This window comes from Muscardinus avellanarius (genome assembly GCF_963383645.1).
Source record: "Muscardinus avellanarius genome assembly, chromosome: 3".
Classification (NCBI taxonomy): domain Eukaryota; kingdom Metazoa; phylum Chordata; class Mammalia; order Rodentia; family Gliridae; genus Muscardinus; species Muscardinus avellanarius.
This window is the reverse complement of record NC_137788.1, coordinates 60,107,456-60,179,544: the sequence shown is the minus strand read 5'-3', so window position 1 is coordinate 60,179,544 and position 72,089 is coordinate 60,107,456. Positions and strand designations below refer to the sequence as shown.

Genomic DNA, 72,089 nt, shown 5'->3' with positions numbered 1-72,089 from the left:
ACCTAGATGTAGAATGAAAACATTCTTTGGATATTTGACATAGGGGGAAAATTTTTTTCTATTCATGTGTGGAGACTTTATTGCAGTATACTCCACTTGAAAACAAGTATTTTTTTTCACCAGAAATAGCAAGGATGTTTATAAAGCATTCTGGAATAAAGGTAGACAATGGATGGGATAAATTTACAATGACAGTTGTCATTAAAATTCCAAAGTTCAGAGTGAGAGACCATGTAAATAGAATTCACAAAAGAAAGCAGCTTAAAAGCTGAGTTCCTACCTTGCTGTTTGTTAACATATTTATTTATTTATTTATTTATTTATTTATTTATTTATTTGGTGGTACTGGGGTTCCTGGAAGCCCTTCTACCTCCGGGCTACACTCCCAGACCTATTTTTATATTTTTTTTAATTTGGAAACAGGGTCTCTTAAACCAGCGCGGCAGGCTTCGAACCTGAACGATCCTCCTGTCTCCACTTTCCAAGTGCGGGGATTACAAGCGTGCACCACCACGCCCAGCTTGTTAACGTATTTAAATGCCCAAGACATTTGACATTGAAGAGATCATAAATTGCCTTATGATGATGCCTTGAGACCTAATTTTCGCAGTGTATGTAGCCTCCCATCCTACACCGTCACTACTTCCTTTTTTTTTTTTTTTTTTCCTGTACTGGGGATGGAACCCAGGGCCATTCTACCTCCGAGCTACACCTTCAGCCCTATTTTTAATTCTTTATTTTTAAATAGGTTCTCACCGACTTGCAAAGGGCCTCACTAAGTAGCTGAGGCTGTCCTCGAACAGTGATCGATCTTCCTGTCTCAGCCTCCTGAATGCTGGGATTAAAAGTGTGGGCCACCACACCCAGCCATCACTACTTTCAACTTGAGAAATCATTCAAGGCCCTAATTTCTCTGACATACCAATGGAGCATGAACTTGGAGAGATTAAAATGACTCAGAAGAAAGTCAGATCAAACCTATCCAACCAAGTAATAGTGACAGTGGTCCTAATTAAAGACCATTTGGAGAAAGGAGTTCTGGCTGTCTGAGAAGCATGGGAGTTAAAGAGATCTCAGTGACAGGTCCATGGGCTACAAGGATCAACAGAGATTAGACCTTAACAGAACTGCATGAGTTCCTGCTTCTGACCCAAATCCCCATTGGCAGGCTATGTACTGCAATAACCTGCTGCCTTTAATAATGCTATTTCTTCTGCTGCTTTTAACTCACCAGGTACAGTGTCATCACAGAAAAGGAGAGAGAACAAGAAGCTGAAAATATCCTTTTAGAACATCAGCACTGATCAGGACAGATATTTTTAGTAAGTGATTGTCTGTCAAATCTGAGTCACGTGACGTGCCAATTTAATGATCTGAGAGTTTGCAAGTCCCTGAAAAGTGACAGCTGCAAATGAGGATTTAGGAGGTTCCACCAGGCAAGCAGAGCATTGATCAAATCTATTGGCAGGAGCCATAATCAAGGCAAAGTGTCGGTGGAGACGTTGAGCTAAAAATCCTCTCCAGGTGATGAAGCACTTTCTAGCCAGGCGTTTTCAGTGTTAATGTTGAAGAGCTGTTACTGAGTCTAGTTACTGTTTCTAAGAGCTGTCATGCTTTTACTGTTTACTACATTTAAAATATTTTTCCTCCTTATAAATATGTGATGGGATAACATTTCAAAAATAGATAAAATGTGAATCGCTGCACATTATGTTCTCGGTGAAATTTTAAGTGGAAGTTCTTGGTTCATCTGTGCTCATCTGTCACTGACAGGCTGCAGTGAGAATCAAAGAAGGTGCCCACCCTCCTTCATCCCACTCCATGCCACAGGCCACACTGCCCACAGGACTGGCTATCCATAACCTTGGAACAAGGAGAAATTTTGCCCTTTATCCATTTTAACCATGAGATATCTGGTGTGGTGCCCATGGCGAATTTGCCCAAAGGCTGGTTCTTTGGGGGAAGACATAGCTGAATGGATGCTTCAAGAAGATTGCATAAAGGACTCAATAGTTTTACATAAAAAAGTGCTGTGCTACATCTCAGTTGCCCTGAAAAGAATTAAAGTGAAGTAAGAGGCAAGAATGGCAGTGCACACCTGCAATCCCAGCACGTGGAGGCTGAGACAGGAGGATCAGTTTTGAGGATAGCCGCAGCAATTCAGCAAGACACTCAGCAACCTAAAACTAAAAACCTAAAAATAAAAAAAGAGCTCAGAGGTAGAATGCCCCTAGGTTTAGTCTCTAGAAGTATGTGCATGTGTACACACACACACTCACACACACACACACCTACACACACACTCACACACACACTCACACACACTCACATACACACACACACAGCTAGAATCATAATAGCACATTATTTGAAGAAATGCATATGAGATAATCCTTCCTTTTTTTCTTTTTTAATACAATGACTAGGGACTTGGGGTTAAATTTCTTTATTATCTTAAATCTACTCATAACATGTTCATAACCAGCTTTTTATTTCATAACTTCAGATACTGTCTTACCTTTTGGGGTTATAAACAGCCCTCCTCGGATCTTTTGTTTCCAAGCTACCCTCTTGTAACACACTGTGAATGTTCTTCTTTGGAATCCCCATTACTGACCCAGTATCCTGTAACTCTGGTAGTCACTTAGGACTAAAATATAAATGTTCTGCAATTTCTACTACGTAATTTCCTTCTTATACAAAATTATATACTTTCTCACACTGGCACTAAAATTATGTCACATTTTCAATAATAAACCTGTTCATTAATTAAAAACATATAATTGATTTCATGAAAAAATAGGAATGGTAATCTGACCTATCATTTGCCAGAGGTCCTGGAAATATTTAAAATATTAGGTAGGCACTGTTAAAATAAATTTATATTAAGATATATAATTAGCAGAAATGATTCAGAGCACATTTATCAACACTCAGTGTGCAGACTATATTTAGATGTTGAAATTTCCTAATGATTTCTAGAATATAAAGTTAATCCCCTGACCTGCAAATACTTACATTTTTCTGGTTAAAAATATGGGATCTACTTCCTTTAGTTTCCCAGGGCTATAGTACAAATGTAAAATTATTACTGCTGCCAGATTCCTGAGTGAGGGCACTAAATCGACCCCTTTACTGCAGAAGAGCATGTACTGAATTTTAATGCTGGGCAAAAAAATCCCTTCTGATCTCAACACTTAACCCTTGCCTCTACTAATATTTCACAGCTCAAAGAAGAACATTGAGATGCAGTGTTTGGAGGCAGCCATTTTGCAATGGAATCATAATAGCCATACTGCAGCCAAGATATTCATGCAACACACATCTCCCTCAAATGTCATCTCAATCCCCTACTTCATCTCTGAGACATGAACCAATTTTCATCCTTACCCCAACCATTACATCTTCTTGAGGCTCAGCATCCCCTTGTCTTATCCATTACTCCATTTCTAGTCCTCCCTCTTTATTCCCTGTTCTTGATTCCCTGAAGGCATGGAATTCTGCTTTATTCTGGGAATTCACTCACCTGCAGGCAGTCCTCACTTTCTCATTCTGTCTCCACAGATGTAGCGACAAAGTATCACTATTTAATTCAGAAAACATCTCAATTTGTTTTACTATTAGTTCTTTTAAGTGCTTTAGGCAACTCCAAAACAACCCCATTCTTTCCATAAGAAGGTATCTCTAATGTCATAAGAACTTAGACAACCGAAAAGAAGATTAATTGGGGCAAGTCCTGTGCCAAGTGTGGACGGAGTGAGGAGGAGGCAAAGGGGGAATCATGGAGGGAAAGCATGCCTCTTACATATCTTGACGTAGAAAACTCTCTTGGTCACTATGGCCTCCCTGTTCACTTCTTTCTCTTCCCATTTTTACTCTCTGCTTGACCGCAGTACCCACTCTTCAGTCCTCCTAGGTCTGTCTTTGAATCCTATTGTACTTCCTCATCTTACTAATGCTATATCAAGTAGAAAAATAAGACATCCAAGCTACTTTCTTTGAAGGACTATGATAACATTGGCAAAATTAGACCCATCTTTGTCAGGAGTCTTGATGTTTTCCTTCATGGATTTATGGGGCAGGTTATGGCTCAGCATGTTAATTCTAGAAAGATTGAAAATTTTCTAGAAACATGGCATTTAAAAATTTGTTTTAATGGTCAAAATTAGGGTAAACTAAGCATCAGCATAAGCAAGATATCTTTGCCTCAGGGGAAAATAAAATAAATGTGCAGCTGAAAGGAAAGACTGTCCAATGCAAATCCAAATATTCCATTCTTTTATGGAACAAGATAGCACTGCAAGAATCCTTGAGTCGTCCTGTGCTATAGTTGGGACCTCCACCAAAGCCTAAGAAGTTTCTTGTTTGTTTGTTTGTTTGTTTGTTTGTTTGTTTCAAAAAAGCCCATTAAAACATAGTCCATCTCAAGTCATTGAGATTATTAAGAACCAAAAATTGTGAAATACTATTGTTTGTGGAATTGATTCTTCAAATAAGACATCTCACATTGCAGGGAAGAGTTCTCTTGTTTGGTAGAGACATAGGAGGCTTCAGAGAAACTGGAAGAGATGAATGTGGATGGAGTCCCCTGTAAGTCAAAATGGTTACATAGTGTTGAATGAAGATATGGTCCTCAACTGCTCCCATGGTATTTGCCAACTCCCAGAGACAGATTTTAAATGGACTGTGCTATGGATGCCAAATTGCTAGGCATCCTGATCACTATAGTAGGTTATTTGGGGTGGTTTAAAGAGATATTTCTATGACTACAAAGTTTCTTCTTTTTACTCTTGGAAACAGGTACATTGTATTGATTTTTTTTACCTCAGGAATGAAAAGGAATTCATGTAGTGAGATGTAGAGAAAAATCAGTACTAGCATTAAGACTTATTTGCTTCAAAACAACAAGAAAAGAATAGTCCAAAGTTTCCAAGCAATTTCTAGACTTTAGACTAAGTGGAAGAGTATCAGTATATTTACATCTAACTCAATTTTATAAAATTACAAAATAATAAAGTATAATTTTAGAATATAAGGTATTGGGAAAATTTTAGTCCCCAAATCCCAGTTTCAAATATAGTAAACTAAGGTACCAAGAGGCTATAACTTTTTCAAGGAAGTGAAAAGACCTAGAACACACATTTTCTATGATAAATGATCACACATTCTTCACTAAGATATATTCAATTGCAAATAATTACACAATTTCTTAAAACCAGACATGACACTTAAATGTTACTTGAATCTGAGACAAGAGTCAAATCTGATTATAACGAAAAGAACTGTCACACATAACATAATTGTACAAATAATACTACCCATATAAGTTCACCATTTAGTGAATTTTGAGTGAAACATTTTGGTTTCTATATTTACTCTATTTTTATAGTTTTATTTGCATGTTATAATTACTCTTTGTAATGTTTTTCAACTTTTTCATGTAGAAACAAGGTGCTGTTGCATAAAATGCATCCACCCAAGAAGAACATATAATGTCTAACAAGATCAGGCATTTTAATTTTTATTTCCACAGACCATAGTCATAAATTATCACTTGAGACCACCTAGCATTTTGTATGGCTTATCCCTCATTTCCCAGTTTTGGCTTATTTATTAGTATTTCTGTCAAGTAAGGGAGTTTCGGTTAGTGTACTAGACATTATCTATTGACTATACAATCTATTCTCATTGCTTTTTATATATTGCAGCAATTACAATTGGGGAAACAATTTAAACCTGGCTCTCTTCCAAATAGAGTTTGCATGCAATTGGGTTTTTTTCAACAAAGGCTCTTATTCAAGATTTGGGTAGTGGAAAGAATGTGGGGCCATGTCCCGAAGCTTCAGCAGGTACCATTGTTAGATGAAGCTGGACTCCTTGTTACCATGTCCGGTCAGCAGTTTCATGGGTGCAGAGTAGTTGCGACCGTAACTGTTGCAGCAGGAGAGCCGTGACATCTGGTTCGAATCGAGAGACTTTGGATCTTGAGATTGATAATCGTATAGAATTGATTCTGCTCCCCCATAGCCTTCTAAGTATTTTACAAGGACCTAGTTTCTTGAATTAAATTATTTTTTAAGAAAAAAATGTGAAATCATGGAATCATTTCTTGTTCTTCCCTATACTAACTTGTAAGGTAGTAACCATTTCAAAGAGAAATCAGAGATCTTCCAGCGTCTAATATCCTTTTCCTCAAAATTTTTTTTCTAACAAATAAAACAGGAAACTATGAAGGAGAAACTAAGAAGGAGACATTGTTCCAGGAGCCTGGGCCTTGGACTGAGTGTATAAGGCTAGAAGAGAGACAAGCAATGAACCTGGATCTTAGAGTGGGGAGGAAAATCCTGGTTGCTTATTACTTGTTGACTTTGAAGATAAAAATTCAAGTCCTTAATCTGTCTCATAAGAAAGGTGGTGATCCAGCCTCATCTGTGTTTTCTTTCCTAGCCCTCTGTTCTATAGCCATGTGGCTTTGTTTCTGGCCTTTGAACAATTGTTTTTCCCATTTCAAAGGATTAGTAAGTGTTCCAACCTTCACTGTTCTATATGCCCTACCTGCTACTCTCCTCTCTTCCAGATCCAGCCTCATTCTAGTTCCACTTCTCTACACTGATACTCTTTATCTGCCTCATTTCTATCTTTTTCTGATTTTGTATAAAATTTCACTTCTCAAGAAAACTTTTCCCTAATCCTAGAGACCAGAAAAGAATCTTTCATTATACAATTTATAGCACTCAACACAGTTTGCAATTGTATTTGGGGAAATTATTCAGTTAATTCCTGTGATACCGTCAAAGCATAAGCCCAGTGAAGACAAGAAATGGATATGCTGATAAGTAAATTATTAGCATCTGCTCAATAGGCTTCATTATTAATTCAAGTTTGATATAAGCTATGACTTTCATACATCAAAGAAAACAACTTATTCTATTAATGGATGTAAAGAAATGATTCAATAGAAAATGAAAAAGACAGTCACTCCAATTTATTATAATCTCAGTGGATAGCAAAGTATTCTATTTATGGACTAGCTTAATGTTCTATATTAGTTAACCATATTTTAAGACCCCATGCAATAAAATATTCACAAATTCTGAAATTAAATGTATGTTTTCTTTGAAAAAGATAAACTCTTTGAAGCACAGCTAAAAAATTTAATCACACCTTAATCTCAAAAAATATCCCAATTGGAGAACTTTGAGTATGGAAGTGGAGAAAAAAGAGAGAGAAGAGAAGAGGAGAGGAGAGGAGAGAGGAGAGATGTATGGCTAAGGTCTTAGAAATTAGATTTATCTCAGCTGAGGCTCCAAATAACATTGAACAGAGAAATACTGATCTCATTGCATTTCATTGAAATTCATAACCCACAGAATCATGAGATAAAATTGTAATAAAGAGTTTTAATCCATTAAGTTTTGGAGTTCAAAGCAATAAGTAAAAGGAAAAGTCTTGTTAACATTTCTTTTTATTAAAAGACATATTTATTAAAAAGTATTGATTGAATATCTAATTAAGCAAATATATACTAAACCAATGAGTTTCCATTCTATTACTGCAGGTTAGAAATGATCACAATAATTGTTAATAGTACATTAACAGAGATTATGGTGAAATAATACTCTTCAGTGCCATTGGTGAAAGTATAAATTGGCACATTCTTCTTGGGTAGCAATCTATTAGTATTTATTAGAAAGTCAAACACATGTTCACTTTAGTCAGTCTAGTCTACTGCTAGGAAGGTATCCCACAGATAAACTCACATGTGCTCCGAATGCATGTTCGAATATGTTCACTGTATAATTTTTTGTAAAATCTTGGAAAAAAATAAATGGCTATCAGTAGAAGATTGGTTAAATATGTGCTGGTACATCTATTCAGCAAAGTAATTTGCCTAAGATCAAAATTATAAGTGTTGATAGTAAAGGATCTCTGAAATGCATTATTAAATGAGAAAAGCAAGTTGCAGAATACTTTATATTGTAAATTGTGTAACCAAAATGTATTTGATTTGCTTATAAGCACACTGCTTCTAGGAGGCTTATTAAGAAACTGGTAACACTGGAATGATATTCAGAGGTGAGTTAGGAGTCTGGATGAGGGAGGATTGACTTCTCACTGTGTAAACATTGGTAGTGGTGTTCCTTTTTTACCTGTATATGTTTTTCTGTTTCGATAGAATATGTAGCATGTAATTCAAGTTTTCAATTGACGTGGAAGAGTGATAGGTCATTATCACAAAACCATAATCCTAGCTATTTTCTAAAACCCAAAACCATAATTCCTAACAAAGAAGCAGCAAGAGACAAGCTAAGGAATATTTCAACTGAGCATAAACTGTGTCTTTTTTAAATTCCGGAAAAAAGTAACACATAAGAGTTTAGTGATCATATAATGGGCCATCTAGCTCTCAGTTGTTTGAACTCGGCTCTTCTCCTGGAACACAATTTTCTTTTGAAATGATGAAATGCTGTGAAACAAGTTTAATAAAGTGGAAAAAAGGCAAGCTTATGTTTATGTGTTAATATTATATCAAAACAGGCAAAGGGAAAATGCAGCAGGCCAGTTCTGACCAACATAATTCAACATAATGTTGAACATAATTTAAAACAACATTGATATAATTGCACATCTTTACAGGAGTTTGCAAGCAAAAGTCCAAAAGAAACCCCTATAGGCAATAAAATATGTATGCTTAACATGAAAATGTTAAATTACCTTCAACCCCCATCTGTAATTCTTTATGTTAACAATTTTCATACATATATGTCAGATATTTGGGAAGAAATTTAAGTATGTCTTTTTTGGGGGAGGGGGTGTGGTACTGCGGGGAACCCAGAGGCTTTCTACCTCTGGGCTATACTTCCAGACCTATTTTATACTTTATTTGGAAACAGGGTTTCACTAAGTAGCTGAGGCTAGCTTAGAACCTGTGCGATCCTCCTGTCTCAGCCTCCCAAGCACGGGGATTACAAGCATGCGCCACCACGCCGGGCTAAGTAAGTTTTTTGAAAGCTACCTTTACTAACCCTTCCTTTTCTCTCTTGTTTTCCTGCAATAAATAAAAGAAGGAAAAGGCAGGAGGAATCAGTTATATGCTCCTTAGCTACTTTGACCCATTTGACCCACTAGCGTCAGCCTGGCTGACATTAACCAGAACTGGCCCACTGCGAAACATTTCTTTTTCTTTTGCCTGTTGTGATTCAATATTAAGATGTCAACACAGTCTAACCTCTTTCCCACTTTGGCAGCATTTCATCATTTAAAAAAGGATTCAAACCTGTGTCTGAACTTTCTAGACAGGAAATGATTTCTACACATTAAATTTCATTGGAAGATGAAGACACCTGGAGTCCTATGTAGGTAACATTGTGGTACTGGATTTGCCTGTAGTTTTCCACTTTGACCAATGTCATAACCAAATTGGCTTCTTTTCAAGAGTTTGCATTAATCTGATGAATATTTATTGTTAAGTTTTAAAAACTGGCACGGGTTTCTTCACAATTTTTTATAATTAAATTACTAACAAAGCCCTCTTTTACTATTAACTGTCATTCACTGTCTTTGTAAAAATAATTGGCTTTATAAATAATTCAGAGCTGTCTATTATTTCCATGAATGAATGCAATATCTCCACAAAGCTTATTTGTATTATTTATTTTTCAAAGCTGAAATGATTGCTTGGATAAGGTACAAAGAGAAGAAAAACTTCCCTCATTGGTTTAATTTAATGCAAAGATTCAGAACTGAGAAGGATAAAAGCTGTTTCCTGCTTGATTATTTTTGTTTTCATGCTGCTTCCTTCTCAATAATTAAAATAACAAAGCATTTGAAATTTACTCTTTCCTTTTTAATTGTACCTAGTCTAAAGCTTTTTCCTTTTTGTTTCTTTCATACTTTCTTCCCTTTCTCCTCTCTTTTCAGTCATAAAATGACTTTCAGCCATACTATTCAATCACATTCTATTTTAATAAGCCTTAATTTAAATTCACTCTTCCATTTCTTACTTCGATATGAAATCTTACTCATATACCAAAATTGATACTGCGTGTATCCTTTGTTGAGTTCTGATCTTCTCAAGTCCTTTCCAGTAGTATGATAAAATATTATTAATCATTTCTTACATATATATTTAAATCATTTTGTACCTAGAGAGGTCGTATATTAGTTTCCTATTACTGGTATAACAAATTGCCTCAAACTTAGTAACTTAAAACACATAAATTTATATAACTATCCACAAGTCTGCCATGGATCTCACAGTATGTGTTAGTCTGAGTTCTCCAAAGAAACACAAAAATCAACATCAGACTTAACTAAGAAAAAGGTGTCAGTAGAGCTATGTTTCTTTCAGAAAATTCTAGAAAACAATCTGTTTTTTTTTGTTGTTGTTGTTGTTGTTATTGTTGTTTTTCTAGTTTCTAGAGGTTGCCTCCCTTAGTTTGTGACCTTTTCCCCCATTTTAAAATCCAGCCAAGGGGGATTTAGCCCTTCTTATTTCCCATCATTATAATGTACATTTCTTCCTTCATCTACTTTTAAGGGCCTTGGTGATAACATTGGAGAACCTTAATAATTCCATCAGAAAATTTGATTAAAGACATATATAAAAAGTTCATATATCGCTCTCTTTGCCATATAAGATAACATAGTCATAGGTACTGGAAATCAGGGTATGGGCAATTTTTTTTAGAGGAAGCATTATTTTGCCTCCCACAGAAGGTATTGTATCATGGAAAGTACATAGGCTCTAAGTACAGTTAGATCTATATCAGTATTCCAGTGTAGCCTCTTACCAGCGAATGAGCTTGACCAGATTATCTGAGTCTTAGGTTTTCCTTTATGAAATAATTTTAATAATTTTGGAATTGCAATATTTTTGTGAGGGTTGAAAGTAATAAAAATGCATTGATCATGCTACAGAGAAATAGTACCCAAGATTATTATTATGAAATTTATCATATACTATTTCTATCCTTATATTTTTGCAGTATATGTTAAATCATAAAGAATTATTAATTAGTTGATTATCAAACTGTCAGATGTAGAGAACAGTGAGAAAGAAGTGATCATGGGAAATGGATAGAAACCCTCAAATAGGAATGGAAAGTGCCATGGGGTTAGTTGGTGATAATGATGCCAGAAAAAAGTAAAACTACATTATAAATGTGTGACTTTCTAGAAATATAAGCAGTAACAAAAAATAAAACAAATGATCCTTTTTATTGACTCAGTATAATAAAATGTACCACTTATGGCTCTACTCAATATCTCTTTGATTAAAGACATAAAAGAGTTTTTTGCTTTTATGAAAAGGATCTACACATGCTACTGACCAACACATTCTCTATAAAAATACCCTAGAACAAAACATATGTTAAACTTGTTAATCACTGTGTTAGACTGTATGCTCCAAGAGGACAGAAACTGAGCATATTTTGTTCAACAAAAATTTTCTGGCACCTTGTCCAGTACTCACAAAAGAGCAGACACTCAAAAACTCTTTGTTGATTGAAAAGATGTAGGCATAAAACCCATATGGTTTTCCAGGTTTGCCTGGACTAAATGTTTGTGAAGTCAGCTGGTGTCTTTCAGCTACTCAGTTAATTTACCTCTAAAAGATCTGTGCTAATATCTTGTGTATAAATTAACACAATTTTATTATAAATAACACCTACTGTGTGCTGAAACTATGACCATTTACTGAAGGACCCCAATTAAACCCTATAAGTTTATGTAGCAGGGTTTTCTTTCCACGTTTCAAAGCTTGGTCACCAGTGGGTCCAAGAAGTAATTTAATGTGTCCAAGGTTATTAACCCCTTTAATGGCAGAGGTTAAATTAAGTCCAGGGTTTTTCGATTCAAAATATCTTGCTGTTTGACCTTTCTATACTGCCTCATATAAAATAATCTTTTTTGAGCACTTCTATAGTATGTCACTCCTCTCATAAGTGCTAGGAATATAAAAAAGAAAATGAAAGTATAGCCTATACCCTCAAAAATACAACTATAATATGACTGATGACAGCTATATTAGCAGTACAAACAAAGTTCTGTGGGAAGCACAGAGATGAGAGGAATTATTTAGCATCAAGAATTTAGGAAAATTTTCTCCAAATCTCCATCTGTACCATCCTCTGTTCCCAGAACATTGATCTTTTGTTGTTGTTGTTGTTGCCGACCCAGCTAGTTATAAACATTACTTATAAACTAATGTTTCAATTATAAACATTGGTCATCTTAGTCATTCTCTGACACTGAAGACAATCCTAAGTATTCTTGATCAATATTCCAAAAGTTATACTTTACTTATAATTATTATTTAAATATACATTGAGTATATTTAAATAATACATTTAAAAAATAATACATTGAGTATGTGACAGACGTAAGTTCAGAGGTTTGACATGAATTTTTCTCATTTGATCAGCAAAAGCATAGTAGAGGAAGAAAATTGAGGCTGAAAGGATATTTCTCTTACTTACATTATTTGGATGGAACATAGTATTTTGCTTGAGATAGTTTATTGAGGCTATCACATGTATTATAAGACAGATCACACTATTCTGTTGTTACTGGTTTAATTGCTTATCTATTCATCTAGAATAAAGAAAATCAAAGCCCAGATGACATGAATCTGGCTTATTTTTTCCACTATTGTACCTCTGTTGCCTAAACTTGTGCCAAAGAATAATTATCAGTAACCTGAAAACTTGGAAGATTAGGAGAAATTTGCTAGGCTTTGAGGTTCAAAGTGACTTTAACTCTTTTGAATCAATGCCAGAGTGGTGTTAGGATAACTAGAAGTAAGGTAATCAACTGGAAGACTGTTTACAATTACCCTGATGATCCAGCAGAAATTAGAGCAGGGATAAGAAAGCAGTGTTTTTGGTTTTTTTATTTTTTTGTAGAGAGCCAGATAGTGTTTTAGGCTTTACAACTACTCAGCTCTGCCATTGTGACCCTGAAGCAGAAACAGATAATTCATAAACAAAGCAATTTTTCTTCACTCCAATAAAACTTTATTAACAAAAACAATTGGCACATACCCCACAGGCAGGTTTTCACCAATGTAAAATAGAATACTAGTAACATAACTGGAAGAGTCTGTGTATTGCACAGTGGTGTAAATGAACACAAAATAGAGAAGAATTTCAAATAAAATCCTGGCAGGACTTGCTATCTGACTGACTCAAAAGCAAGAAAAACAAAGAGTTGAAGATAATCTTGATTTCTCCATCATTGCGACATCAGGACCATCAAGAAAATTAAATTTGTTTAAAGGTGGAGATTAATAACATAAATTCAACTCCCTGAAAGAAGTGAGTTTCATGAGAATAACAGCATTCCATAATAACTAAGGCCAATAATAAAAGTGAAGAAACCAATATATAGAGGGAGAGCTCCCAGCATAGTCTTAAAAGTCTATTGTCTGACTAAAATATTACTCATTCCAATCCTGACGCTTGGCTATTTTATTCTGCAATCATTTTTTAATGATTCATGGTTTCTCTCAGTTCTTATCAAGAGTAGCACAAGTTAAATTGTTCAAGCAATGTTAAATCACATAGTCCAGTTCACTATTTAACCTGGTAGGAAAAAAATTCAAGAAACTACCTTTTAAGGTCTCCCCCAAATTCAGTTTTTAGATAAAAAAAAATTTTGAATTTTTTACTAACTCTCAAATGAAGGAGAAATCTAATGTCTACAGATGAGATCAGGGCTGTTACCGGCACAGTGGAAAGAGGCAATCTATGTATTGAGAGATCTGCCACAAGATGACTTTGTCCTGCTGCATTCAAAAGTATCTCCAGGAAAAAAAGTAAAGGTGGGACTGGATAATCAATTGCTACTTTTAATTTAGTGATTACAACCCTGGCCATTACATAAGGGATCTTTTAGAATTATTTTCCAAGAGACTTCACTCAGCAGTCGGAATTTGGTGGACATTAAGGATACTATTAGTGGAGTATATGACATAGTTATTTTCAAGCTAATAGCCTCTATCAAGATCCAAGTCTCAGAAAAAAAAAAAAAACACATTTTCCTTCGTGTGAATTTTTAAAAAATCATTTGAAGGAACCAAGCAAATTTGATGAGCTTGATCAAACAACTTTTCTTTTTGCAAGCTATAGTGATAGTCTCTAAGCACATAGAAATAAGGCATATTAAAGTGAAGAGTCTTTGCCAATAAGTGCATCATCAGATTTTATAAATTGGCTTGGAAAGAAGGAATAGAACATCAAAATCTAGCTGCTTGTCATCAGTTTTCCACCCTTGCAAAAGCATGAGTCATCTCCTCACATAACTCATGTGAACTCTGAGTTGCAAGAAATTCTGGAATCTTAGAGATTCCAAAAAGGTAAGTAAGCCGGAGAAAGCCAGGCCACACCGGCTGCAGAACTGTGTTCTCCTCAGACAGCAGTACAACTAATCATGCTTAAGAAATAGAGCAAACATAGGCTTTGGCGATAACACACCCAAGACCTAGAATAAACCATATCTAGCCCTCATAGAAGAGATTTGGCAAGTCCAGATCATGTGTTAACTAGAGTAGAAACAAGAACACATGTAGGGTTGGTAGAAGGCCCAGAGAACCATCCAGATAGCAAAGGAACTAGTCAATATCACAAAATGAGCTGTGGAAGGCTGAATATCAATGGATTAATAGGTGCTCAGGTACCTACTCTGAACATATCAGATTCTGATGAAATAGCAGCAATTCTAATTTATAATCATGGATATTAACTCTTCTCCCCAATTTTGTAGCTAACATTGGGTCAATTGTGGTATCTGAATAGGTTGGTGCAGGTAAAGCTTCACACTCTCCCTCATCTCCACTTTTGAGAAAATTGTCCAGTGTTTCTACAAATTAAGAATATTGATTATTCTATGCATTTTTTAATTTAGAAAAGTGAAATTAAGAGAAAAGTTAGTGGTTCATATAAGACTGAGTGGGAAGTCCTGGAAAATGAATAAATAGAACATTCTTGCTGCTTTCTAGAGGCTGGTCTACTTTAGTTTAAAAAAAATCAATAAATATGTAATAATTGTCCTAATAGAATGAATCTCATCATAAAACAGTGAACTGGTTCCAGAGATACAGGGAAGGAGAGCACAACTGTTTTTGGAGAGGTTGGAAGGAAGACTTCCCCAATGGTGACCTTTAATATGAAATGCAGGATCTTAACCCAAGATTTGGAAAGAAGAGGTCTCGAGACCAGGAGAAATGAAGAGAGGTGTTACCATAAAGGTCGTGTGTGAATAAAGGGAAAATGACTTAACCAAAAAAGAAGCAGAACCCTAGAGTCAGGGGTCCTTGAACTAAGTGCCAAGCAAAAGGGTAAAGGAGAGGTAGAAAATGACCAACAGGGCTTGCAGGAATAAAGCGAGGAATGTGGAGCAGAATAAGAGAATTTGGATGACACAGAAAACTTAAAGTACTGAGCAAAAGATAAGATATTTTATCTTTTGAATAAGTGTTATTAGTAGGCCAGTCAATTCACACAATGCCTCTAGTGTTCATTTAAAATGTTGTGCCAGGCCAACACTAAGTTTTGCAAGTATGCATGGACTCACTTGATATGAAGAAGAAAAAAGGTATTGTAGGTACAAAGAACATGTGCAAATTTGTCCAGCTAAAAGGTAATAGAGTATCATTTAAGAACATTAGTACTTTGACAGAGCATGAATAAAATACATTTGTGAACATGGAGCTGAAGAAGGGATATAAAAGATGTACGTTCATGGTATCATGTTGACAAGCCTTTGTGATTCATTATAGGGCCCAAATGTATTGCACATAAGATTTTGTGTGTGTATGTGTGTGTGGTACTGGGGTTCCTGGAAGCCCTTCTACCTCCGGGCTACACTCCCAGACCTATTTTATACTTTTTTATATTTGGAAATAGGGTCTCTTAGGCCAGCAATGCTGGCTTCAAACCTGTGCGATCCTTCTGTCTCCGCCCCCCAAGTGCGGGGATTACAAGCATGCGCCACCATGCCCGGCTTGCACATAAGCTTTTACTGAGGGAATGCCACTATCTGGTTTGTGTTTTAGGACAGGAGCTCTCATCACATTATGAGATCAGGGAATACATGAGAGAAAGAGTTAAGATGCTGTTGCAAAAGCCCAGGCAAGCTAGTAGTATACAGAAGAGAAAAAGGCAGTATCATTTCACTTACAAGATGTATTCAATCCTATAATTTTATTTCCTAAGGACATTCTAATTAATCATTATAAATACAATGGAAAATAGATATTTATTCATTTTAATTTGCCATATTGAGCCCTTATCATGACAAGTACCAAATATTAGAGAGGTAACTGGGCTTCTTGGTTAAAAATTTTCACCAGTTGCTATCTTGAAACCTTGGAAAATAAATCTTGCTATGCCTCAGATTTTTACACTGTAAATTAGAATGTTTTGCAATATTGTCATAATGCTTTGCAGTATTGTTATAAAGGCTAAATGAGATATTACATACAAAGTACTTGGCATAATTTCCCGTATCTAGCAAGAAAACAATCAATTTTATTTATCATTATCATATTTAAACCCCCTAGTGTCTTTTATTACACTGTGCTATGCTGTAAATGAGGAAACAGGACTCCACGAGAAGGTATATATACCTTGTCAACGGTACAAATCCAGGTTATTATGACATAGGAAAGAAGAGATGTATGGCTTCTATTCAGCACAGCTTCCAATTTCATTATGATTTGTGAGGAACTATGGACAAGGACGAGTGCCACCATCCAAGACTTATCCAATAATGGCATCTCGGAAGGGCTACTTCAGCCAAACAGGGATCTTTCTCCTTATCTAATTCACCGTGCTGCTTCTTGGAAGCCTTCTGCAGCATTTCTATCTTCCCTGACATTTAATTTGCAATCCCAGGAAACCAGAAACTTTCACATATGCAGTTGCCTAGGCTTCCAAGGCAGAGAACACTCCCTCAACCAGGCAACAGATATTTCCGGCAGAAACCTCAGTTAACGTGGCAACATGCAGTGGGAGTTGAGCTATGCTTGTGATGAGTCAGCCAGCATTCTCTGCCCAATTTCTCAGGGTTGATAGCACCATGTAAACAGGAAAATCAAGCATGTAGGTTGACCACAATTATGATGAAGGAAAAGTCCTGTAAAAACTACCTTTAGTCAAGTAGCCTTGTCTATGTATCACTAAGCATTATAATAAAGCTAGTCTTTAACATTTCATTTTATTAACTATATCATACAGGTAAGGCTCTGAGAGATTTGGTCATTTGTCGTCGTGCACGTAGCTAGTATATGATTTTCCTATGGCTGTTCTAACACGTTGCCACATTTAGTAATTTAAAATAACATTATTTAATTTTCTTACAGTTCTCGAGATCAGAGGCCCAAAATGGGCATTGCTGGGCTAAAACTCAAGGAGTTGTCAGGGCTGCATGCTTTTTTCTGGAGGTAAATATCCATTCCCATGTCTTTTCCACCTTCTAGAGGCCACCAACACAGCCTGGACCATCGCCCCTTTCTCCTTCTTTGAGTACAGGAACTTTACCACTTAAAACTCTACTCCTGGTCACATCTTCTCTCTCTGGCTCTTTTGCCTCCTTCTTCCACTTATGATTACACTGGATTTACCTGAATAGTTTACTATAAACTCCTCATCTTAAGGTCAGCTGATTAGCAACAATTCCACTTGCTACTTTAATTAGCCTTGTCATGTAACCTTACATATTCGCACTTTGTGGGGATTAGGGCAGGAATGTCTTTAAAGGACCAGTATTCTGCCTACCACAGCTAGTAAGAAATGTGCAACGCCAGGTCTGAAATCTAAATACATCTGATTCTGAAGACTTTGCTCTTAACCATTACATAAGAAGCCCTTGTAAAAATGCTAGGTCTTCATCTTGAAAAGGAAATAACCGAGAATGGTTTTTGTGCATCTAACCAGGTCTAATCCTCTAAACAATTTTAATGACTAACAGTTTATGTTGTTATTCTGACCCAATATGATATGATTTTATTGAGTATCACAACAGAGTTAAGTGGGAATCAGAAAGGCTTTAGTTAAAGCCTTTTAGTTTAAACTTAGGGATTAGGGCCAGAGAAAGTTAAGTGTCATGAACAGAGTTTTCCTTATAGTAACTGATAGAACTACCTGAAACTCTGGAATTCTGACCTGAAATCCTTGGATATTTCTCCCTGTACCATATGAGATAGAATGAATTCCAGTTTCAGAAGTCATTTTAGAGCTGGATTCAATTTACAGTTTCTCCATATTCTAGCTCTGTGACACTTAGTATGTTCTTCAACCTCTGAGTCCTTTTTGTAATCTATAAATGGAAAACAAGAACAACTATGCTTAAATTTTGTTAGGACAAAGAACAATAAAGATAGAAGCAAACTGACACACAACAGGTGGATAATAATGCTATCCAATTATTGCATGGATGACTAACTAGCTTCACAGCTTCACTCTCTTTTCAAGGATTAAATATTGATTTTTTTTTTTTTTAGGATAAAGCGGGTCTCTTTATTGACTAGTGAAGGCTCAGAGAGCAAAGGTCTGGATCTGGGTCCCAAATGGCATTCTCATAAAGATTATATAGCCCCAGAGAGACAGGTTTTGATTGATCAATAGCAGTCAGGGGTACTAGTATGGGGGTTTGGGTCTGGTTTTAGCTCTGCTTCCTGAGCTAGATTTCCTGACTGCACTCTCTCCCAAGTCCAGAACCACAGTCTGAAAATAGATTGGATTCATCTAGATCTTTTGCTCCAGGACTCTGCTCTGGACTCTGATGGAAGAGCTCTTCAGTAGGAATAGTGAGTACAGAGATGCTTAGAGTGCCAAATATGAAAGCAGAAAGACACTGTGAGCCTATGATCAAGGCTCAATGAGATGCCTCACTCCTTCCCCAACTCTCCAGGCCAATGGCTAATTCTCTACTTGTCAAAATCTTACACATTTGTTTCAGTACTAGGGATTGAACCCAGGTGCAGTCTACTTCTGGGTAAAGTTACCCTGGGTAGAATTACCTCCAGCCATTTTTGTTGTTTGTTTTTTTGTTTTGTTTTGGTTTTGTCTTTTGAAACAAAGTCCTGCCAGGGAGTCTCACCATTTGCTGAAACTGTCCTCAAACCTGCAATCCTCCTGTCTCAGCTTCCCAAGTACTGGGATTTCAGGCATGGGCCACTACACCTAGCTAAAATTCTCTATATATTTTTTCTCACTCAGTTTGGGATGCTCTCTGTAACCTCCTCTACCATTGACACTTCTGCCTCTTTGCCTAACACAAGACATTAATTATTCCTCTACTTGAATTTTAGAATCTGTAGTAAAGATTGTGATCTATATAACTCTCCTGGTACTTTAGAATACCCCATCTATCTTATTCTCGATTTCTGCAATCTCAGCACAGAAAGCTTTATTAAGTGTGCCATAGAATGAATCTACAAGTGGCCACACTAAAGGTGGTGGTAACATTAAGAGTCAAATGATGAGAAGCATGATTTCAATTTAGTAGCCATTCAAGAAGTATGTATGCAGTGCTGAGGACCTGGTCCTATGATAGATGAAGGACAAGCAGATTCTTTGTATGCAGAGAACATGAGCTGTGATGGAAGAGGGAGACAAATGTATTGTTACAAAATCCAGAGTGGAGTGCTCAGGGGTCACAAGAGTATAGAGGAAAGGCATGTATGCTTGTACATGTACAAACTCTCTTACGGGAGCTGTTTTTGATCTTGTTTTGGCTTCCTCACTTATAAAATGGGGTTGGAATAAATCAAAGAATGATCTCGGGCCGTGGGCATACCCAGCCATAGATGGGAGCGCTATCACATCTACCACACTGGCCTTCATGCTGGGTTTCTATACTTCTTTCTTTCCTTTAATAAGCCTCAGAAATATTGGCAATATAGACCTTCTTTACTTCCTGGCGATTATCTGATGGGCTGAGCTATGGATCCCCTTTGTATCTGCACGTGCTCTCCAGCCAGCAGGCCCCTTCACTTATTATAATCTCTTCTACATGGAGGCCAATTATTGGGCGCTATTTTTCATTGGGCAGTAAATCATCTCACACATTCAACCCCAATATTATCTGATATTTAATGTGCTTTTCAACTTAAATAATTGTGTGTGTGTTTGCTTACTTACTTATGTGAATCAATGCTAGAAATTTGGCAATATGGAGACAAATGAAAAGTAGCTCTTGCTTTTAAGGAAGGAGCTAAGAAGAGACCAATTATAGAAAAACATTGAGGGACTACTTAAGTGTGAAGAAGAGACACATGGAACACAAGATAAAGAGCTCTCTGAGAAGCAGATAGGCCTCACAGCATAGCCTCACCAGGTAAATAGGGAGGGCAAGAGCTTGGTCAGCACATTGCACATATTTGGACATAATACAGGTTGAATTCTAAGATGATAAACCTGCATTCACAAAAACAGGGAGGTAATTGAGAATGATTTTCTATTCTAGGAGCCAAAACTATGCAAACAGGGTTGTGACATTGTACTAACTATGAGAGAGATGAGGCTGGATAAGCAGAGAAAAAAATCCAATAATATGGGGCTTTGTGTATCATACTAATGAGGTTTAATTTATTCTAAATATGATAGGTTACCATGGTAGAGGATTAAGAAAAGGAGCACATGGATAGATTGGGATAGGTGGGAGGGAGTTGAAAGATCACCCTGACAGAAAAGTGACTGGTCAGCTACAGGGGCCTTTACAATAGATAAAAGAGTTTCAGGGCCATTGAGATAAACATAATAAGAGAGTAGGTATAAGTTAGGGTTTCTAGGTTGCAAATGGGAGAAATTCCAAGACAAATTTAGTTAATCAGTAAGTAAACTCATTGGCTCATATCATTAAAGTAGTGAAGTAGGGTGGGCTTCAAAGATGGTTAGTACAATTGTCCCAGATCCACTTCTTTTCTCTTCCCTGGGCTACACCTCATCTTCTGGATAGCATCTCTCACAGTGGTCCATGGGTGGGGGCTTTAAACCATTACTACAGTATCCCCAAAATCATTTTCTTGAATCTCAGTGGCAAAATAGAACATGTGTTTTGACTTAACCTATTGTCCACAAAAATGTGAAAAACTAGTTTCATGAACTAAAGGTATTGAATTAAAAAGAGAAAAGGTTTATTTGGGCTCATGATTTCAGTCCATGTTTACTTGACCTGTTGCTCAGGGCCTATGGTGGTACAGTACCTTATTAGGAATGTGTGCTGGGGAGGCCTTGTTCACCCATGGTAGCTGGGGAGCATAGAGAGAGAAAAGGCGAGACCACAATGTCCCTTCAAGGACATACCCCCAGTGGGCTAATTCTTCCACTAGGCCCCACCTCTTAAAGGCTCCATCACTTCCCAATAGCACCACAGGCTAGGAACCACACCTTAAATACATGGACCTTGGGAGACATTCCAGTTCCAATGTATAGTAGATAAGAATGACATGAATAAAAGAAACAACAGAAATGAAGTAAAGACAAAAAGAAATGTTAAAGAAATAGAGAAGAATCAATTCTAGCCACTGACTGAATGTGGTAGCCAAAGGAAACAAACAATTGAGAAAGCATTCTCAACTTCTGTACATGGTTAACATATTTTCTTAGGATGAACATATTTTTTTTGGGGGGGTACTTGTGAAGGAATCCAGGGACATTGTATCTCGGAGCTACACCCCCATCCCTATTTTTTATTCTTTATTTTGTAACAGGGTCTCACTGAGTTGCAAAGGGCCTCACTAAGTAGCTGGGGCTGGCCTCGAACCTGTGATCCTCCTGTCTCAACTTTCCGAATCCTGGGATTACAAGCGTGTGCCACCACACCCGGCTCAGGATGAACATAATTTGGAATAAAGAAAATGAATTGGGATTTGAAAATGTAAAGTCAGCCCTGACTCTTCGTTATTTGAGAGATGTATAGGAATTAGTCAGATGGTAGGGTCTGGATCACAAGAAAAAGGACAGGACTGGTTATAAAGATTAGGAACATGATGGGGTCATGATGAAAGTCTCCAGGGACTGGGCTACGAGAGAAAAGTAACTTCTGGACATGTTACGATAAAATTGTTCTTTATCAACACGATTCTTACAAGAGGGCAACTCTCACCCCAGGGATAAAAGGGATCCTGCTAATCTCTGAGAGCAGCTTCTTCAACCTCAAAAATGAAGGAGTTCCAGCCTAGTGCCTGGGAGAGTTGATGAACAGCTTCATCGTCTCCTCTTAGTGCTCCTTCGAGTGAGCGAAAATGCATTACAGCTGCCACTGGTGTCTGCCCTCTGGGAGTTTGCAATGTCAGACAAGTGTTCACTCTACTTAGGACATGAACTGTTTCTGAAAATATGTCCCTCATCATACGAGAGTAGCAATAGATTCCTAGTGTCCAGGAAAATCAGAAGGCTGACTGAAATTTGACTCATACTTGATAATATGTGGCTTTCCTTGTCAGCATATTAAACACACAGAGGTAACTCATCACTGCAGATTAATGAAGTCACCAGAATCATTTAGAAAGCAATTGAGTGCCTAATTTTAATTAGAGGTTTGATTGCTACTATTGAGATGAAACAAGAGAAATTCACACCCCTCACCCCCTGAATGTTTTTCCCATTGGAACAACAATTAGTGTGTCAATCTTGAGTTCATTAGCCGGTCTCTTCTAAGATTATATATTTGCTAGTTTTCAAAGAGTAGTGTGTCTTAGGCAGGGAATATAGGTTAGCATGACTCCAATCAGGAAAACTCCTGGAATCAAAAGACAAGATAAAAATATCATGTTTTGAAGGTAAGCGAATATAAAAAATAGATGTCATGAATCTTCCTCCCAGGAACTACAGATAAAATTTTCTAAGAAATAAAATATGATTATATGAGTGAATCTGACAGGCTGAAATGTTTTCATCAGCTGGCAAGAATAAAAGTAAGTGCCCTAAAATGAAAAGCATCCATTTAAAAAGAAACAAACATGAAAACTTAAAAATTCCTGTCCTAAAGTACTGTAAGTGGATGTAAATTGTGTATTAGCATGTGTGTTTAGAAGTGAGACGTTAGAGACCAGGAAGCATCATGTGTTTGAGCTTATCCTCACATGGAAAAAGAGGAAGTCAGAGAGAGAGAAAGGGGGTGTAAAACACATAAACAGAGAAAGACAGAAACAAAAGGAATGTAGAAAATACATAATTTGTTTCTCAAAGGGGTGAACCACTTTGGGTGCCAGATGGCTTGTATTATCCAAATTTCACTAATTTATTTTTCTATTACTTCATACTTTCATAAATCTTATTTGTAATTGGACTTCTCAGGTTTCTCAAGACATGGTAAGGATGAAAAAGTAGGTGACATGATTTATTGCCTAATGAATATCAACATACTGTTCTAAGAACTTTGTGTTTATTACCATTTTCAAAGGTGTCTTACATAATGGTCCTGGTCACTCAAATGTATTTTTAATTTTTCATTAATAAAAAGTAAGCTCATTTAAACATATGTGTCTGCATTTATTTATCATGACTTACTCTCAGGGAGTGGACTAAACCAAGGATTACAATAAGACACTAGTTCTAAAGGAATGTGAAATGTTTTTCGACAGTCTAGTTTACTTTAAAAGAAAACAAAGAAATAAAAATTCAATGGTAATTTTTTAACTTAATAATCTCTTATTGAAGTAAAATGCATTGTATATAAAAATACCATCATTAAAATTTTTTGAACACTAACTGGAATTATTTGCAGGTGTCTGAATGCTGTTTGCAAAAATAGATGAATAGTTAACCCAGTTAAATTAAATAATGCAAAAAAGTAGTATGTATGGAAAATACTACCAGTGCTGGTGGTCTACAAATTTTTCCATTCTTCTTGTTACTAAGAGATTCATCTGCTTAGAAGCATGAATATTTCTACCTCACAATAAATAAATAAATAAATAAATAAATAAATAAATAAATAAGTAACCACAGTCATCCTTCCAAGCAGGGATGACTGTTACACAGTTCTAATCAAAGAGAGGAATGAATGAAAACATATTTCTAAAATTTTTTTTTCTTTTTCATTTATTCACTATCTTATCCATAAAATTGTAAACCAAGTATACACTATGTGGCTGTTTCTTACAATCTCCACCTGCATATCTTCACAGTTTATCCACAGCTATTCTAAATAGAATTCGAATGATTAGGTCAAATCCTGTGTATTACATAACTTCAATATGCATTATTATATATTTAAATAGTCTATTCTGAGGACTCTTTCTCTCTGTTATAGGCTGTAGTCAGACCTCATAGAAGCAAACTGTTGTCTTACTGTATCTTAGTGAATCCATGATTCTTTTGGAGAATTCATCTGAGTTAATCTGAGTAAGTCTGAGTTTAAGAAGGAAGATCTGTTGGATTGTCACTGGAGTACCCCTATCAATATTCTGATACTCCTTATCGAAAACACATTTTTGTTTGTTTGCTTGCTTGTTTGCTTTTGATCTCCCTTACTTCAGGTGGTTTGGCTACAAAATTATTTTGACTGTCAAAAGCATGTTCCTTCTTGCCAGGCGTGGTGGCACATGCTTGTAATCCCCGCGCTTGGGAGGCAGAGACAGGAGGATCGTGCAGGTTCAAAGCCAGTCGCGCTGGCTTAAGAGACCCTGTGTCCAAATTAAAAAAAAAAAAAGTATAAAATAGGTCTGGGAGTATAGCCCAGAGGTAGAAGGGTTTTCAGGAACCCCACTACCACCAAAAGAAAAGAAAAAAAAAGTATGTTCCTTCTCTTATTTTATCCCAGGACTTCCTGGGAACCTAATGTACTAAAACAAAATCCAAGCACTGGAATCTTTAGTGCTTATTTGTCTTAAGTGTTCAAAGAGATGCACATTGCCCAAGGCATCCAGTTCAGTGCCTTTGGCTAGAAAACTTATAAAAAGAATTGAGGTTCCTTGAACAAATCATAAAATCACATTACTCAGGATGTTAAACATGGTACGAAATTTAGGCAGCCTCTCCAAAAATTCCCAAAGTCAGAGATACCACCCTTCAGGGGGCCCTGCAGTGATCCAGGAGGTGGGTAGTAGCCTCTGCTGCAATTGTGAGGCACTTAATAATAATATATGACTAGCTTTTTGAAGCTCAATTCACAGTAGATAAATTATGAAACCAACCTAAGTGTCCATCAACAGATGAATGGATCACAAAATTATGGAATAGACACATGATGAAATTCTGCTAAGCAGTAAAGAAGAACAAAATTATGTCACTTGCAGGAAAATGTATGGACCTGGAGAACATACGTTAAGTGAAATTAACAGTCACAGAAAGTGAAGGGTCATATGTTTTCTCTAATATTCAAAAGCGAAGGAGTAATCTGAATACCAGAAGGACTTGAAATAATGGAGGGAAAACTTCAACAGAGCCAGGGAGGTGATCTAGAGGAAGGAGAGGGAGGAGAGGAAGAATCAACGAAGGAGTCACTTTCACTAGCTTTATGTACTTATGTGAGAATACCAATGGCAATCTCAATACTCTGTATGCAAAGAAAAGAATGGGACAGAGCCAGGGGAAAGCCCACCAAGTGCTGTGTGCAAGTATGCCACTATCAATATGAACTGCTTGATGTGAGACTATAGTGCACCAATACAATTATTAAAAAATTAGGGCACGGTTGCAGCTGAGTATTATTTTTTTTTTCTGAAAAGGGAGTAGCAAGCTAATAATTTGGGGAGTTTATGCATCTAAGCCCAAAACCTCCTTTAATAGAATTGGAGGCATGATATGTCTTGCCTAAATTTTCTCAAAAATTTAGAGAGAAATTTGGATTAGGAGGAATATCTATTGAATGACTCTAAGAGCAGGGCTCAGCACACTGTCTTACTGCAAAGACAGAGATATCAGATGGGAGATTTTCTTGGGAGGAAAATAAGTTTAGAAAGTTTCCCTCTAGACCCTTGGGAGCATGAAAATAGATCTTGACAGCAGTCTGGGCTCACAGTGTGGATAAGGAGTTTCCAACCTTTAAAAAATATGTAATTAAACCCTTAGAAGCCTAGTGGAAACCTGAAGTGACTTAAGTCATCAATTTTTAACCCCCAAAGAAAAAATAACCAATGGATGAGTGATAACTATTTTAAAATAAAGATTTTAAAAGTAAAATGAAAGCCCATTTTTATTTTGACTTTTAGAATAAAAGAATTACTAACTTAATTGAAAGAAAAATATTTTTCTACTGCTTAATAGCCTTGAAAATATTAAATTTAACATTAAGTTCATTGATAATTGGGCTTTTACATTATCTTTTCATTCTCATGAGTCATTTCTTTAGGCTATCACATGTATTACTTTTCTATTTTACTAAGAAAAATTATTGTTCTATAATAGTGTTATATTACACAAATGCTCTATTTTAAAGATTGTTAGCACATTTGGATTTTAGAAAATCACCTCTAAATCAATATGTGAACTATTTGCTGGGAATTACACTGCAATGATCACTGCCACTTAAAACCTACTTTAAAATGGAAAAGAACTAACGTCATCATCATGTCTGTCCTTCCTAACCTCAGTAAATTAAAAACTAGTGGCATCAGTTTATAGTAACCATTGAGGTTATCATTTCTTTTTATACAGTATCTGGCATATTATACTATTTTCTATAAAAATATAAGGAAGATTTTCCCTTTGGTTTCAGTATCAGAAATAGTTGTGTTTCTCTTAAGCAACTAGGGTTTTTTGGAGATGAGTAATATCATTTTCTCATGCTTTCAACTTTTGTAAGAAATTCCACATGCACCTTTCACTTATACACTCAATCATTTATTGTGGTTCCATTACAAATTAGGGCACACTTAGGCATTTTATTTGTATTTTATTTTAATTTGGGTAGTAGGAATTGAGCCCAGGAGCATTCTATCCCCAAGCTATACTCTATACCACTAGCCCTTGTGTGTGTGTGTGTGGGGGGGTCTGGGGATGGAATCCAGGGGCATTCAACCTCTGAGCTATATATACCCCCTGCCTTATATATTTTGTATTTTTATTTTGAAACAGGGTCTCACTAAGTAGCTGAGGCTCTCGGTGAACTGCTATCCTCTGGTCTCAGCCTCCCAAATGCTGGGATTACAAGCATGTGCCACCATGCATGGCTAACCACCAGCCCTTTTGATTTTTTATTTTGAAACAGGGTCTTGCTAACTTTCTGACATTCTCACTAAGTTGTTGAAGCTATCCTTGAGCCTGCAATCCTCCTACTTCGGCCTCCCAAGTAATGGAATTACAGGCATGTTCCACCACACCCAGCTCCACTTAGTCGTTTTAGATGCACAAATAAAGCAAGGTAAGCCCCTGCCCTTATAAAGACTCAAAAGCTGATGGAGAAGACAAGCCAGCAAGTAACAGAAAATCTATTTGCTATTGTAAATATGAAAATGACAGAACAGGATGCTTTGGAAACCCTGAGAAGAGAATCTGAGTCACAGGCACCAAGGGAAGGCTCTTCAGAAGAGGTGATGACTTCACCAACCCCTGAATGGTGAATAGAAACTAGTTGGGGAAAAAGAAAGAGAGTAAGAATCTTTAATGTACGTGATGTGCATTCACAAACATATCAATCACTAAGCCAAACATGAGAAGGAGGGAGAGGGAGGAGAAGGGGTGGGAATTGGGTAAGGGCTTATTGAGTGATACGTGCTTGTATGTCTCTACTATCTTGCACTCCATTAAGATATATGACTACAATACACCAATTTTTTTTGAAATATTGAAAAATAGAGATGCAACTTGTTTTGAAAATGAGAAAAAAAATCTTTACCAGGAGAAGAAAATAGAAAGCACTGAACCCCAGAGAAAGAGATGGCAGGATTGTGGTTTAAATAGAATGTGTGTGTATATGGAGGGATTGAGTTTGGGGCAGGAGGGTGAGGGAATTAGTTGCTGAGGAACTGGAGATCATCACTTCCTAAAGAAACTACTGTGTCAGGCCAGAGATGTTGGATTATCCCAAGGTGAGGGAGAGCCATTTAAGAATGTAAACAGGAAATGACATTTTTTGCGCTTGAAGAAAATCAGTGTAGAGTAGGAATTAAATTCAGTGTGAGATTATACCTGAAGTGCATGAAACAAATTAGGAGACAAGTGAGTTTCCCAAAACAAAGTTGAAAGTCATTAACAATAGAATAGGAGGAAACGGGTTTAAGCCAGATTTAGGTGGGGTCTATAATGGTAGGGAGTAACTGGGTTAAGGTTTATCTTGCGAATATAGTATTCATCATCCTGTGGATTTTGTAAGAGCGCATAGCCTTCTATTTTCATTTCTCTGTGTATAATTTGCTTTTTATCACAAGAATTTAAACTGAAGCTGGCCCTATTACTCAGAGTATCTGTGTAATGTCATTTTAGGTATTTCAAAAGACCCTGTGGCTCAAATAAAACTTTGTCCACTTATGTTTGAAATTCAGCATTTGGAGCTCCATTCCTTTTTTTTTAAGCTATGCTCTCTGCTTATACACATAGCTTATAAATCATTTATACTTCAAAGTGGATGAGTTTATTATCTCTTTTCCTGAGGAAATTAGAAGATTAGAAGGAGCATTATAAGAGAACTTGAAGCCTAAGAGCCCTGGAAGTGGGTTTGGGAGGAAGTACAGCATCACCAAGGAGAGTAAAAGGGCACAGAACAAGTCAGCAGCAGGTTCACCTCCCAACCATCTCTTTTCTCTTGCACTTGCTCTACTTTATCCTATCAACAAGCATGAATTACAGAGGTTATATTAAAACATAAGTGAGAGAGGATCACTCCTCTGCCCAAAACATCTCAATGGCTTTGCATTTTATTTCAACTTAATGCCAGCGCTTTACAGTGGCCTCCAAGGTCCTATTTAGTGCCAGCCCTGAGGTCCATCCCACTCCATTGCTTCTTGAACCATCTCAGATCCTCTCCTTCTCGTTCACATGCAGGCTTCGTTTGGGGGTTCATAAAATGCTCAGGTTTATTCCTGCCCCAGGACATTTGCTCTTTTTGTTCGTTTTGTTCAAATATCTATCTATCCTCAGAAAGACTACTGCTATTTCCTTATTTTCTTGGAATATTTACCAATGTTTCATTTTCTCACTGAGGCTTTTCCTGATCATCTTGTCTTCTGACCCTTCCTCCCTCCCTCTACTTTATTGTTCCTATAATACTTACCACCACCTAAAATATTATCCATGCTGCTTACATAGTTTTTCATTGTCTGACTCCTTCATTGAAATGCAATCTCTGATGAATCCCCTGATGCATACCACTGACTGGCACATAACAAAGGTCAACGTATCTTTATTGCAATGAATTTTGCATTACTAAAGGCCAGCCCTGCGACTAAGGGAGTATTTACAGGTAGAGGAAGAGAATATCACCAAGTAAACCTTTAATGTAATTGGACCAAGGACACAGCCCATTCTGGATACATGTGTTTAACAATATCACATGGGGTCTGGATCCTGTCACTTGGAGAAATCAAAGCATGAGTTGGTCTATATTCAGGCAGACTTCAGAATATCCATACTATATACTGTTCTCTTCTTTAAAGTTCTTGGTTCAGACTTTTAATGCTGATCATGCTAAGCATACTTAGTTGGCTTACCTGGCCCTTTACCAGTGTTAGAAAATCTTTCCAAGAAATTAAAATAGGATGTACCATGTAGGTACTAATCTTCCCTAATACCAGGATGATTTCTATCACTGACCAAGCCTTGAGTTAGAATTTTAAAATGGTATCCTCCATTTCTGTGAAAGTACCGTTAAACTTTTGCTAAATATTTCAGAGTTTCAAATTATTTTTGGTACTGTGAACATTTTTTTAAATTTATTTATTTTTTAAATTGGTGCATTGTAGTCATATATCAATCACATTGGAGTACAAGACTTGAGAGGATATACAAGCACACATCATCCAATTAGCCCTCCTCCAGCCCCCATCCCATTCCCTCCCCCTCCCTCCATCCCACACTTCTTTGGTGATTTACTTTGATACATTTGTTTATGTACCTCCTGCGTTTTAAAGAGGCTCCGTCCTCCAGTATTACATACCCTCTGATTGGTCACATTAGTTGCTTCACTATAGGGCCCTTTCTATAGCTCAACCTCTTCCTGTTGCCCTTTTCCTCCTAGTTATTGCTGATTAAGAGAAGCGTCTGATTTTTATTTTCTGCGATATTTCTCTGTGCATGCTGCGTTGCAAGTACCAATCCCACTCTTGATGGTCCCAGTCGTGGCCTGGCTACTCAGTGGACTGATCCAGACCTCGCTGGCTCAAGCAGCGGCCTTGCCTCATGGGAGGCCCCAGTTCTGGTCTCGCTGGCCCCTGAACCGGTCAAACCCCTAAGCTGGCTTTGGTCCCGACCTTGGAGGCCGCAGGAGTGAACTTGCCTCACGCCAGGCTCCGATGCTGGCCATTGGCCCCTGCACCAGTCTAACCCCTTGGCAGGATTCCAATCCCGGCCTTGGAGGCCCCAGCACTGGTCATGCCTCAAGGCAGGCTCCGATCCCGGCCTCAGAGGCCCCAGTACCGGCCTTGCCTCAAGGCAGGCTCCGATGCTGGCCTCGCTGGCCCCAGCACCGGCCTAACCCCTTGGCAGGCTCCGATCCCGGATTTGGAGGCCCCAGCACTGGTCATGCATCAAGGCAGGCTCCAATGCCGGCCTCGCTGGCCCCAGCACCGGCCTAACCCCTCAGCAGGCTCTTATCCTGGCCTCGGAGGCCCCAGTACCGGCCTTGCCTCAAGGCAGGTTCCGATGCCGGCCTCACTGGCCCCAGCACCGGCCTAACCCCTCGGCAGGCTCTGGTCCTGGCTTCGGAGGCCCCAGCACTGGTCATGCATCAAGGCAGGCTCCGATGCCGGCCTCGCTGGCCCCAGCACCAGCCTAACCCCTCGGCAGGCTCTTATCCTGGCCTCGGAGGCCCCAGGTACTGTGAACATTTTAACAATAGTAATTTATCGAATCCATGAACACAGCAATCTTTTTATTAATTTATAAATTCTTCAATTTCTTTAATTGATATTTTATAGTTTTCAGTGAATTTAACATCCAACAAAAGTTAAAATTATTCCTATTTTATTTTTGTGCTATTATAGATGGGATCATTTTTAATTTTGTTTTCAAATAGTTTATCAATGGTATAAAGAATTCATTTTTGTATGTCAATTTCTGTCTCCTGTAAATTTGCTCAATTTTTTTTTTTTTTTTTGGTGGTACTGGGATTCCTGGAAGCCCTTCTACCTCCGGGCTGCACTCCCAGACCTATTTTATTTTTGGAAACAGGTTATATGCAAATAGTAAAAATGGGGGTGGATTGATGGAGATTTAGCTTATGTTAATTGTTAATAAGAGCTGTAAAAATTAAAATGTATTCCCTATGTTTTGATGGAGGACATGGACGAAGCCTGAGGAATGAAAGATTCTGAGAGAGTTAAGGCAGTTTGGTGAAAGTCCAAACTCTCCGAGACTCTGGGTGACTCCTGGTCTTTCCGGAATTTCGTGCCCCCAGACCACTGGTGAGAGCGAGAACTGACCTTAATCACATTTTTAATCATCTTTAACCAGGGTGCTTTGTTCCTCCCTGTTCCTGCAATTTCCCTTTAATAATTGTATTTTGTAAGCACATGACATATGTTCTATATCAATCACTCCCCACTGTACTTTGATGTTTTCTTTCTCATGAAGTCATGATTTTAGCATAGTTGTAAAAGAGTATAAAAACTTAGTCCTAGAGAATAAAGTTGTCAGTTGTCCGAGAGACAATTGTCTGTGCCTTCATTTAAGGTCTCTCCCTCCCAAGTCCCAGAAAGGAATCTCCACAATGTTTATCTTTGGCCTGACAGGTGTCAGAAAGTTAATAGAAAGAGAGGGGAATGTACCAGTATTGGGAAATGGTTTCAAAATGAGAAAATAATGTCAGTATTAGAAAGCCAGGAGCTTAAGAGAAAAGGCTATAGAGGGCCCAGGCACCCAGGATGATTAGCAAGAGAATACAGGGACCCCAAAGCCTAGGGTCTTTTATATTTCTAAGAGAAGAAAACTTCCTCAAGGATGTGGGGGAATGCCATGAACCTCCAAGAGATCCCAGACTCCCAGTAATTTTGGAGTGTAACAAAAGCAATGGGGTCTGTGCCAGAGCCAGGGCAGGTCTACAGCAAAGAATCCCCACATCAAAATACCTGCCATGAGCCGGGCGTGGTGGCACACACTTGTAATCCCCACGCTTGGGAGGTGGAGACAGGAGGATCATGCAGGTTCGAAGCCAGCTGTGCTGGCTTAAGAGACCCTGTTTCCAAAAATAAAAAAGTATAAAATAGGTCTTGGACTGTAGCCTGGAGGTAGAAAGGTTTCCAAGAACCCCAATACCACAAAAAAAAAAAAAAAACCCTGCCCTGGAGAAAGGGCAGATCTACTCAGGTCAGGTCAGAAGACTGGTTATAAAACTACTCACTATCCAAGACTTCGGTGACTTCTTTTCAAGTCACTACCCTATACTGTCACGGGTATAGGGCTTTATTAAATTTATCCTATCTTTCTGTCTTTGTAATAATAAAAATTGCTTAAGCTTACAGAGTTCAGGCTACTGTTTTCTATACCTAGTTCAGAACAAGAACCCATGGTTACTTTTCTCTTATTGAAACAGTTTCCAGAAGCCCAACAGAGCCACCAGGAACAGCTTCCACATACATTACAATATAATTTGGATTTAATATAAGACAAAGACAAGAAAAAAAGAAAAACAGGATGGAGAGAAAAGAGTAAATATGAAAGAAGGATGAAGCTTGTAGAAGAGGTGGGAAAGAGAAAATAAGGGCAAACACACACACAAAGAAAAACAAAATGAAACAACAACAAAACAACCCTAAAATATATCTGTATAGAGCAGACTTAACCTCTGCAGTCCTTTTGGGTCTGTTGTGGACTCTTTCAGCTTTATAAAGTTCACTTTCTATATTAGGTTCTCAAGCATGTTCCAAGCACTCTCATTTTCTCTGTAACCTACAGAATTGATGTCAATTTTTAGCTCCACTTTTTTGTCTCCTTCAATGTTCGGGACTCTGGTTGGTGTCTCTGTGCTCTGTGCAACCAAGTGCCACTGGTACCTTTCCTGCTGCAAGCCTGTGTCTCTGAGCTCTCTACAGAGCCTGTTTCTGAGTCTCTCTGTTTACAGAGGCAGCTGTTATCACTTGGTCTGGATCCACTGTAAGCATAGGTCTCCAAGCTTTCTACAGACACTAAAGCCTGTCTCTCTCTCTCTGCCTACAAAGATGGTAGGTGGCCACTAGAACTGGATCCAGTGTATACATAAGGGTCTATATTCTCCACAGATAGGTTGGGTTGGTCTGACTTCTCCCTGGTCACCATGTTTAGGTGGTGTGTGGTGATCCCTGGAGGCCCAAATAGAGCCCTGTTCCTTGTAGACTGTAGATCTTTCTGCCCAATTGGCCCTGGGGGCTGTCTGATAATCCCTGCCTCTTCTGTGATAGCAGTTCACTAGGGTGAACCACAAAGTCTCAGACATTGTGAATAAATCCCTGGGACCATGTTGGACATTCTCCCACTGGGACAGCTTGTTCACTTATGGTATTGCTGAGCACTGATCTGGATTTCTGGAAGATGAGGTAGACTCAGCCACCACTACCATGGGTTACAGCTGGGAGTCTGGTCAGTAGATTTCTCTGTGGAGCATGGGAATGAAGCCAACCACTTATTTTGTTGAGCTGACACCACTTTCTTTCCATTACATCTTTGACTTTTTGCTGGGGGTCTTTGGAGGCTGCAGTGCCCAGTCTCAGCTACTAGACAATGACCCCCATGGCTGCAACCATTCCCCAACGGAGGCAGCTGGTGTATTTTTCTGTTTCCTGCTCTGTCTTCTGGCTTTGTTTTCATCGCCTTTCAATTTTTTGCTGTTTTTTCTCTCTCATCAAGATTCTGTTTTCATGGCAATAGACTAAGTGTCAATATAACTGAGTTGAGCTGCTTCCCTTAGTCGCACTCTTCCTGGATATTTAATTTCTATTTATTCTTGATTTAGTCTTAATAGGTTGTATATTTCTAGAAATTTATCAACTTCCTCAAGATTATAAAATTTGTCGGCATATAATTATTCATAATTGTCACTGATAATCTTTTTGTTTCTGAATCATCTGTATTATCAGTACTTTATTTTTTATCTTATTTAAGTTTCCTCTTTTTATTCTTAGTCAAAATGAGGATTTGTTGATTTTGTTTATATTTCCAAAATATCTAATTCTTAGCTTTGTTGATTTTTCTGTTGTGTTTCTATTCTTCCTTTGATTCATTTCTATGCTACTCCTTATTATCTCCTTTCTTGTGCTAATTTCTAGCTTAGTCTGTTATCATTTTTTTATTCTCTTGAAATATAAAATTAGGTTTTTTATTTGAGATCTTTCTTCTCTTTTTATATAGGCATTGGTACTATAAGCTTTCTTCTGAATAATGATTTTCCTTCATTCCATATAGTTTAGCATGCTGGGTCCTGTTTCGTTTGTTTTGTTTGTTTCCATTTTTATTTCCTCCTTGACAGAATGATTGTTCAAGAGTGTGTACCTCAGTTTTCACATAATTGTAATTTTTTATTACTGATTTTTGGCTTTATTCCACTGTAATCAGAAGATACATGATATCACTTCAATCTTCTTAAAAGTTTTTATACTTATTTTGTGATTTAGTATGCAATCTATCCTGGAGAATGCTTTGTATAACTCTTTTCAATTAAGTCTAAAATGTTGTTCAAGTCCAACAGTTATTGATTTTTCCATGTGGATGTTCTAGGAATTATTGAAGGTTGGATACTGACATCTTTTACTAGTATTGTTTTACTGTTAATTTCTTCTGTCGAATCTGTCAATATTTGCTCTATATACTTAGACCTTCTCATTTTGGGAGCACATATATTTATAGTTTTTACATTTTTCTATTCAATATTGAATTGACCTTTAATTTTCGGTACTGGGTATTGAATCTACAAGTTCTCTGCCTCTGAACTACACCCTCTGTCTTATTTTATTTTTTTTTTATTTTGAAACAAGGTTTCATTAAGTTCCTGAGGGCCCAAGTTGTCAAGGCTGAGTTTGAATTTGTGATCCTCCTGTCTCAGCCTCCCAAACACTGGAATTACATGTGCACCTCCAGACCTGCCTGAATTGACCACTTTATTATCATATAATGATATTAAATATTCTTTGTCTCTAGAGACAGACACCTATCAAAATTTCAATGACATCTTTCAAAGCACTATAATAAAAAAACTCTAAAATTTATTTGGAGACAAAAAACAAATCTTAAATAAGAATAAAATTTAAAGCCAGGCATGGTGGCACATGCTTGTAATCCCAACATTTGAGAGGCTGAGACAGGAGGATCACAGTTCAAGGACAGCCTCAGCTACTCCTTAGTGAGGGCCTTTGCAACTTAATGACTGTAGTTAAAACTATTGCATGGTACATTTGAACTTTACTAAGAGAGTAGGTCTTAAGTATTTTCATCACACACATACACAAATGGCAGCTAAAGACCAAGATATGTTAACTAGCTTGACTAAGGTAATCATTTCACAGTGTATATATGTTTCAAAACATGTTGCATATCTTGACTATATGCACTATTAGTAAATAAAATTTAAATGCATTCCTCCATTTGGCCTCTTTTCCTGCCTCTACTCATGGGAATGATTATGCTACAAATAGCACTAATGGGATAAAATGTAAAGCAGTATATCCTAACATCCCTTGTTTGGATACTAAAGCCTTAAGATCCTATGCCAGCCCCAATCTCATATACATACCTACACTATTACTAATTTCATTGCACATGTTGTATCTCTGCTCAAGTGCCTTTCTACAGAGAGTTTTACCAAGTGCAAGTGACAGTACCCTTCCCAGCACCATGACCACTTTCCATGTAGCAAGTCCTTTTATTTTATTTTTGTAGTCATTCTCACTATCTAAGCATGTGTTTATACAAGCACACAGATACACAGTTTGTTTACTAGCTTGCTGCTTCTTCAGCAATACAATATATCTTTCATAAAGAGGAAAACTCCTATAATATTGTGTGTTATATGTCTTCTCTTGCTCTAGATTTTATTCAGCTTTGTGGGTAATGACTATGCTTATTGATTTGGGGGTCCTTAAAACCTTCCTTTTATAGTTGTAATCTATAGAGGAAAATAGGACTTAATCTTTGAGTATATATCATGTAGTAAACAATTCAGTAGGCAATTTCATATCCAAACTTAACTAAGACTCATAATTATTATTTATCATCATCAATAAAAATACTGACAATTTTATTTCACAAATGCAAAGCTTTAAACGGGCAATCTTTTTAAGATAGTGATAATAGTGAACTTTATATTTAGATCTCAGGTAGTCATGTTAGTGATGATGATGATGATGAATGATATATTTCCTGTGGTCTAGTATGTTTAAGACCCTGAAAGGCTATAAATATTACCTTACTTAATACTGAGAGTGATAGTAACACTTTGTACTTGAAATTTTAATTATGCATCATGTATTAAACAGTAGTAGATCAGTAGGTAGTTTTATTCACTTTTTTGTGTTCATAATTTTAATTTTAAAATTTTCTTTATTGGATGGAAACTCTTGTTTCTCTGGTTCTGGTGAGTGTTACCTATTTCTTCTTTGTAGTTAATCTCTTTGAGTATTTTCTCTAGCGCTGGTTTTGAAGACATAAATTCCTTCAGTTTCTGTTTGTCATGGAAGCTTCTTATTTCTCCATCTAATTTGATAGAAAGTTTTGCTGGATAGGAAATTTTGGGCTGGAAGTTATTTTCTTTCAGAGTTTGGAATATGTTACTCCAAGCCCTTCTGGCTCTCATGACTTGGTTTGGGAAGTCTGGAGTGATTCTAATTGGTTTGCCTCTGAATGTCACTTGGCCCTTTGTTTTTGTTGCCTTTAAGATTCTCTGCTTGGCTTCCACATTGGTCATTTTGACAATTATATGGCGTGAGGATCCTCTTCTCCGATCCTGTCTAAAGGGAGTTCTATAAGTTTCCTGGATCTGTGTATCAACCTCTTGCTCTATGTTTGGAAAATTTTCTGCTATTACTTCCTTGAAGAGATTGTTGATCCCTTTGGTATCACTTTCTTTTCCCTCCTCTATTCCAATTATTCTTAGGTTAGCTCTCTTAAGATGGACCCATATTTCTTCAATGTCAGATTCCTGCTGTTGGATATCTTTTTCTAGATTAGAAACTATGCATTCATTTTTGGATTGCTCATCTTCTAAGAGCGATATTCTGTTCTCCATGTGGTCTAATCGGTTGTTTGTGCTTTGAATTGAGGCCTTTACTTCATTAATTGCATCCTTTATCTCTTTTTGGCTCTCTCTGAGTTCTTTTCGAAGCACCTCTATTATTTCTACAGTTATTTTCCTGATTTGATCTTCTAGAAATCTCTGATTTTCTGTTTTATCAGGTTCTGATGTTGTGGGGTTGTGCACATTCATTACTCCAGTGTTATTCCTCTTTCCCATGATTTCGGAGGTTTGTGCCTTCTCTGGGTTCTTCCCTTGGGTCACTATGGCTTCACTTAAGGTGCTCTGGATCTCGAGTCTGTATTATCTCAGACCCCACTACTCCTTTACTGGGTTGTATCACAGAGTCTCCGACCCAGGGAGTCGATAGAGTCTGCTTTAAACTATGGGGGGTGCCAGGTTGCACGTTCTCCTATGGTGTGATATCTCTGCCACCACCACTCCCTCACTGTAGTCATACATCTTAATGGGACATAAGATGACAGAGACAATTTTATTGCTTCATTGTATTCTCATAATGTAGTTCAGAGTGATAATGACATATATCCACACAACACTTGGTGAGTTTTGCCCTGGCTCTCTTTCCACTCCTTTTTCTCCCCTTTCATGATATTGAAATTGGCATTGGTAGTCTCACATATGTACATAAAGTCCTTTGTTAATTCACCTTTCCTGGACCACCATCTTTATTCTACTGGGGTTTTTCCTCCATTATCTAAGTCCTGATTTTTCCATAGCTTTTACACATGAAGTTGTGCTGAAGACTGTTAGCTGATTATCACAACAATTTTTGGTTCATCCTTGACACTTACCAAAGTTATATTCACCAATACCTTTTACTATTTATTCTCTATGGTCATATAATTGAGTTATCAGTGGACTGTCTGTAGAGGTGTTGTGAACCACTTTTAGGTTCAACCCATAAGAGTTATCCATAGAACCTCTCCTTGTCTGGTTAGAGGAATTAAGATGACCCCAAAGGTGTTCTTGGAAGCTGGGTTAAAATGTCAAAGCTTCCATCAGCATGAGCCTTTGAAAAATCAAGTGAACTATAGGCAGCCCTCACTATACATATTCACACCACACACACACACACACACACACACACACACACACACACACACAAAACCCTCCATGCTTTGTGTCTAGATTTTCTGTATTAGTGTGCTCTTGTCTACTAGGACAAGCTGCTACATTTGAATGCATTATTTCTTACAGAAGTTAGCCTGCATTAACTCAGAAGTAAGTAAGGTTCATAGGTACATTTCACAGGTGATGATACTGAGTCACTGACATGTTAAGAAACTTGCAAGTCATTATTATCAGCCTTTAAAATAAGTAAAATAAGTCTCTGTGATATTGAATATTTGGTCCTATTGCATGAGTTAGTTTCAGTTAGCAAAAGAAAACCCACACTAGGTTGTTCAATGGGGATATTTACTTATTTTTGTGGTATTAGGGGGTGGAACCCAGGGACATTCTACCTCTGAGCTGCACCCCTATTTCTATTTTTTATTCTTTTGAAACAAGGTCTCACTGAGTTCAGAAGGCCCAACTAATGAGCTGAGGCTGTCCTCAAACCGCAACCCTCCTGTCTCAGCCTCCTAAATGCTGGAATTACATGCGTGAGCCAACATGCCCACCTCATGAATGGGACTATTTAATATGAAGAACTATTTTCCAAGTAGTTGAATGATCTGAAGGAGTGAATAAGAGACAGTGAGGCAATTCAGAGCCCAGAATAAAAGGAAGCCACCACCATCCCTAGGACAAAATATACAAAGTATAGGTAATGTCACCAGGATATAAGTGGGAGTTGGTCCCGTGTAAGCTAGAACTACTTTTCTGAAGAATCAGAAACTAAAAAAGAGAGGGAGCCACTAATAAAGCGGTGTCTAAAGTCGAGGGCAGAGCAGAGCAGGAATGCTGCTTTCCCCTCGAGTCACCTGCTGGCCGTCTCCCAATTCCCTCCATTAGCTGATCCTAGTTTGAATCCAATTGGCAAAAGAGCCTGTGAACTGCAGTTTGCTGACCAGAGCTCTGTGAAACAGGGGAGAGCAGACAGTGTGCAATGAGTGAATCAAACAGCAATAAGCAAGTGACTAGAATATTAACCAGAGGCTCGCAGCCAATAAGTGACAAACCTGTGACTGGAACTCAAGCTTGCATCTCTATGAGGACACATACACTACAGTTGGTGTTTCTAATGTGCAATGCTAGATCGCAAGTTACTGTAGCTCTTTCTTCTTTGTATATACTATATCTTACATATTTGTTTTTGTCATATATTTTTTCAATCATTTGGTTCTTGGGATGGAGATATTTGCTAAAAATAAGACAGAAAAACAATGTGGTACCCTAATACACTTTCCAGATAGGTCCAACATGAAATGATGGTATGGATGTCAGATATATACTGCCACCACAGTAGTAAAAGTTAACTAGCATAAAGCTGGTGGCATGGGCTCTGTGTTAGAGAAATCTGCCTTGGAATATGTACCCAATTATATTGAATGCATAATCTCAGAATAAAATTATCTCTGAGTTAATTATCAACTCCTTCTGTAAAATAGAGAAAATAATATCAATTGTCCATAGTCCTCCTTTGGTCAGATTTATGAGTACCATACTTTGGGTTAAAATGTCCCCCCAAGTCAGGCGTGGTGGCGCACGCTTGTAATCCCCGCACTTGGGAGGCAGAGACAGGAGGATCACGCTGGTTCGAAGCCAGCCTGGCTGGCTTAAGAGACCCTGTTTCCAAATAAAAATATAAAATGGGTCTGGGAGTGTAGCCAAGAGGTAGAAGGGCTTCCAGGAACCCCAGTACCACCAAAAAAAAAAATGTCCCAGCAAAAGTTCATGTGTTGAAAATCTGTCCTTAATGCAGTAAGGTTCAGAGGTGGGCATAGATGGAGTAGGCAGCTATTGGTGTCATAGTCTTGGGGAATCTCTCTCTTTCTCTCTCTCTCTCTCTCTCTCTCTCTCTCTCTCTCTCTCTCTCTCTCTCTCTCTCTCTCTCCATCCAGAAGTAGTAGGATGGAATGAAATGCAATTCAAAGCCACTCACATTTCCTTTAAGGTATTTAGTACATTCAGCCAAAATTCAAAGGATGCAAAAGTCAGATTGACCCTCAAATGTCTTGCTACAAACACTTGGCATATTGACAGATCCAAAAAAATCTGTTTGTTTTAGAAACTAAAGCTTCAAACATTCATTTTAGTTCACTCTGGTAACAGTACTTAGGAGTAATTTCATCATTTGTAATGAATCCTCAATAGAAAATGAATTTCAAGTGATTACATTCTAATGGAATACCATGGCAGTTTATATGTTCATATTGAAGAGGTTATCAAGAACTTGGGTCAATTTAAATTTATTTTGTTATTTTCTCACTTGGAACTGAAATGAAATATTAGGCAAAAGAATTCTCACCTAACCATGAGTCCACTGCTGGGCCTTGGCAGGGATTCTCTGATTCTTGCTTTGCATGGTTTGCCATGTGTCAAATAGAAGTTTAAATGATACATTTCTTAGAATAGGAAGTATACATGTGATAATTTGTAAGAATAAATTGGCAGGCATACTTTTATTAGCTTGATGCTTATATGAATTCAATTTGAATACGGATGAGAAGTAGTTGTTAGACATCCCAAGAACCACTGAAGTCAAGTCTGATTTAAAGAGTACACAGGCATCATTAACTCCCTATTCTTTGATCCTTTTATTTATTATTTGGTACTGGAGAATGAACCAGAGAATGAACCCAGGGGCATTCTACCTCCGAGCTATACCCCCAGCCCTATTTTTTTTATTTTATATTTTGAAACAGGGTCTCACTAAGTTGCAGAAAACCTCACTAAGTAGCTGAGGCTGGCCTTAAACCTGCGGTCCTCCTGTCTCTACCTCCCAAGTACTGGGATTACAAGTGTGTGACACCACACCTGGCTTTACTTTTATAGTCTTCTTACAAGAACTTATTTCATCTTTAGGTATGCTGTTGGTCATAATAAATAATTTCTCTTTTCTCATTCTGTATATCACCTGCTAGTCAGTTGAGTTAATTCATCATTTGGGAATATTCATATACGGACTGTTGGGGTCTGCACAACCGCCTGACAGAACTTTCTGATGAATCAGCTACATGTAGCACAGAGCGCGTTGGGGTCTGCACAACCACCTGAGAACTTCCGATGCATCTGCAACATGTAGCGCCAAGCGGATATGGAGGGCGTAACTACTCTCCTTGCCCCCGCTAGCCCAATTTGGTAATGTTGAGCCTTATTGGCTCAAATAATGCTTCCTTGCTCGTGAACCCCTCTTGCATTGGATAATGATTGGCTGCAAGTTATATGCTTTGCACATGCAAGAGTGAACTTTAGCTTGATAAGTTAGAATGGTTTCCTGTTGGAAATCCCCCTTGCGGTTTTTTTTTTGCTTTAAATTGGGTTGCCTGAGAGAAATAAACGAGATCCTGCTTGACTCGACTCCCGGCTTGTCGTGTGCTTCTGTTCCGGCCATCGGCACCCACCATCCTGTTAGCCCCACTGCTGATGGGCTGGACCCGTCATATGGACCAAACTGTAATCTCTCCTTTGTTCACCCCTCATCTTTACCCTCTGTATCTGTAACTCTAAGGTCAAGGACACATCTCCTCAAACATGACAAAGACATAAAAGAAGAAGCAAAAGCAAGAAAGCATCTTTCAATACTTGAGGGAAGCTAGTCAAAACTGCACATCTACTAAAGTAGAAAATAAAATAATTTGTCCTTTAACGTAGAGGGGATATTCTGGCATTCTCCAGAACACTGAATCTCAAAATAAGTCACTGATTTTGCAGGACACCAGAACTTACTAAGATTTATCTTCTGCCCTCTGGAGGAGAACCACTAATGTATTTTCTACTTTTTCTTATCTGGTCCTATAAACATGATGTCTCTGCTATACCAATTAAATTGATATTCTCTAGAATGTTCAGACAATCCTGGGACCTTTGGATTATGATAGGCACAATAAGTCAGCATACCTTCGAGGCAAAACCATAAAAGGCAAATGTTGTCCATCCCATGTGAATTCCAATTGATTCTGTTCCTTTTGGTAAAAAATGGAAAACAATATATTCACTAGATCTGTGGGCATGTACTATGTCCTAAGGCAGTGTAAATTTGCTTTGGAAAAAATACTCTGTCTAGCATAGCAGTTGCAATTTGGATTAATACTGGTTTTAAGTTCATAATAATCTGTCATCTTTCAATATTTGCCTACTTTTTCATGGCAAGAACAATGAATAAAAATGGCAGATTAATGGAAATTGCCATCCCTTAAAATCTTAAAGGCTTTAAAGTGGGCACTATTTCTACCATTCTCCCTTAGAACGAGGTTGGTGTTATTGCTTGTGTTTTAATTCTCTTTCCTAGAGTTTGAGTATTCCAAAGTTGTTTTGTTTTCCCTTCTAGAATAGTTATTACTCCACAAGCCAAGGAACTAATGTGGGAATTTCACCGCTACCAAGCATGTTCATCTGTGTTATACATTCAGAGGCAAATAATTATCTGCTATGTGGATCTGTGAAGCCATGGATAATTCTGAGCTGATTCAGAATCAGTACCTCATTTATCACCTAAACTCCAAATAGTTTTACTCTTATGCCAGAAAAGTATGAATATTGAATGAAAAGTTGCTGATACCAAGATGAAGTCATCTTCATCAGATCCAGCCAGGAGATTATAAAGGAGGGGCGACTCATGCTTGTATATCTGACATAAATACTATCAAAAGAATGTTTTGTGGATGACCCACAAGAGACTCTTTTATGTCCTGTATACAATTCATGTATGCTTAGTCCATTTTCTATTTCTATAACTGCATACTGATGAACAGCTCATTTATAAAGAATGAAGGTTATTCAGTGCATAGTTCTGGAGGCTGAAAGGTCAAAGGTCAAAGAATCATAGCTGGTTAAGGCCTTATAGCCACAAGCTGGTGAACACTTCTTGGTGGATGCTGCAGAATCCCAAGGTGGTATAGGTTATCACATGGCAAGAAGGGTGCAGGTCAAACTGGCTTTTATACCAGAACCTTGAGATAAACCATCAGTCCATTAATCTACATCTTAATGCCACATAATAGGGATTCAATTCCAACACGAGTTTTGGTGGAATCATTCAAACCATAGCGTTCACTTTGCTAGTTCTGCATGTCTGCATACATTTACATGACAAGGTTTATTGCAAGAGGCTTTTTGACTGTAGAAGTTCAACTACAATGCCCTTGCCTAGCAACAGCTGCCTCCACCAATGTACTAATGCTAGCTCCTGCAATGAGCTTCCATGACCAAGGCATATTGTCTCAGAGAATATTACATGGACTTCTCTTTTTACCATTAAAGGCTTCTAATTACCTCAACATTTCCAGATGCACCTATGACCTGTCATAACCTGTGAAACCCAGACTGAAGTCTTCTGTCATTCATTTTCAATAAGTTTTTATCCAATAAATCCAATTTTTTCCAAGAGCCATCCTCTCAGTTACTTCCAAATGACAGGGGTAAGAGGACAGGAGTCTCCAAAAATTAATGTCAGCTCCAATTTTATGTTCATTAGTGCTTTGTTTTGGTGCATGCTTCCCTAGATAAAAGGACCTAGGTCTCCTCAAGGAAGGACTGAGGAAATCATTACTATTGCAAGTATTGTGTGTTTCAGGTTTTCTCTCTGGGGATCTAGTATCCCCTTCATTCACTGAGTTGTAGGTTTAGAAACTTACTCAGATCTCAAACCATGGAAAATATTATCAATTTTATCGGGGAGGCAATTATCTTACTCATCTCCCATATTTGATTATTTTTGCTTGTTGGTTTGAATAAATTGAATAATACCCTGTTGACTGCCCATTTATTTGCCTTTAAAATTTTCATGTTTTATTAAGTATAAGCATATATTTTTATATTTTACTCTGACCATTGACTCATTGCAATAATTTCTCAAGTACTATTTTTAATGAATAAGTACCTCCACTTGGCTTCTATTAAACTGGGGTGATATGATCTTCATTGTTATTATGGAGGCAAATTCTATAATAGTTTCTCTTGGTATCAGCTTTGGCCTACAGAGGACAACAACGACTGGTTTTTCAGTGATGCTAAGGATCATCTTACTGCACAATTCTTTCTGCTAAGTAAATAGAGTGAACTATAGGTCCCTTCACCCACTAGTTGGCTGTGGGTCTCCCACCTTGTAGCTACTGTTGCATGCAGACTTCTTTGAAACCTTAATCTCTCACCCTTTTCACCAGAGAATCTTTCTGCTTCATTTAACATTCTCACTATCTTCAGAATATCAAGAGATATCCTAGCATCATTTGAGCAACACCACACAGTATCCTTGTCTGTGTTGAATTTTACGTGCTGTAAGAATGTTCCCACATTGATAAATTATTTTTTAACATAGAGATCATATAGCATCATCATTCATGGCTTCCTAAGTCTCCATGGTGATATGTCTATTCTAGGCAATTAGAAATAGAAAACGGGGATTTTTACTTGGGAGTGACAATAGTCACTTTTAACATTGCTTTGGTTAGAGTTCAATCATACAAGCATAGACCACTATATAAATTCTGGGAAGTATAATCTAGTGTTGTGCCCAGGAAGAAGAGAAGAATGGTAGTTTTTATGAGTAGCTAGCATTTCCTACCAGAGTAGCACAGCCAATACTTCAAATATTTCTATGACCTATGCCACCCAGAGGAGAAGACCAGGTAAATGTAATGTTCTATAGGATGCTGAGGCTTTTGCTTCTGATCCAATTATAGTTTTTCAGTAAGCTAATGTAGATCTCAGAAAGGGACAGTTTTCCTAAGTGATGTAGACCTAGGGCTTAGAACCAGGTAAGAATAAATAGCTTTTCTAGCTCTTTTTTCCATTAGCCCAGCCTTAAATTTGATCCTGTGCATATTTAACAATGACTGTCAGGAAAGGTCAGTATAAGGAAAAGCAAGGGAAACGAAAGAAAAACAGAGGCAAAGAGAAAGGATATAAGAAAGGAGAGAGAGCACTTGCTCCAAGTGCTGACAGGCACATCTGAGTCCTTATCAAGATAGAAGCTATATTCTCCACCAATGGCAGAAGAACGCCTCAAATTATGAATTTAGACAGATGATTGTTGCCAAGATTCTGAATCTGAAAACTCCTTTGCTCAACATGGTAAAAACATCATTCTCTGGAAAAAGAATTCAATAGAATATCATTGATATTGACATCAATTAATTCTTTGCAATGGAGAGGAGGCATGAGATCTTTCGAAGGATACAGGTGGACTACAAATTGCAGGCAACAAGATAATCAGCAATAATGAATTTGTCTATTCTATGGCCTCTTTACTAAAAGGCGAGAACAATCATAGTAATTTTGCAGTACTTTTATGGTCTATAAAAAGAGTTTGCTTTCATGAGAATCTGAAAGCTCACCAAGTACTGTGTGCATGTACAACCCTATCACTCAAAACGACATTATGATGTTTGACTACAATGCACTAATGAAAGTATATTAAATTAAAAAGGATAAACAGAAAAAAACTGTATTGCCTGCAATAGCTCTCTTGTTATATATTTTTTAAAATATGCCCTTAAAAATAAAAAGTTTTAACAGTAAAATTCAACTGGTTAACAAAATAACAAAATGTGAAAATATCCTCTCACTACTGATCATTTAACTGACATTGCTTTTTGAGATGTCTTAAAAGCCCAGTGTTGAAAGGTGTGTCGTTTTCAATTATTTATGATAACACACAGCACTGAGATGAGTATCTATGTATACTTTTCTATGAATACTTCTTTAATGGCATCCTTTGAGTCAATTCGAAGAAGTATTATTTCTTGAAAGAGCCATGTTTGGAGTCTTTGAAACATATTGTCAAAGTAAATTGTAGGGAAGTTACAATAATTTACAATCCTTCTCTGGGTCCGAAATCCCTGTTTCCCTTTAGCTGTAATAGCATGAGATGTTACTAGTCTTTAAGAAAGAAAATACATTATTAATTTAACTTATAATACCTTTTGTTACTTGTGTATATGAACCTTATAAATTTTGTATTTTTCTGTAGTAGATCATCTATTCATAAACTTTAGACCATCTTTAAATCATTTTTATCATTTTATTCTTGATTTCTAAAAGCCTTTAAGATAGTTTATTTATTATTTTCCTTTAACATTGTATGCATATCTATCTACAGTTTTGCTATAAAGCTGCCTTTTAGTTTTGTGCCGTCAAACCTACCAATCATGCTTCTTGTTACATTTGCTTTTTTCTTTGCTTATCAACATATTTGTATGCCAAGATCATATAAATTTTCACCTTTGTATATTTCTAGCCCTTTTATGATTTATTTTAGCTATTAAATTATTAATCAGTCTAGAATATATTTAGGAGAAAGATAAGAAGTGGGATTAAACTTATGGTTACCCATTTGGGGAATATAGCGTTTAAATTTTTTTTTTATTCCCCACCATTTTTAAATTCTAACTTTATAGTATCATAAATTGAAAAATTGGAAATAAATACCTCAAGTAAAATATGATATAATCAACTTTTGCAATAAAATATAGATTTGTAACTAAACATATTAGCAATGAATAACTGATATAATTAAAGCTATATATTTTTCAAATATTCAAAAATTACATTTAGGATATAAAAGATAAAAATACTTTTATATCTTGCAATGGTCATATCTCTATATTAGAACATAGCAATATATTCCATCTTTCTTTCCTTTCTTCCTTCCTTCCTTCCTTCCTTCCTTCCTTCCTTCTTTCCTTCCTTCCTTCCTTCCTGAAGAACCCAGGGGCATTCTACCTCTAAGCCTCACTCCCAGCCCTATTTTTTATTCTTTATTTTGAAATAAAGTCTCACTAAGTTGCAAAGGACCTTACTAAGTAGCTGAGGCTGGCCATGAACCTGGGATCCTTCTGTCTCTGCCTCCCAAGTACTGGAATTACAAGTGTGTACCACCATCCCCAGCTATATTTCATTCTTTTGGCCTGTTCTGTGTGTTATAATTTTCTTAAATGAGTATATATACTTTATTATAATGGAAAACATCTTGTATCACCTTTAAAAATATGATCATCATGCCTAGTGGTAGTCTGTATCTTGAGGGGGAATGATTATTTTAAAAAGTGAGTTTGAGGCACTACAGTTTTCAGCAAAAGAAGGAATTCAGATATTTTGGTTGTCTTGCATTGCTATTAGAGTTTCCATGCTAATCTGAGAAGGAGGAATTAGCCAGCATCATCCAGCACAGTTCAGCACTTCTGAGCCTTCTCCTCCACCCATAACCATTTGTCCTAAGGGCTCCCATTTTACTCTATTATGGCAAGCTCCAATGCTTGCCTAAGGTCTGAAGAGGTCAATTTGCTGTAGAAAAATCGATGAGGTACTGTTCCTACAGAGTACTTAAGTTTTGAGGGAGCCTTAAACAAGGCTTGTACGGAATTGTTCACAGGGTGGTTTTAAAGGGGTCTGTACTTTGAGAAATTGTCAGTACTGGAACTCACATTGATCTATGACAAGTAACAATTCACTGAAATTGCATCAGGTACTTGTACAAGTGTGACTGTCATAAGGAAAAAAGAAAACCATAACTAAACCAGAGGGAAAGTACCTCTTAAAGGAAATCTAGTGTCCTGCTCTATCCAGAAGATTATTATAAAGAAAGCCAGGGTGTCAAGCAGAGGGTGCATTGTCTGAGATGTTCTTTCCCTTATGTTTTTCAACACCCTGTCAGAGCTGACACTTTTTTTAGAGAAACTGTGAAGCAGCCACTAAATGCCCACACTCCCTTGGGGTCCTCAAATTCACCCACTTCTTCACTCCACTTAAAGAAGAGCAGTTTCCATTTGCCCGAACAAATGGAGAGTCTCATTCCAAACTCTGGTTGGGGTAAAAATAACTCAGTGGTCCCCAAATAGTACTGTTCCTTTTCTTCTACATAGGCCATCCCTCCTCAACCAGGTATCTGGGTAGGTGTCTGACATCTTAAAAATCATATCCATGCTAAGATAGAAGAATCACAGGTTCACCACCAGCCTCAGACACTTAGCAAGTGTCTCGGCAACTTAGTGAGACTATGTTTCAAAATTAAAAATAAAATAGGGGTAGAGATATTTCTAGAGGTGGAAAACCTTGGCTTAATCCCCAGTAACACACACACACACACACACACACACACACACACACACACCATATCCATGAGCTAGGTGTGGTGGAATACCCCTCTTATCCCAGTACTTGGCAGGCTAAAACAGCAGAATCACAGATTCGCAGCCAGCCTCAGCTACTTAGTGGAATCCTGTTTCAAAATAAAGAATAAAAAAATAGGGATGGGAGTGTAGGAGGTAAAATTCCTCTGGGTTCCATCCCCAGTACCCCCCGCCCAAGAAAAAATCATGCTGAGTATGGTGGCATATGCCTGTAATCCCAGTACTTGGGAGGATGGGACAGGAGGATCAAAGGTTTGAGGTCATGCTAAACAAATAGTGAGACTTATATCAACCTAGCAAGACCCTGTTTCCAAACAAAAAATAAAACAGCGTTGAAATGTAGCCCAGAGGTAGAATGCCTCTGGGATCTATCTACAGTAACACACACACACACACACACACACACACACACACACACACGTGTATGTGTGTTCATATTTATTTTTATTTTTTTCCAAAATCCCATTGAACTGACAGTAAAGGATGTTTTAGACATAAGTATGTAGGATGAGGAGAGAAGCAAGGAGAATGTCAGCAACAAAATGAAGGTGTAAAACCAGAAGGATGCGTAGCAAGTAATTAAAGAGATCTTAGAAAAACAAGTCGAAGGCTGGCAGGGTTGAAAGCTGAGAATGGATCAAGCTGGGACCACAAAAGCCCAGCAGGCTCAGAAAGTGCCAACCTCTATACTCTAAAAGACAGGGTGAAGTGCTAAACTTAGGAAGCTGGTTGAACATCTTTTTAGAAATCACCTATAAAGATAAAATCACTCACAGTGCTGGTGAAAACAGGTATTACTCCCTTCCTTTGCAATAAATTGAAAAATATTTATTTCTGAAAATATAAAAACAGTCTTTGTAATATGGCTTGCCCAATAGAAAAGAGTTGTGCTGTGTTTCATGGAAAGGTGTAAATGAGCATGTACTTAGATACTGAGTCCCTGAGCACTTTTCCTCTTTCTGCTTCCAAAACACTGACCACCAATCCTTGACCTTCCAGACCGGAAATTGGTAGCAACCTCCCAGGGAACCTACAGTGCCCTAGAGGAAAGACTTAACAATATTAACATTGACGTATTTTCAAATGAATGACCCAGCTGGGTCAATTTAGTGAAACTTGCAGTCACTAATGCCTACTAGATATACAGAAAGCCTTCAATCAGGTTCTATAGTCACAGATTATCAGATATTTGATAGTTCTCATAGTAAGACAAAATAGTGTTCCATGAAGTTATAATTCCCAATTATGTGTGACTGTATTTCTCTCTTGCTCTTTCATTTTGTGTTTTTGTGTTTGCGCACGTGTGCATGTGTGTGTGATAAATAGTGGCTACCAATATAAAAACTACTCTATATTGAAAATCATAATCAAAATATTTGGAAGTCTGTGGCATAATGTTGATAGTAACCAGAACAACAAAATGGATGGAAATATCCTGTAAATAAACAAAACAAAACAAAAATAAAACAGACTCTAAGCAAGTAGAAGGAAACTAAAATTAATTATGAGTAAAATAATTTTACTAAGAAAAATTGTAATTGCATTAGTAAAGCATATTACAAACAAAAAAGAAACACAAGACAAAAATGGCCTTACAAGTTAAGCAGATACAATAGCAATTTAAATTCCATAAGCAATAAAAAGATAATTTGAAGAATTTTTCTGTAAAGTAAAGCAAAATAATATATAATTTTTTTACCACTTATTAACTTTACATGTAGTAAGTTATGCAATTCTCAGTATAAGCCATGAGGTAGGCATTAATACCATATTGCAGATGAGGAGACCGGAGAAGAGAAAGATTACATAATTTGTGAATGTTCACACAGAATAAGGGGTAGACCCATGACTCAAACTTACTACAAATCTCTTGCAAACCAAAATTATATTATATTTCTGTTCTTTTCTGATTTCCCATTCTATTAATTCATACATGAGACATGTTCTAGAGGCTTCAGATTTTTTTTAAATAGATGAACTATAAATGCATTCAACAAATAAATCTGCTGAGCCAAACATCTTATCAAACAGTGAAGATAACAGATGAATAAACTGCCACTTTATATAAGTTAAATTTACGTCTGCTTCTTTTGCTATGCCATCTCTGAGGGGAGTAATAACTTATTTTCCTCAAGAATAAGAAACCATCTAAAACTCACAATACAATTTTTTTACATAGTAGCTACTCAAAAAAACTTGGAAATGATTTAAAATCAGTTGCCTATTTTACAAGGTTAAAATCTGAGTCTCTAATAGCTAGCAAGCCCTTTTCCCATCCCCCCAATTGCTCTTTGATGTCTTGCTGACCACACTTAACTCAGTTCTTTCATCTTTTTTGCCAAGTGGCCTCCTCATCTGAGCACAAGAGATGAATGTCTGTTCATTAAGACCTGGCTTCAAGATAAGCATGGCAGTCCCAGTGGAATTCTGTGCTGCATCTCTCTGTGGGAGACTTTTGGCTGCCCTCAAGGAATCCACTCATTCAGCTCCATCTCCCTGGCCAACCACTGCTCCTACTTAATCAAACTTGGCAGGCAGTAAGTCAGTTCTCCAAAGGAAAAGCTTTATATATTTTTTCCTGGGGCTCTGCCTAGAGATGGAGGGCCTGGAGTTACACTCTAAGTCTTTTCTCATTCTTAGGGAACACTAGATACAAAAACAAAGTGGGAAGGTGGTGATTTGCTTCAAATGCAAGCTCTTGATAACTTGTGAAACTAAAGCCATGACGGGACTATCAAGAGGGCCCTCTATTCTACCATCAGAGTCTAGGGCAAGACACTTATTCTAATGTGACGCAGTTTCTCTTTCATTAAATAAGGCAATAGGACTAAAGCCATGATTCTAATGTATATTCTTCAGAACCCTGGAGTTTTACTGAAGTATCTTCATGAACAACTGAAGTAGAAGGCTTAGGGAGGCTGAGTAAGAAAGGCACAGATGCCCCCCTTCCTGAGTCAATCTGAGAAACTTTATTAAAAACTATTGTTATATATTTCAAGATGAACTGGGTGGCACCATGCCTATAATCCAAGGACTTTGGAGGCTAAGACAGTAGCATTGCAGGTTCTAGGCCAGTGGGTGGTAACATAGTGAGACCCTCTTTCAAGAAAAAATTAAAAGGGGTAGAAGTATAACCAAAATGTAGAGTACCTCTGGATGGTTCTATCCCCAGTAAAACACACACACACACACACACACACACACACACACACACACACACACACACTTACACACATATACACACACACTATAGACATATGATAGATATGTGTGTATAATGTTTGTTGAAGGTTCTGCTACAGAAAAAGAAAATATCAGATTTCATGATCTCTAACAATTTTACCAGTTCTTTCAATTTTCAATGATCTCTCTCTCTCTCTCTCTCTCTCTCTCTCTCTCTCTCTCTCGTTTCCTTGTGTACAGGTGATACATCTTAGAAACAAAATCTCTTCAAATTATCTTTTTTTTAAATGAGTGATGCTTACCTGAGTATCAAAATGGTAATTTTAAATTTTAAATTATGCATTCATCCTCTCCCTATGATTAAGATATTATCCATTGTCAGTACAAAATTGTATGTTTTAACTAGAGATTTTATAAAACCAAAACAGGGTCCATTATAAGTAATTGGTCCCATTTCTTTCCCATAGAAAAGAAAAGTAAAAAGGGAAGAGAGAAAGAGGATAAAAGAAGCCGGGCGTGGTGGTGAACGCTTGTAATCCCAGAATTCGGGAGGCTGAGACAGGAGGATCATGGTTCGCGGACAGCCTCAGCTACTTAGTGAGGCCTTCTGCAACTCAGTGAGACCCTGTTTCAAAACAAAGAATAAAAAATTGGGCAGGGTGTGTAGCTCAGAGGTCGAATGCCCCTGAGTTCCATCCCCAGACCTAAAAAAAAAAAAAAAAAAAAAAAAAAAAAGAGGATAAAAGAGTGGGAGATGGAGAGAGAGTAGCTCCTGCTGAGTAGCCACTCAGCTCCATGACTGAATGGAAGGTAGGTTGTATAAACTTTACTCATAAGGAATCTGTAGTTCTTCAAGATTAGGTAAATATTCCAAGGCCTCACAATATGTGGGTGTCGGGGCCAGAATTTGAATTAAACTCTAGAACATGTTTTAGCCTTATTTTATATTCACCCTGCTTTCTAAACAGAATGCCTAACTATGACTTTGCTGGTTTCCTTCTATGAAAGTACTTAATAAAACTTTTAGGTTGTCAATTAGCTCCACTCGGTCATTTATCTGTCAGTTTTCTATACTAAGCAATTTTCTCACAAGCTCTTCCTGAACAATATCAGTTCCTCCCCTGTTTATCCTAGAACCCATGTTTTTCCCACTTTCAATGATAACTCCAGCTCAATACTGCTTCCTGACATATAGATTCATTCAGGGCATCTATATGCCTGAGTGTCTTAAGGTTTGTCACAATTGACAAAATTCAAAACAAAACTCATGATTTCTCCCCAAATATCCCCAAAATAGCATCTCTGCCATTTCCCATCTCAATTAACGCCATTCACCAAAGTGAAGAACCGCAAAATCTGCCTTTACTCTTGTCTCCTCCAGTCTTCACATCTAGCCATCATCAATTCCTGCCAAAGTAGACTCTTCTTTGTCTCTTTACTCTTTTATCCCTCATTTATTCTTTTACTTTTTTTTTCTTTTGGCTGTGATCACTCAGAGCACTATTTTTATACTTTTATTGGTGCCTTACAGTCTCACATGATAATTTGGTTGATGATGATAGTGACATACATGCACTCCGCACTTGGTGGGCTTTCCCCCGCCCCCTCCCACTCCCCTCTTCCCCATAGGAGATACTGAGATCGGCATTGCTATTCTCACACATGTACATGTCAGTGAAATTGTTTCCTCTTCCCAACTCTCCCTCCCCACAACAACTTCCCTCACTCCACCAGGGTTTTTCCTCCATTATCTGAAGTTTCTCTGATGCCCCAATTATTCCCCAGCTTCCTCATATGACCCTTCACATTCTGTGACTGGCTAATCTCACTTAACAGTGTTCTCCAGATCCATCCATTTTTTTCTGAAAATGGTATCATTGTGTTCTTCTTTATTGTTGAGTAGAATTCCATTGTATGTATATCCCATAATTTTGTGATCCATTAATCTGCTGATGGACATATGGGTTGATTCCATAAATTGGCTAACATAAATTGTGCTGCTATATAAACATGGATATGCATGTATTACTATTATCTGATTTCAGTCCCTTTGGAAAGATACTCAAGAGTGGTATAGCTGAATCATATGGTGGTTCTATTTTCAGTTTTCTGAGGAAAACTGGATTGGGTTATTAGGGTTTTTTTTTAGTTTTAAGTCTTTTAAGTACTCTGTATATTCTAGATGTCAATCCTCTACCAGGGGAATGGCTAGCAAAGATCTTCTCCTATTCTATAGCCTCTCTATCTAGAATCTTGATGGCTTCCTTTGATGAGAAGAAACTTTTTATTTTCATACTGTTCTATCTATTAATTCTTGTTTTAATTTACTGAGCTTTGGGGGTCTTATTGAGGAAGTTTATATATGTGTCTATTTGTTGGAGTGTTAAATCTCTGCTTTCTTCTAATAATTTCATAGTGTCTGGTCTAATTTCCAAGTCTTTGATCCATCTTAAGTTGACTCTTATGCAGAGTGCCTCTCAGAGTATTATGATAGGTTTCAGTTGACTTTCTGTTTCAAGTATTTTTTTCATTTACTTCAATTTCTAAAAACAACGGTGATTATACTTAAGCTGGACATGTTGGCAGATGCCTATAATCCCAAAACTTGGGAAGCTGACACTGAAAGATTGCAGGTTTGAGGCCAGCCTCAGGAACTTTGTGAGATCCTGTTTCAAAATAATACTAACAAAACAAAATAAAATAGGTGAGAAGTATATTTTGTAGGTAGTATATCACTGGGTTCAACCCCTAGTACCATAAAAAATGTATCCCTTCTCTGTTTAGAAATTTTCAAATTGGACATCCCCAACTTTTAGAAATTCTCTCCTTCCTTGGTCTTCAAGTTAGATGAGGGTACGGGATTTTCCTAGATCTAACTCCTATGGCAACTCTTTCTTATTTTATTCATTGGCTAGACTTGATATTAATTATTTTCTCTTTTTTCCCCATAACTTTTTCTTTTTGTTCATTACTATTTAACCTATGTATTTTCTCTATTTCTATGACTGTAACTAATACTCATATGTTGATAACACCTACATCTATCTTTCAGCCTTGACATCTCATCCAAGCTTCAGATCCGTATTTCTGCTGAACTCGTTATTTTTTCCAAAAAACCCACTCTTCTAAAGTATAATTCTCTCTAAACAATTTCATAAGTTATTCATTCTCCCAAGTTAGAAGTTTAGAAATAAAACTATATCTCTCCTAATCTTTCAGTCTTGGATTCAAACTTGCCATCTACTACCTTTAAATATCCCTTAGGAAGATCATTTTTAAATTCAGATTTTTTTAATCCTCTCTGTGATTATCTTTGTTCATTTATTTATTATTTAATCTCTAGCTTTTAAAATTTCAATTGTGAATAGTATGAAATTGGACTTATCATACATAGCGTTTCCAAATTCTTATTATTGAATAAAAGCTGTCTGGTGCAGTCCATCTTGCTTCATACAATACCACTAATCATACAATACCACTAATCAAGAAAATAGAAGCTGGTGATTGGATTACTCAGTATATGGTAGCAATATGGCCATATTTACCAGTGAGTGAATTTGTTAAGTATAAATGTTCATTATTTTCATTCAGCACTTCAGGATCAGCAAAGCATTTTACCTCTTTTTCACCAGCAACTGAATGAGCAAATTAAATTAGACCCTGGTTTATAAACACAACCTTACTGGATTCAAGGGTGCAAAAGCAGGATGTCTTATCCCTAGCCCATATTCTGCTCTTCAAACCATATTTTTCAAGTATTAAACTACTGCACTGGGAAGAGGATATATATATCTATATATATATAGATAGATATATAGATATATAGATATAGATATATTTATATATAGATATATATATAGATATATATTTATATATCTATATTTATATATCTATTTATATATATATATATCTATATATAAATATATATATATATATCTATTTGTTGTTACCATAATGAAATACCTGAAAATAGATAACTTACAAAGAAAAATGGTATATTTAGCTTATAGAATTGGAAGCTAAAATCCAAACAACATGGCACTAACTATAGCAAGGACCTCATGACTTATGGAATTGCAAAGGGGGATATATGTAAAGGGGAAATCACATGGTGAGAGAGAGAGAGAGAGAGAGAGGGAGAGAGAGAGAGAGAGAGAGAGAGAGAGAGCACATAATTCAAGGTTCAGGGTTGCTCTATTATAATAAACCTCTTGTAAGAACTAACTGGGGCCATACAAGAATATATATATATATATATATATATATATATTATACTATTACATAAGAATACATGTGTATATATTTATTCATATATCATTACATAAGAATATATATATAGCAATGAGATATATAATATTCCCGTCAATGATAGACCATATGTACAACAATGGCTCCATAGTATTATAACAGAGTTGGGAAATTTTATCATCTAGCAATATTGTAGTTGACCTACCAGAGCAGAATGCAGTACTCAAGAATGGACTAAATGAATGATGTGTGCATGTATGCCTCTACCATCTTGTACTCCATTAAGATGTATAACTATAATGCGCCAATAAAAAACCCTACTGCATGTCTGTCATATAAAAAGATAGAACATATAAAATGTGCAGTATAACATATTAGATAATAATAAATGACTATATTATTGGTCAATATATTTAGAAGATTATATTTTATCATTATTTTAAAGTATGTTTTTTCTATTTATATAAAAATGTTTGCTGTAAAACAGCATGCTATGTTAACTGGCACCAGACTCATATATATTATGTTTACTTCATATCTCAATTGCATTGAGAAGCCATGTTGAGGATTGACCTATACCATTTAAGTCTCTGTGAGAATATACTATAATATTCATACAAAGGCAAAAATCACCTTACTGAATTTATCAGAATTTGTCCCTGTTGTTTAGTGACACATGACTGTATTTATATTAACATACATATGTATGTGCATATATATGTATATACATATATGCACTTAGCTTTTGTTTTTTTAAAAAAATTTTATTGGTATATTGTAGTCATACATCTTAATGGAGTACAAGATGGCAGAGGGATACATGCACACATCACTCAATTAGCCCTTACCCAAATGTCTTTTATACAGGACTTGTCCCTTTTTTTCTTTTTCATCAGAAATCCCAGGGAAAAAAGAGGAAAGTTTCAGGGAAAAAGGTTTTCACCTCTAATTCCTAACACTATAAATCAGGAAAGAACCTAGTGTTTTTGAGACCATATGCTTGTGCTAATTTGGGAGTCTTTTTTATCAAAAAACAAAATTCTAAATATCAAAATATTCTAAATACAACATAAACTACACATTAAAAAATCTGAATTATACGATAATATAAATATTTCAGAACATTAACATTTTTCTTAGCTAATGTTCTAACATATCTTTTTAATATCTTTTCTCCTAAAGTTTGGGGCTACAATTTTTTTATCTGCTTATGTGTTCTTCCTTTATTTCCTATATCATGTACACACCAGTAATTTTTGTACATATTTATCTTATTTGCTTGATTATTAGAATACCAAAAAAAGTCTACCTCTTGGTCTTCTTTTGGGGCAGTATCTACAATCATGTTGGGCATGGCAATGAAATTTGAATACATGTTAGATAAAGGAATGAACCCCTTTTGTTGAGACAGACAAAGCTAACATGCCTGGAGCCTGGAAGTCAAGGCCAATTCCTAGCCCAGGCTCATTCTTCAGTCACCTGCCTCCCTTTCTTTCAGCATAACAGATGCTGCTGTGTCCTTTGCCAAGGACTTCCTGGCAGGTGGAATGGTGCTGCCATCTCCAAGACTGTGGCAGTGCCTATTGAGCAGGTCAAGCTGCTGCTGCGAGTATAGCATGTCAGCAAGCAAATCACCATGGACAAGAAACACAGGGGGATAATAGACTGCTTCGTCCATATCCACAAGGGGCAGGGAGTTCTGTCCATCTGGCATGGTAACCTGGCCACTGTCATCAGATACTCCTCCCTCTCCCCAAGCTCTCAACTTTCCCTTCAAAGATAAATACAAGCAGACCTCCCTGCTTTGTGTGCACAAGACGTCACAGTGCAGGAAGCCTGGCACTGGGTGGTGCTGGTGTGGCCATTGTGTTTTGAAGATCCTCTTAATTTTGTCTGCACCCATGTATCAGCTGATGTGGGTAAAACTGGAACTGATAGAAAATTTAAAGGCCTCTGTGACTGCCTGTTTAAGATCTACAATTCCAATGGGATTAAGGGCCCATACCAAGGCTTTAATGTGTCTGCACAGTATCATCACCTGCAAAGCTGCCTACTTTGGCATCTATGACACTGCAAAGGGAATGCATCAAGAGATCCCAAGAATACTAACATCTTCATCAGCTGGAGGGTCCCATCATCCATCACTGCTGTTGCTGGGCTAACTTTCTGTCCATTTGACACTTTTTGCTGCTGCGAGATGATGTGGTCAGGGGACAAAGGAACTGACATCATGTAAAAGAGCATGCACCATTGTTGGAGGAAGATTGCTCATCATGAAGAAAGCAAAACTTTTGTCAAAGTTTTCCCCCCAATATTTTCAGAAGTATGAGTGGTGCTTTTGTGCTTGCCTTGGATGCTAAATTATTTCCTGGCTATTTCCCTGTGGACAGGCATGTTTTATTACATAATGAATCATGAACATTCTGGACAGACTCTTGGCTGTCTATCAGTGGCCACTATTTACTTGTTGAAAATGGGAAGGGATAATATTTATTTGACTAGTTTTCTCTTAACATCATTCCTATGAGAATGATAATAATGATGGAACTCATTTATATTGTTAAATTCAGTCACTCCTGAAAAATACCAAATTTGAAGAAATAAAAATATCTAAAAACAACAACAAAAAAGAGAACAGAAAAGACTAGCATTTAATGACCACATTGACTACATTGGGTGGTAAGCACTGTTTTAGGGGCTTAACATGAAATAATTGTATTTAACTCTTATTACAGCCTTGCAAGCAAAGACATTATTCCCCTTCTTTAAAAAATATGGAGGTGTAGTGAGATCATACAAATATACCAGTCCTATAGTCAGCAAGTAGAAGAAACAGAATACAGATACCAGCAGGCTGAATCCAGACACCCTGCTCTTAACCAATTCATATACTGTCTTGTAAGAAATCAATATTCAGTGGTCTGGGTCACTACATGACTCACATTTACTGCTGCCAACAATGGTGGAGAGTGCTCTGTAACTTTATTTAAGTCACATACCATAAAATATCAGTCAAATGGAAAGCTTAAAGCATCTAGTTAATTTAATTTTTTGATTAACATTTTAGTAACCATTCCCTTGCCTCAATAAATGGAGAATACAAAACACAACTGAATCCTTATATTGGAATTTAGAATCTCTAAAGTCCTCAAAGACATAATTTGGAATATTAAAAAGTATTGTTCCACACATGACTGCAGAAAAACTGAAAAAAACAGATTTATGTTTTAGATAAACTGGAGAAAGAATGAATCACACTTAGATGATCCAAGAGGCTGTAAGTTCTAAACCTGCAACACACAGTGAGTTGCTTAAAGAGTCCTGTTCAGGATGGCACAATGGTAATCCCAATACTTGAAAGGCTAAATGGGAGATCAAGGTTCAAATACAGCCTCTGCAACTTAGCAAGACTCTCAGCAACCTAGCAAGACCCTGTTTCAAAAGAAATTAATAATAATAATAATAATTATTATTATTATTATTATTGTTGTTGTTGTTGTTGTTGTTGTTGTTGTTGTTATTATTATACAAAGGGCTGGGGATGTAACTTGAAGATAGAATGCCCCTGAATTCAATCTGTAGTACCACACACAAAGTGAGCCCTTAACACTTGAGGTGTTAAGTAATCATCACTTAATATTGGTGTCATTGGCCCATCGAATGTTGCCCTTTTAGATCTGATTTGCTCACCAACTCACTTACTGATTCATTCTGTTGTTTTGTTCTAATCTCCCATGCTCATTCTTGTCCCAGCCTGGTATCACATGTACAGACACACACACACACACACACACACTGCTGTTTTTTATATATATTTATTTCACATAAAATTTATTTTATTTAATAGTTTTTTCTTTCTACTTAGCAACATGCACTTGAGGCCTAGCCAATTGCTCTCAGGTATTAATACACTATTTGTAACTATGGCGTTGCTCTTCATGATACTCATCTATTGCTATCTCTCCATTCTCCATGTTATATCCTTTTGGATTGAAACTTATCTGGAGTGGACATCCTTTTCTCTGTCTCTTACGGACCCATGTAAAAATTTCTTTTAGTCCTAAATGCAGGTGTGTACCTTTGACTTCAAAAAGTGCGTCTAAAGAGCCATCACACAACCAGTTTCTGTTTAACTCACAAATGAACCCACAACATCTAGAACAGAATGAAGCACATCATTGACCCCTATCATACAAATTAAATTGCCCAGTATCTCATATTTACTAAATGGATGGATGAATCAGTGAATGTCCTGACCCTGAGAGTTGACATCTTAGAAAGAAGAAATAGAAAAAAATTTAAAAGCACATATGCAAAAAATAAATGATAAGGCTAAAAGGGATAGGGCAAGATGGCCAGCTAGAGGTATATACAGTATCTACAGCTATACCTTTATATAAAAAGAACAAAATAGAAAATAAAAATTATATTTGGACAAGAATATTTGAAGAAGAGTTATCGACTGCAGCAGGTGTGCTGAAAAGCCTGTGCAGCAAGGAGAACAGGGATGACTGCATAAAGAGATTGAAGCACCCAGCTCCCTCATATTGTCTTCACAGGCTTATCTCAGGAGGACAAGGAAGCATTTTGCCCTACGGGGAAGAAGTCAGCAGGAAGCCCTAAAAGTTCCCTTTAACACTCTTTGCTGCTAGAGACCCTGCAGTCCTCACAGAACCGGATCCCAATTTAGAAAACTTCCTGGAACCCAGGAGGTTACATTGCCCCAGAGAAGGACCTCACATAGTACTTTCTTTCCCTCAAGACCAAAGTTTCAGCTCCATAGAACCACTACAAACGTATATCCTGCTCTGGGAATCAGTAGCTACTGTGTTTCTCCATCCCTGAGGTTATGCAGCCTTTAGACCATGTTCACGTTCAACAATGCACCATTCTCTAGTCAAGCTACTACAGTGCCATATTCCCTAGGAACAAACTTCCTGTGAAATATTCTGCCTTCCATGTCCCAGGGACCACAGTGCTCAAAACCCAGCCTCACAGAGCCTGGGTCCAGTTCCCAGGCACTGGAGCCCATGTGGTTCTCTGTCCTGAAAGAAATAAGTGGTCCTATGCAAGAAAAAAGTTTATTCTGTACTGGATATGCAGAGAGTATGTTTATTAGGTAGTCAGGTACACTACTCTCAGGAGAGCCCCACTTTGAGCCAGAAAACTAACCACTATTTCTGTAGCCTGAGCCACTGATGTATTCACAGATATTGCTGACTACAACTGAAAAACTTCAGAGACTACACTACTGTGCCCATCTGAGACAAAAGCAAACACCACCTACCTAAACAAAACCTTAAGACACACCTACAAGCAAAAGTATTCCCCTAAAAAAATGACACCATAGAACTGGAAGAGGTGACCATTCTACCAGACATCAGATGCACAATATTCATGAAGAGATACACGCCACATGAAAAAAAGCAAGGAAATATTTCACCATTAAGAGGCACAATAATTTGCCCTCTATGAACCCATGGAAATGAGAAGTTACAAATTCAAAATAATGATATTGAAGAAACTCAGTGGCATGGAAGACAATAACAGATAACTCAACAAAATCAGAAAAACAATTTCATAATCTGAATAAGAAATTAAAAAAGACAGAGATACCATTAAAAGAGAGCTGCACAAAAATTTTGGAACCAATGGATTCAATGAAAAAAAAGAAAAGGAAAAATACAACTAAAAATTTTATAGCAGACTAGAACAGACAGATGAAAATACAGCAAAGTTGAAAACAAGTCTTTTGAAATGTTATATTCAGGAGAAAAAAGAGAATAAAAAAATAAAAAAAACTTACAAAGCCTACAGAGCTTATGTGCTACCATTAAGCAAACAGTTATTTGCATTAAGGGAGTTACAGGAGAAAAAATGAAGTATGGAACAGAAAGTTTATTTAACAAAGTAGCTGAAACTTCCCAAGTCCTTGGAAGGCATGGACATTCAGATTCATGCAGCTCAAAGATAGCCATAGAGATCTGAGCCAAAGAGGTCCTCTTCATGCACAATATAATAAAACTGTCATAAATTATTTTTCTTTTGGTACTGGGGATTGAACACAGAGATATTTTACCTCCAAGTTATATACAGAGCCATTTTTATTTTTTATTTTGAAATAGGGATCTTGCTAAGTGGCCAAGGCTGGCCTTGAATCTGTTATCCTCTTGTCTCAGTGTCCCAAATACTGGGATTACAGGCATGTTCTGAAACTGTCAAAAGTAAAAGATAAAGAGAATTCTAAAACAGCAAGAGAAAAAAAATGAAGTCACACATAAGGGAATCTCCATTAGACTATGAACAGATTTCTCAGCAAAAACTTTACAGGTCAGGAGAAAATAGGATGATATATTCATGGTGATAAAAGAACAAGCACTGCTAGCCAAAAACACTATATCTAACAAAGGTATTCCTCAGAAATGAAGGAGAAATAAATTCTTTCCCAGAGAAGCAAAAGCTGAGAGAATTTATCACCCCAAGACCAGCCTTACAAGAAATATTTAAGGGAGTGCTTCAACCAGAAGTGAAAGGATGATAATTACTGACATAAAAATATATGGAAGTCTAAACCTCACTGGTAGAGCTAAGTTCACAATAAAATTCAGAGTACCACATTGCTATGATGTTTCATGTAGCCTTTCGAATCTCCAAATTTGAGGTTGGGAAGGAGAAAGGGAGGACAGATTAAAAGGGAATGCATTTGATCAATGCATGCTGTATGTATTTGCTCAAATATCACATTATATCCCCTTAATGTATGCAATTAATATATATCAAACAAAAGCAAAATAAAATAATAAAAATTCTCTACTATGGCCATATTCCAAGATGGCTGAAGAGATGTGCCCACCACTTGTGCCTTTTAACAAAGAAGAGCCAAAATAACCAGTGTATAGTTGCATTTTGAGGTGACATAGACCAGTTGAAATCAGCAAGAAAGAGACTTAAACTTTTTTAAAATAAATTTTTATTGGTGCATTTTAGTCATACATCTTAATGGGATAAAAAAAAAAAAACTTATGGAGATACACATGCATACATTACCCAATCAGCCCTTACCCAATCCCTAACCCCTTCCCTCCCGCCCCCTTCCCATGCTTGGATTCTTGATTAACTTGATATGTTTAAGTACATCATGTGCATTAAAGAGTTTCCCGCTTCCCCCTCCCATCCCCTCAGATATGTCACCTTAATTGCTCTTCTATAGGGTCCATTCTTCATTTAGAGTTCCTCCTGTTACCCATTTCTCCCTAGTCTTCGCACATTAGGAAAAGCATCTGATTTCTTATTTTTTGTGACATTTCACTGTGAATGCCATAATTTTGTTCTCCCTTAAGGCTGGGCAAAATTCCATTGTGTATACATTCCACAGTTTTGAAATCCACTCGTCTGTTGAAGGATATCTTGGCTAGTTCCACAGTTTGGAAATGGTGAACTGTGCAGCTATGAACATGGTTGCTCATGCATCAGTTTGGAATTTTTTTTTTTCTTTCTGGTAGATACCCAGAGGTGGTATTGCTGGATCATATGGTAAGATCATTTTCCTTCTTCTGGGGATCTTCCATACTGTTTTCCAAAGTGGTTGCACCAACTTGCAATCCCACCAACAATGAATTAGAGCTTCTATTTCTCAACATCCAAACAATTACAGTTTCTTTCTTTTTTTTTAGAAGTCCTTCTTTTAATTTTCACACTTATTCCCGCTTACTGAAATCATGAAAGTCAGAAGGTGAGTAGCTTTGACAAGATGATCCACTCACAACCATTTTTTTAAAAATAGAGATCACTTGCATCTGGGAATCTGCTAAGAAATATGGTAAGGCAGCGGCAGCTCCTAGTGCTTCCTGGCCACACATTTGCAGGGACCCACTGGCCCCCTGCTGTGGAGCAGAGCCTGGTCCCAGCCCTGCCACACAACAGGCTCCTGGCCGTCCTCGCCAGCTCCAGACCCGGCCTTGCCTTACTGTAGGCTCTGGGCCCAGTCTCACTGGCTGACTGGAAGCTTTTAAGATTCGAAAGCCTGTGACAATAGAATAATGCTATAGTTAGATACAGAATATGCTATAAAAACTTATTTATTAATATTCAGGGTTGATATAGTTAAGTCATGAGAGCTGTAATCTCAGTAGTAGATAAATGCATTGTGATGAATATATCTGGGTGCTGGTCTAGGCTGGTAGGGGATGGCTGAAGAAGGTGGGTCCTTGGGGCTGTGTCTTTGGGGATTATATATAATTGCTCCTTCCTTTGTTCTCTCTTGCTTCAGGCCCCCATGATGTATGGAATGAAGTTTTGCTCTCTCCCTCTCTCTGCTTCCCACCACCATGCCTGAGATTCCTGGTCTCCTTCCTCACATGGACTGAACTCAAAGGCATGAGCAAATGAATCTTCCTTCCTCTAAATTACATGGTCAGGTCTTTAGATTATATCAGTGAAAATGCTAAGTGTCACAAAGTGACAGAGTAAGAGAAATAAAATATTCCAGCATCTGCCACCCTGACTCCCCAGCCAAGGAAGAGAGAATTTTCCCTTTGCAAGTGTAGAAGTTAAAGAAAGAGTCCCAGCCAACACTCCTAGTATGGATATCCTCGCTAATGGAAAGTTTCACAATCCTCACAGGCTGGTAGCACAATAAGATAAGTAACCTGACATTTTCACAGTAGCCTTACTTTGGAAAAAGATCTCATATCATCTTCCAGGGTTCTATAGCCAAAAGTCATCTTGAGAAGAAAACTGTTATCTCAGTTTGGGCTGATTCAGGAATCGGAAACCCCTGAATATTCCCATCTCTGGGACACCACAGAGATTCCACTGCACTGGAACAGTGGGTAACTGTCTAAAACGCAGTTTGGCCCAGCAAAGTGACTTTAACTTAAACCTGCTGAGTGTCCTGTTCCCCACAGAAGTGGGTTATGACACAGAGGGGAATGGAGGGTGCCAAATTTGAATATCAGATGAGTGAGCATGATTCTTGCTATCCTGCCCGTGTGTCATGCATAGGCACTTTCTACCATGGCAGGGGGGAACATCCTGCTTCTACTACTGCCCTGCCCACAAGGGTGTGCTGGAGCAGCCTTAACAAGCTCATGGCTCTAGCTATTTCCACCTCCAGAAGCACATGTTTAAAGGAAGTGGAGAAACTTAGAAAAGTTTGAAAGTTTAATGGAAAGAAGAAACTTTGCCTGGCTCTAGCTATATCCTACATTCACTGGTTGTGGGTGAGCATTACAAGTACAGGAGGTGAAGAGAGAAACTATCTGGCTGTTGTCCCCTCTCCAGCCATGCAAGGATAGAAGCAGTAAGGTTTTGTTTCTTTGCAGGCCCTGCCAAAATACTAACAGAGGAATACTACACTTCCTGCTGCCACCAATCCTGTGTCGTTTCCACATCTGATGGTCCCTACACCTTGTCTAACCATGCAATTCTGTTAGAGTTATACATGTGAGTCATTAGCTTACACAGTTTTTGTTCTAGGGCCAGATAAAATCACCTAGGGTGTGAGTATAGATGGTGATGAATGAAGTGCTCTAATATGTAAAGATTGCAGAGATGGAAGATTCAGCGAAAGACCAAGGGCAATCAAGCAATAAAATACAAGCAGAAACAACAACATGCAAAAGAGTGACTGAAAGAAATAAAATAGAATAAAATTCTAGGAAAGCATGATACCCAAAAGATCAATTAGAATATTTGAAAGAGGAAAAATAGAGGTCAAAATAGCATAATAGTATTATGGACATGCAAAAAAAAAAAAACAGCCAAAAAAACAAACAAAAACAAATGTTGAAGTACTAACTCCCACTCTCTCAGAAATTCTATTGTTGTATTTGGAGATAGGGTCTTTAAGGAAATCATTGTATTAAATGGCATTATTAGGCTATATCTTAAACCAATTTGGTATCTTACAAAGAGGAAATATGGACACAAACAGGTCAAACAATAGTAATGTGGAGACACAGGAAGACAGCCATCTACAAGCAAAGGAGAGAGGCTTCAGAAAAAAACCAAGTCTCCAAAACTTTGATCTCCAAAACTTTTGGACTTTAGAACTGTGAGAAAATAAATTACTATTGTTTTTGGCCACCAAATCACTGGTAGATATTTGTGTCATCCCTAACAAACTGGTACAATTGGCCATTGGCAACCTGGAAAGGAGCAGAGTCCATCAAACTTGAAGGGGGTTATGATACCCGGGGAAGAAGGCAGAATTAAGTCCACTGGAGAGAAGTTTTCAAGTAGACAGACTGTACTTCAGCATTTGACATTTCTGAGATCCCAGCTGTTGAACAGGCTTCCTGCATCGATAGTGAATCTAATCAAGAACAGGGAGTCCATACATGTTACTGTGTCACTGACTTATTTTTTTATCCCCAAATTCTGATTTTCATTTAATGCAATTATGGAAGGAAAATTTAAAATAACCACTTAATATTTTTGCTATTTGTCTTTTTATTCAGCCAAACCAAAGATTGTGATAAAGTATATAAGGTAGTCTGCATACTCAAAGGTTCTTGTTAGTGGCGCTCTCATGACTTCCCTCATGTGTTATTGTAGGAGTTTCAAAGGCCTCTTATTAGTCATTGAGTTAACTTTATGCTGACTCATTTCCAGGTCTGAAAAGGTTAATTTCTAATTCACTATTTTTTATTTCCAGATGCCAAGGCTTCATTCTGTCAAAAGAAAACTGTTGCTATATACAAATTATTAAAATAAAGAAAAATGGCTGCAGAGTATAGTCTATGTTGATGTAGCAAGTAATCATTCAAAATTTGAACAACTTTCAATTATTGCTTTGTTCATTCAACTAAGCCACATTTGTTCATAGCAAATTCCTTAGCAGAAGGAGAAAGAATCTGAGTTATTCCTTTTTTGTTCTGCAAGCTTTAACTGTGTGATATGCCAAGAATGTCCCCGGAGGTCTTAGAGAGATGATGTTCTTCTCTCCCAAAATTAACTTTTTCAAGGAACTTTTTCAGGCAATTGAAGAGGAATGCTCTCTTTTTTTAAACAGGGCCCCAATTCAAATGCCATACTACTCTTGTCCTAACAGATATTATGATAATGAAAATATCTCAAAAGAAAGGGTTAAGGTTAGGGAATGAAATTTATCAAATGCATATGTACAAATATAACAATGAATCCTCTTATGATGAAAAATTATCTTACCAATAAAAATCAATTCTAAAAATTTTAAATAGCATTTTATATTTGCAAAGTGTTTTTATAAATATTATAAAAGGAAGACTTGAAATGAATAGAAAAATGTTGGGCTGTCTGGGTAACCAGAGTAAGGAACTGAGGTCTGAAATTAGGAAATGTTTCAAACTTGCCTAGCTCTGAACTTTTTTTCCATTTAAACTCCAGAGGATACTTTTATAGCTCTCTAATAGGCTATGTTTCTGTACCTATAGATAGTGCCATTCAGTGATATTGCACATTCTCTTTCATCTTTGAGCATTTTACAGTCCTTTTATGATTAGGGTATAATTTGAGAATCTCAGCTGGGACTGTAAGGTGGTGGTTTCCTGGGAAAGCATCTATAGATCAAAGCAATATCCTTGATGGGTAGATGTCAGTGGTGCTCAGATCCATGTAAGAATGTCTAAATTGCTGATTGGCCTGTGACCTTCAGGCTTACAGTGTCACCAAAGAGACTCTGATATTCTGAACTAGGAATGCAAGTTGAATGCACAAACAATTTTCTTCATCTCTGCCACCAAACCCTGACTGCAAACTGACTCCAGCATCTTGTTCTGGAATCCGATTTTTATGGTAGAGGCTAAATGGAGAATAGTTGATGAATATTGTTGCAATTTGGAGTGTCCTAGAGGACCCTTAACTTATGTCAATAGGTAATAGAGTTGACTTCTTGAAACTGGGCTTGATATATCACATTATGATATCCAAATGATTATGATCTCCATAAAATCTTTGTAAGGGTGTTGAAAGAAGCCTGCCTGGTCTCCATAATCCATGAAGGTCACAGCTCAGGTTCAGAAGAGTAGGAGGAAGGATGGTCCCATGCCATTAAAACCTCACTTTATTTCATAGAAGAGATTATTGCTCAAGACAAGAATTGCCATTGCAATCTTTGAGGATTCTTGTGTAACTATCTACTTTCCCTGGCAGTGGCAAAGGTGACACTATCAGACAGTAATTAACTAAAATCATTTTACTTATGTTGCCTTGAAGGTGGAGGTGGAAGGATACTCCTTGTATATCTTTAGTGTTAGAAACCTGGATTCCAGTCCCACTCTACTTATTTTAACTGAACAATTTATCTATAAAATGTCTGCAGAAACTAAGCCAAAGTTTTTTCTAGCTACAAAGTGAGGACAATGGTGAGACCAAATATTTGTAGAACACTGTATAATAAGTAGTACATAATTGATAACCAACATTATATTTTTTCTTTCAGTTTATAACTCTTTGTGAATATTCAATAAGAGGAAGAATAGCTACAGATCATAAGAAGGCTGTGAGGAGCAAAGGAAAATTGGTTATAATAAATTTCATGTTCAAATCCTTTTGGTAGGAAGTAACCTTGAACTTTATCTACAGACTTTTTGAACATAAAATTTCTTACAAGCATTATTTTTCTTTTTGTCCCTATTAGTTCTCCTGAAAGCTGTAGCTATTCTTCCTTCCTTTTATTGGGTCTCAAAACAACCCACTACTGGGATTCATATTTTTCCAAGTCTATGTATTGGAAACTATTGTCTTAACCAGAGACAGAATCATATGAAAAAGGAACTGAAATAAACATAGCCCAGTAAAGTTAGAGGTACTTTAGAACCATCCTACTCTAAGCTCATAGTCAATACTGCTCACATACTGTGTGTCTGATATAAGATGATAAAAGGCTGACAAAGTTTGACTTTCACATGTGGTATAATAGTCTATAAATCTCTTTTTACTTCTGATTTTTCACAAAGTATTCTTGAGAAATCTCTGAAAGAGTTAAGAAAAAAAAAAAAAAGAATCACTATCTCTATTTTAGATGAAGGAACCCAGTCCTAGAGAGTAAAAGTATCCAGGCACATGTAAATGTTGAAGCCAGGATCCCAAATCAGGTCTACCTGATAATCAAGCCTAATCTTTTCTCATTTTGCTGAGTTCCTTTCAAATCAGTTAAATCCCTGGGCTTTTTTCTTATATAAATTGCTGCTGAGTTAGGTTTTCCTTGTTAAGAATTTATGCATAAAAATTTTTAACCCACTATAAAATTTAATGTATATCCCTTCTAGTTTGCATCCTGATAAATTTGAACATCATTGCTGTCTAGGAATACATTTGATTTTTTTTTCCGAAGTATTTTCCTCTTTCCAGTTCATTGTCACCTACAGATTTCACAAGCACAAGTGTTCTGCCTTCATTAAAAGTGTTTTTCAACAGTACAGGTACATGAAAAAAAGAAAAACCCTGTAGCACATATTTTTTAAGTGTTTTAAAGTCTGACACCAACTACTAATCAACATGAGGTAAAGATTAGTAATCAAGTCGTGGCTCTAGAGTCAAGTGACCCAGATTTTATCTTATCCAGATTTTATTTATTTTATATTATTTTATTTTTCTCTTCTCTGTGTAATAAAAATAAGAATAAGACATAAAGCTTTATAAAATATTAAATAAAATTATATTAAACACCATAGCATCACGACTAACACATAATCATGTTTTAACAAATTTTAAATATTATTCTAGCTGGTAATTTTTTTCACATGTAACCTACTTTTGAGTTCTAGTAACCATATTAACTTATAACATGCATTTCACCCTATATCAAGGAAGTTTCGATTAAGCTGGAGACATGGCACCTGATCCTTTCCATGAAAGGACTAGATGGCCAGGTACAAGTAGAGTAGTCAATAGATTGCAGACAGCTCCAACTTTTAGCCCCTCCAGGATTTGCTCTAGGGGCAGAGCTATCTTGACCTGGATTATGCTCTTACATGATAACCTGTTGAAATGACTGGATGTGGGAGGTATTAAAGCCCAGTCATTTCAGTTCAAAGTGGGGCAATTTAAACAGGCAATAATTTTTCTAGTGCTGACAAGAGAGAGCTTGCAACATATTTTTACTTGTCTCTCTGCCCACTCCTGCTTCCTCTTTCTTTTACATCTGTTAATTCCTATATCTTGCATCTTGAGCTCGGGTTCATTACCTACTCTGGAGAACCCATCCTGAGAGAGATGATGTTAAATGTGCAGCTGAAATCAAATCATATTGTATCTGCTCTACTCATTCTTTTCCCTCATTAAGCCAATACATAAATAAATAAATAAAAATCATGTGTTTAAATTGATTCTCTTAAGAATTTTTTTTTGTTACTTGGGAGTTTCCATTTTCTTATCTAAGAACTAACAATGTAAACTGTTAAATGCTGCTCATAAATTCCCTCTCCTTTCCATCCCCCCTCTTGCTGGCTCAAGTTCAGAAATTTATCCTTGTATTAGTTTGCCAGGGTTGCAATATAAAAGACCGCTGACTGGGTGCTGAAACCACAGATATTTATTTCCGATTGGTTTTGGGGGCTAGAGGTTTGAATCCAAGAGTCAGCAGAACTGGTATCATTCTAAGGCCTCATGACTTGGGTAGCCATGGCTATATTTTCACACAGTGTTCCTTTCTTCTGCACATAGTTTGATTTTCCTCTTCTTATAAAGACCCTTGTTATTCTGAATAAGATCAACCCAGTATTATCTTATTTTACAAACTTCATTACTTTTACTTTTTTATTTTTTTTTACCTTTTAATTTTACTTTTCCTTTCTTTCCTCCTCTTCCTCCTCCTCCTTCTCTTCTTCCTCTTTCTCCTTCTTTCTTCTTGTATTAGGGATTGCATCCAGGGACATTGTACTTGCAAGGTACACCCCAGATTTTTTAATGTTCTTATTTTGAAACAGGGTCTTACTAAGTTGCTGAGAGTCTTCATAAGATTCTAAGGCTGTCCTCCAACCTGTGATCCTCCTGCTTCAGTCTCCCAAGTTCTGGAGCCATTAAACCTAGCTCTTAAACTGTGATCCTCTGCTCTCCACCTCGCAAATGCTGGGATTACAAGCCTGCGCCACCATGCTCGGCCTGCAACTTATATTTGATGCACCCTCTCTCACTTTCTTTTTCTGAGGGGAATCACCAGATATTCTGTGAGTTTCCCTGGAGAGGTTCATATGTCAAGTAGTAGATGTTTAGCCATTAAGAACCTACGGAGTTGTGTATGGTGGCGCACACTTGTAATTCCAGCATTTGGGGAGGCTGAGGCCAGAGGATTGCGGTTTGCAGACAGCTTCTGCTACTTAGGCTCTATGCCACTCAGTGAGACCCTGTTTCAAAAATAAAAAGACCAAAAAACAGAGCTGGGGGTGTAGCTTGAAGGTAGAATTCCCCTGAGTTCCATTTCCAGTATCAAGATAAAATAAAACTAACACCTATAAGAGCCCTGTGAATGAACAACTCTACAGTTATATTACCCTTGCTCTACCTAAATTTGAGCTTTTTGTTATTTTTCAACTCCATCGTGCCTAAACATTAAGAAAGGCCCAAATGGAAAGAAAAGGGTAATGAAGATTGAAAAGTGGAAACAAGAGCCTAGAAAGTAAAGATTTTGTTTGTTTACTTATTTATGCAGCTTCTTTTTGGCATGGTAACAGCAAAAAAACATAAAGACAAAATAAGAGGAAATTTAATATAAGACAGAACTGAGTACAAATCCCAGATTAAACTTTAAATCCTTTGATCACAATTTCTTCAACTAGAGAAAAAAAGACAAGAAACAATGGCAATAATAATAATAAATATTTGCCATGTAAGTTTTTGAGGGTGAAATGAGACAATCTGTTTAAAGAATTCCACAATGATGGGAGTTTTTTACTTTACTTCCCAGCATGCTCCTGGAACTTCTCTTCACTTTCAATATTTTCAATCCTGTTCAATAACAACCAAAGCCGGCGTGGTGGCGCACACTTGTAATCCCCGCGCTTGGGAGGCTGAGACAGGAGGATAGCCCAGGTTCAAAGCCAGCCTCAGCTACTTATTGAGGCTTTTATCAACTTAGTGAGACCCTGTTGTTTCCAAATAAAATATATTAAAAAAAGGTCT

At 37.2% G+C, this 72,089-nt stretch overlaps 1 pseudogene across 1 annotated transcript; it reads left to right on the top strand.

Moving 5' to 3' along the window:
- Positions 1–24,965: 24,965 nt before the first annotated feature.
- On the top strand, positions 24,966–58,224 carry LOC308260113 (ADP/ATP translocase 2-like; annotated as a pseudogene). The gene is made up of 3 exons: positions 24,966–25,049; positions 33,019–33,197; positions 57,487–58,224. The product of its transcript is annotated as an ADP/ATP translocase 2-like (transcript).
- Positions 58,225–72,089: the final 13,865 nt, after the last annotated feature.